Raw genomic sequence first — 72,089 nt, 5'->3', positions numbered from 1 at the left:
ATCAAATCTGACTGGGCGCCGATCATGGAGTTCACCTCCGCGGATATCTTTTAGCACTCACCCTTTGGCGACATACTGAACTCATTAAGGTCTCTCTCCCTGTCAGGAGAGTCCTGGCCGAACTATGTTTGGCAGGATTGGGATGCGGATGACGAAGAAATTCGCCGCCCACCCACCACCCACTTAGTAGCCACTGTCGACAATTTGACCGACATGCTCGACTTCGACTCCGAAGACATCGACGGTATGGACGACGATGCGGGAGACGAAGAGGAACCACTGCCCATAGGGCATTGGACAGCCACCTCATCATATGATATATACATGGTGGACACACCCAAAGAAGGCAATGGCGACGAGACAGGGGAGGATGACCCCTCCAAGAAACAACCCAAGCGCCGACATCAGCGGCGCCGCTCTAAGTCTCACCAAAGCAAAAGCGGTGACACCGGCAAGGAGATAATAGCACTTCGGACAGTGCCGAAGACGACAACAATCCCTTCCAGCAAGATTTAGAGCACGAGGATGGAGAAGCCAGCCCTCCCGAGAGAGCGGCAGATGGAGATGCGGAGGATGATAATTACATGCCTCCCTCCGAAGACGAGGCAAGCCTCAATGATGACGAATTTGTCATGCCCGAGGATCCCGTCGAGCAAGAGCGCTTCAAGCGCCGGCTTATAGCCACGACAAATAGCCTTAAGAAAAAGCAGCAGCAGCTTCAAGTTGATCAAGATTTGCTAGCTGACAGATGGACTGATGTCCTTGCGGCCGAGGAATATGAAACCGAACGCCCCTCCAAGAGTTACCCAAAGCGCAGGTTGCTACCCCGACTGGAGGAGGAAGCATTAAAACCTACATCTCCAGTGTATGACGTGGCTGATCGGCCACCTCGTAGACGCGACAGAGAGGCATTTCAGCCAAAAGCTCAGCCCGCACCCTGACGCCACTCAAATAAAAATGTCAAGGCATGGGGAAACATGCTAGACCTGCGAGACATATTGGAGGACAAAGCAAAACACGAAAGGTTGATCTACGGATCGCGAGGGCGCGCCACCACGCGGGACGATAACCGTCACGCCGGATATAGTAAAAGTAAATCCGGCCGGGCCGAACACAGCGGACAAGACTCATTTGAGCTGCGTCGCGACATAGCCTAGTACAGAGGCGCCGCACACCCCCTATGATTCACAGACAAAGTAATGGATCACCAAATCCCAGAGGGTTTCAAACCCGTAAATATAGAATCATACGACGGCACAACATATCCTGCGGTATGGATCGAGGACTTCCTCCTGCACATCCACATGGCCCGGGGTGACGATCTACACGCCATCAAATACCTCCTACTTAAACTCAAAGGACCAGCTCGGCATTGGCTCAACAGCCTGCCAGCAGAATCCATTGGCTGTTGGGAAGATCTGGAAGCCGCATTCCTCGACAACTTCCAGGGCACTTATGTGCGACCACCAGATGCCGATGACTTCAGCCACATAATTCAGCAGCCAGAGGAATCGGCCAGGCAATTCTGGACACGGTTCCCGACAAAGAAAAATCAAATCGTTGACTGTCCGGATGCAGAGGCCCTAGCAGCTTTTAAGCACAACATCCGTGATGAGTGGCTCGCCTGGCACCTTGGCCAGGAAAAGCCGAAATTCATGGCAGCCCTCACGACACTTATGACCCTCTTTTGTGCGAGAGAAGACAGCTGGCTGGCTCGCAGCAATAACATATCAAAGAACCACGGTACTTCAGATACTAAGGATAGCAATGGCAGGTCACGTCGCAACAAACATAAGCGCCGCGTCAATAGCGACAATACCGAGGATACGGCAGTCAATGCCGGATTCAGAGGCTCTAAACCCGGTCAGCGGAAAAAGCCATTCAAAAGAAGCACCCCGGGCCCGTCCAGTTTGGACCGTATACTCGATCGCTCGTGCCAAATACATGGCACCCCCGACAAGCCAGCCAACCACACCAACAGGGAATGTTGGGTGTTCAAGCAGGCCGGCAAGTTAAGCGCCGAAGACAAAGATAAGGGGCTACATAGCGATGACGAGGAGGAGCCCCGGCAGCCAAGCACCGGAGGGCAGAAGAGGTTCCCCCCACAAGTGCAGACGGTGAACATGATATACGCAACCCACATCCCCAAGAGGGAGCGAAAGCGTGCGTTAAGGGATGTATACGCGTTGGAGCCAGTCGCCCCAAAGTTCAACCCATGGTCCTCCTGTCCGATCACCTTCGATCGCAGGGACCATCCCACTAGTATCCGTCATGGCGGATTCGCAGCACTGGTCCTAGACCCAATCATCGACGGATTTCACCTCACTCGAGTCCTTATGGACGGCGGCAACAGTCTGAACCTGCTTTATCAAGACACAGTGCGCAAAATGGGTATAGACCCCTCAAGGATCAAACCCACAAAACGACCTTTAAAGGCGTCATACCAGGTGTAGAGGCCCATTGCACAGGCTTAGTCACACTGGAAGTGGTCTTCGGATCCCCGGATAACTTCCGAAGCGAGGAGTTAATCTTCGATATAGTCCCGTTCCGCAGCGGCTATCATGCACTGCTCGGGCGAACCGCATTTGCGAGCAACGCGGTACCACACTATGCATATCTCAAGCTCAAGATGCCAGGACCTCGGGGGGTCATCACAGTCAATGGAAACACAAAACGCTCTCTCCGCACGGAGGAGCACACTGCGGCCCTTGCAGTAGAAGCACAAAGCAGTCTCTTAAGGCAATCCACCAGTTCGGCGATTAAACACCCGGACACCTTCAAGTGCGCCCGGAGTAATCGGCAACAAGACCGACTGGCACGTTCCGAGCTCGCATAGCAATGCGGCCCCCACCCCAGTCCCAGCCAAACGGCGAAATCCGTGCCACGCGTACATAATTACGCATTGGAAATACCATGGGCACAGGTGGGGAGGGGGACACGACTACGGCACGCCCCAAGACGCGGCTCAACCGCACTAGGGGCTTCCCGCTTTGTTATTTTTCTCTCTTTCAGGACTTTAATCTCTGGAAACCCCGTCCGGCAGTACGATTGCCGGATACACGATGCAACAACCAAGGAGGTAAAAAGCCACGTCGCACCACGGAACTCCCCGGTGGTCTCCGATAACGAGTGAAATACTTCTTTAAATACCATTCCTCAGCTTGCCCTTGGAGGGGACATGTCAAATAGTCCTACTTTTTGCTTATCGCACTACTTGTATCATTCTGCTTCGACGCACCTTTTTGAATAAACAATGCATAGCGCTAGACTATTACCACATTCTCTATTCTTATATATATATATGTTCATTCATGACATTCAGCACCCGTACACTCTGGTACGGCCAATACACCAGGGGCTTAAGCATACCCCATAATATGGCGTGAGAAGTCTGGACACTTTCGACAATGCGACACCCCGAACTTATAGCATTATATGCATCAGCTCTGAATCATGTCTTGGGTCAATAGTTGGGTTTGCCCGGCTCCCATGTTTTGGTACCTTACGTTCCGCTATATCAGCTAAGGTAGCACTAGGAGAACTACTGCGATTGTGCCCCGGTTCAGCTGGGCTAAGCACCTCAGTAGAGAAAGCTAAAACTGACTGTCATGATAAGGCGAGAGTTGGTCGCTGTTCGAGAGGTATCGAGTCCCTAAAGACTTATGCCGCTTAGAGCGAGGAGTCGGCTTTGTCCGGCTTAAGGCGTGTATAGTGCCTCGAACTCTGCCTTCCAAATACTAGGGGCTTCGCCAAAATTTAAAATTGTAGACTTCTATGGCTAAGTGAGAGTGATAAAGCATTATAGTCCGGTTGCCTTGTTCGTTGTGCTGAGCACCTCCCTCGAAGGACCCAACAATGGGAAAAAAGAGTGCCCAAGTTTATCCCGAACACCCCAGCACTCATGGCATGGGGGCAGAAGCCGACGACTGGCCATCTCTCAGATTTGATAAACAGCCGCACAGAAGGTAATATTTTAAATTCAAACAAGCGTTGCATAGCGCATATAAAAAGGTTTTCATAATACAGGATCACCCGAGCAAGTTTATTCAAAATTACATCCTTCGCACACTCGTCCGCCACAAGACGGGCACCCTTCAGGACACCCTCATAATACATCTCAGGGTGGCGATGCTCCTTGCCCTGCGGTGGCCCCTCCTTCACCAGCTTCTCGGCGTCCATCTTGGCCCAGTGCACCTTCGCACGGGCAAAGGCCCGGCGTGCACCTTCGATGCAGACAGACCGCTTTATGGCCTCCAGCCGTGGGCAGGCATCCACAAGCCGCCTCACCAGGCCGAAGTATCTGTTGGGAAGGGAGTCGCCAGGCCACATCTGGACTATAAGGCCCCTCATGGCCTGTTCGGCCGCCTTGTGCAGCTCGACCAGTTGCTTCAGCTGGTCGCTCATAGGCATCGGATGTTTGGTCCCAGTATATGAGACCAAAACAGCTTCTTCGCCGAGCTTCCATCCTCGGCCTGGTAATATTTCGCGGCATCCGACACGCTGCGGGGCAAATCTGCGAATGCTCCTGGAGAGCTCCGGACTCGGGTAAGTAACAAGTAATTTACTTTCACATGCTTGCTTTGCATATTGAATGCCTTACCCGCCTCTATCTTCCTCATCGCCTCAATTTCCTGGAGGGCCTTTTGGGCTTCAGCCTTGGCATGCTTTGTGCTCTCAAGGGCCGCGGCAAGCTCGGACTCTCGCGTCTTCGAGTCAAGCTCCAAAGCCTCGTGCTTCTTCACGAGAGCCTGGAGCTCTTGCTACACCTCGCCCACCCGTGCCTCTTGTTTTTCCCGCTCGGTGCGCTCCTTGGCCGCTTTGTTTTCGGCCTCGGACAGCGCTTGCTTCAGGGTCGCCACTTCGATCGTGGCCCCTGGCACATTCATGATGATCCTGTCAGTTCGCAACCACATTTTCTTTTTTATATAGACAAGGTATTACTTACCTTTGTTCTCCTCTAGCTGCCTCTTGGCAAGGCTGAGCTCCTTCTCGGACCGCTCGAGGTCCTGCTTCAGTGCGGCGACCTCCGCAGTCAGTGCGGCAGAGGTCAGCAGCGAAGCCTGCATACGCATACAGACATACTTATATTAGACTCCTGCAGATATTATTTGATCCTCTATTCGGCTTTTCTTTGTGAACACCAAACAGAGCATCATGGGCTATTGTCTATGCAGTAATATATTCCTATATTTTAAATACTTACCTCAAAGCCAGTTAGAAGGCTGGTGCAGGCTTCAGTCAGTCCGCTCTTGGCGGACTGAACCTTCTTGATCACCGCACTCATAATAGTGCGGTGCTCTTTGTCGATGGAAGCGCCGCTAAGCGCTCCCAACAGTTCGTCTGGTGCCTCTGGATGGACAGAGGTCACCGGCACGGACGGGTTGTCCCTCTTGGAAGGGGGCGCCTGGCCGAGTCCGGAACCACTGGAGGTTCCGTTGCGGTGTCCGGCTACGGGCCGAACTTGGAGCCCCTGGGAGCCTTGCTCCCTTTGCTCCTGGAGTCCGGAAGGTCGCCCTGAGGCGCCTCCGGGACTGTCTCCCCCCGGCTCGGTTCCCCTTGAGACAGTACCTCGACATTGTCCGTAGGGCAAGGAGAGGTGGCAGTTGGAAGTGTATCACTATCCATGTCCGACGAGTCCAAGGAACCGTCCGACAATGATACGTCGATACGGGCTTGGGGCGGACTGCATAATCATATTCGACGTTAGGAGAAGCAGTGCAATAAAAGTATGCTATGAGTTACTCTGGTATCCGAATACTTACGACTTCGCCAGGGGCTTGGCCCTGAGCAGCCACTCGTCTTCACCGTCGGCGGTGGTGGTGGAATAGTCCAGAAGGAGAGTGCTTCCCTTCTTGGACCCTTCGGCCTCCCCGGTTGGGGCGGCCTTCCTTTTCTTGTCTCCCCCGGCTGGAGGGGGAGAATCTTCATCTTCCTTCTCCTCGTCTTCACGGGAGGAATGCGTCTCGGAGTTATCGAACGATGAGTCCGATACCACCTGGCGCCGGGAACTCTTTCGGGTTCCCTTGGCCTTCTTCTTGGTCTTCTCCGGCACCTCGTAAGGAGCCGGAGTTCGCATCTCCATCAGGAGAGCGTCCGCAGGGTCTTCGGGCAGTGGGGCCAGACAGTTAATCTGCTCCGATGCCTCCACCCAGTCCTGTCAAAGGCATGAGAGCTCAGACCCCGCACATGGTTAAGCTATGGGAAATAAATGCCCTATCAGATGTACAGAACTTACCGGATTCGCAGGGCGCTTCGCGCTTAGCCCGCGGTCCTCGGTAAGAGAAAGAGGGACCTCGGCGCCCTTGAACAGCACCTTCCAGACGTCCTTATGCATCGTGTCGAAGAGCTCGCGTAGAGTCTGGTGCTGGGCTGGGTCGAACTCCCATAAGTTGAAAGCCCGTTGTTGACACGGGAGGTTCCGGCGGAAGAGCATGACCTGGACTATATTGACAAGCTTAAGTTTTTTGCTTGTCATGTTCCGGATACACTTCTGGAGTCCGTCCAGCTCCATCGATGAACCCCAGGACAGGCCCTTCTCCTTCCAGGAAGTGAGCCGCGTGGGGATTCCGGATCGAAACTCGGGGGCCGCCACCCAGTTGGTGTCGCGCGGCTCAATGATGTAGAACCACCCCGATTGCCACCCTTTTGCGGTCTCCATGAAGGAGCCCTCGATCCATGTAACGTTGGGCATTTTGCCCACCATGGCTCCGCCGCATTCCGCTTGTTGGCCGCCTACTACCTTCGGCTTGATGTTGAAGGTCTTCAGCCATAGGTCGAAGTGGGGCCGGATGCGGAGGAAAGCCTCGCACACGACGATGAACGCCGAGATGTTGAGGATGAAATTTGGGGCCAGATCATGAAAGTCCAGCCCGTAATAGAACATGAGGCCACAGACGAATGGATGGAGGGGAAACCCCAATCCGCGGACGAAATGGGGGAGGAAACCCACCCTTTCGTGAGGTTCCGGGGTAGGGACGATCTGCCCCGCGCCTGGCAGCCGGTGCGCGATATCCGCGGCTAAGTATCCGGCTCCACGTAGCTTTTTGATGTGTCCCTCCATGACGGAGGAGGCCATCCACTTGCCTCCCGCTCCGGACATGTTTGGAGAGAGTTGAGGAGAAGGATGCGGACTTGGGCGCTGGAGCTCGAGTGCGCAAGAATGGATGAGCAAGGAGGAAGAAGGCGTGGGTAGAAAAAGGTGAGATCTTATCCCTTTATAAGGGCGGACTAAACTGTGCGCCCCCACAAGCCTGGTAAAACTCGCTTATCCCCCAAGCGCCGTAATTGATGGCGCGGTTGGGTTACCCACGCCCGTATTGATGAGAATCCCGTAATAAGGGGAACATGATCTCTGCTTTGACAAGACGTGTCAAGAAACCGCCTCGCGTTATGTGCGGGGCTGGTTAAAGAAAAATGGTTCAAATAATTACCGGGCCGTGGCGTGATGTCATGCTGCCGAAAACGTGTCAGCAGATTAGATTTGTGGTAATATTATTCTCTCTACGGTGGTATGTGGAACTTATTTTGCAGGGTCGAAAACTATCCTTGTATTCAAATTCTTCCATGGTGTATTCGGGGGAGGAACCCGCCTTGCAATGCCGAAGACAACACTGCGCGCCGGACTCATCATCATTGAAGCCTGGTTCAGGGGCTACTGAGGGAGTCCAGGATTAGGGGGTATTCGGACGGCCGGATTATATCCTTTGGCCGGACTGTTGGACTATGAAGATACAAGATTGAAGACTTCGTCCTGTGTCCGGATGGGACTCTACTTGGCGTGGAAGGCAAGCTAGGCAATACGGATATGTATATCTCCTCCTTTGTAATATAACTTTTCCATGGCTTAATCCACTGATAGAAATTGATGGTTTCATCAAAACAAGCAAACTATGCATCAAAAACAGAATATGTCTTAAACATGACCGTTTGTAGTAATCTGAACATTCACCATACTTCTGGTACTCCAAAAATTATGAAAAAATTATAAAAAAGTAAAAAATTTGTATATAAAGACAGTGCAAAAAGTTTCAGAACCGTTTGACGTTCCAGTAAGAAATGTAAAATCGCGCACTACAGCCAAAGTTTCAGTTCTGCACCGCACAAACCAACAAGCAATGTAAACATCCTAAAGGCAAATCTTGGCACATTATTTTTATAATACAATGGAATTGTACAAGGGGATAATTATTTTTGTTGAAAAAATTCTGTAATCAAGATTCACAAAGTTTCCGTGAGCATGAACAAAGTTCAAGGAGCTCCCCCACTTCAACAATGCTTGTCTCTCACTTTCACTTTCCTTTTTGAAAAGATTTGGGTTCCCCTCTTTATTTTTTTGTTTTAAACTATATAAAAGCACTCAACATAAATAAATGACTCTCTAAAACTTCTGGGTTGTCTCCCTGGCAACCCTTTCTTTAAAGCCATTAAGCTAGGCATATAGTGCTCGAGTAATGAATCCACCCGGATCCCAAGGTATATCAAAGCCAATTTGAATTAGCAATGATTTGGCATTTAGTAGTGAGCACAAAGCAACATATATCATGTAACAATGAAGTCTAACTCTCTTCCTATGCATCGGCATGTCATAAAAGAAAAATTCATGCACACATAGTAAAGGCCAATGCATAGTATAAACAGTTTCTTGCAATTTTATCATATTGGAAACATGGAGAGGCGGAGATGTAGTTCCTCTCTCATAATAATTTCAAGTAGGAGCAGCAAGCACATGCATATTGTATCTATCAAAATCATCATGTGTAGTAGTAAAACACAACCCATCAATATAATCCTTAATAAGGGCAAAGTTCTCCGATATAGTGTAGTCGGGAGAATTCAAAAAGATAATAGGACTATCATGCGTGGGTGCAATAGCAACAATTTCATGTTTAACATAAGGAACTATAGCAAGTTCATCTCCATAAGCATAATTCATATTGGCATCTTGGTCACAAGCATAGCAAGCATCATCAAAAAGGGATATTTCAAAAGAATCAACGGGATCGTCACAATCATCATAGCAATCATCCTTCGGTAAGCACGAAGGGAAATTAAACAATGTACGAGTTGAAGAGTTACTCTCATTAGAAGGTGGGCACGGGTAGCTAAACCGCTCTTCCTCCTTTTGTTCTTCGCTCTCCTCATCATCTTTTTCATCCAATGAGCTCACAATTTCATCAATTTCTTCTTCCATAGACTCCTGCAAAATATTAGTCTCTTCTTGGACAGCGGAGACTCTCTCAATAAAATCATCAATATTGGAGTTGAATTCATAATTCTCATAGCAATATCTAAGTATAGCAAAATTTCCAGGTCTGTAAACAGCATCATCAAGATTTTCACACTCTTTAAACAAAGATTCAATTTCATAAGCACCCATAAAAGCAACGAATTCTTCTATTCGTTCCACATCATAGTAATCATATATATCATTAGCATAAGAAGCTAAGGTTTTATTATCATTAAATTCGCATGAAAGGGGAGGGTGTGGAGCCTTCATCCTAGAGCAATAAGTATAATCATATCTCAAGCATAGTTGGCGAGCATACCAGTGCAACATATAAATTTGATCCCATAATAGTTACCCTTTTTGAGTCAAGCGATAATCCCTAAAGTATTCACGTTGATCCAACGTTACTCCCATTATAAAGTTGAATGGGTTTTTTCAGGATTATCAAAGTAGTACATAATATCTTTCACATAATGAGCATCGAGGGTGAGGGAGTCCTGGATTAGGGGGTATCCGGCCGGCCGGATTATATCCTTTGGCCGGACTGTTGGACTATGAAGATACAAGATTGAAGACTTCGTCCCGTGTCCGGATGGGACTCTACTTGGTGTGGAAGGCAAGCTAGGCAATACAAATATGTATATCTCCTCCTTTGTAACCGACCTTGTGTAACCCTAGCCCCCTCCGGTGTCTATATAAACCGGAGGGTTTTAGTCCGTAGGACAACATACAATCATACCATATGCTAGCTTCTAGGGTTTAGCCTCTCTGATATCGTGGTAGATCAACTCTTGTACTACACATATTATCAAGAATAAATCAAGCAGTATGTAGGGTTTTACCTCCATCAAGAGGGCCCGAACCTGGGTAAAACATCGTGTCCCCTGCCTCCTATTACCATCCACCATAGATGCACAGTTCGGGACCCCCTACCCGAGATCCGCCGGTTTTGACACCGACAGAGGGTTTTAGGAGGTTCCCCATCTCCATGAGTAGCAAGTAAACCTAATTAAGTAAACCTAATTTTTTTGGTATTTCGTGTTCCATATCCATAACTAAAGATAAAGAACAACTTAGAACTGCAAATAGAAATTACTTAGTGATAAAGCAAATAAGCATACACGAGAATATCAACCCCACGCTATTGCTCGCTGGCAACGCCGCCAGAAAAAGGTCTTGATAACCCATAAGTATAGGAGATCAATTGTAGTCTCTTTCGATAAGTAAGAGTGTCGAACCCAATGAGGAGCTAAAGGTAGAACAAATATTCCCTCAAGTTCTATCGACCATCGATACAACTCTACGCACGCTTAACGTTCGCTTTACCTAGAACAAATATGAAACTATAAGTACTTTGTAGGTGTTGTTGGATAGGTTTGCAAGATAATAAAGAGCGCGTAAATAAAAAGTAGGGGCTGTTTAGATGAAGACACAACTAAGTTAGTTTTAGTAGAGATCTTGTTATCACGAGAAAGTTATTTGTCCCTATGCAATCGATAACTAGACCGGTAATCATTATTCCAATTTTATTTGAGGGAGAGGTATAAGCTAACATACTTTCTCTTCTTGGATCATATGCACTTATGATTGGAACTCTAGCAAGTATCCGCAACTACTAAAGATCATTAAGGTAAAACCCAACCATAGCATTATAAGGCATCAAGTCCTCCTTATTCCCATACGCAAACAACCTACTTACTCGGGTCTGTGTTTCTATCACTCACGCCACCCACCATAAGCAAATCATGAAAATATTGCAAACCCTACAGCGGGGATCCCTCACACTTGCGTGACACGGAGAGCACCATAGGACAATACCAATAATAAAACATGCAACTCAAACCAATCACGATCATCAATTAACCCATAGGATAAAACAGATCTACTCAAACATCATAGGATAGCCATACATCATTGGGAAACAATATATAGCGTTGAGCACCATGTTTAAGTAGAGATTACAGCGGGTAAAAGAGGGGTTACACCGCTGCATAGAGGGGGGAAGAGTTGGTGATGATGGCGGTGAAGTTGTTGGTGTAGATTGCGGTGATGATGATGGCCCCGGCGGTGTTCCGGCGCCACCGGGAGAGAGGGATAGAGAGCCCCCTTCTTCTTCTTCTTCCTTGACCTTCTCCCTAGGTGGGAGAAGGGTTTCCCCTCTGGTCCATGGCCTCCATGGCATGGGAGGGGCGAGAGCCCCTCCGAGATTGGATCTGTCTCTTTGTCTCTCTCTATTTCCGCGTTCCAGATTCTGCCCTTTCACCGTTTCTTAAATTCCCGGAGATCTGTAACTTTGATTGGGCTGAATTTTGGACACGATTATTATCCGGATATTAGCTTTCTTGTGGCGAAAGAAGGGCACCAACCGCCTTACGAGGTGGCCACGAGGGCCCAGGGCGCGCCCCCTGCCTCGTGGCCCCCTCAGGCATCGTCTCGTGTTGATTCTTCTTCCCCAAAATATCACATATATTCCAAAAAAATCTCCGTCTGTTTTTATCCCGTTTGGACTCTGTTTTATATGGATTTTCTGTGAAACAAAAAACATGCAACAAACAGGAACTGACACTGGGCACTAGATTAATATGTTAGTCCCAAAAATAGCATAAAAAGTTGCCAAAAGTATATGAAAGTTGTAGAATATTGGCATGGAACAATAAAAAATTATAGATACGACGGAGACGTATCACGCTTCCGCTTTCGGTCTATGAGGGTACGTAGACACACTCTCCCCTCTCGTTGCTGTGCATCTCCTAGATAGATATTGCGTGATCGTAGGAATTTTTTTGAAATACTGCGTTCCCCAACATGAACAACTTAGAGCTATTATATATGACAATTTGAATAAATGACATTTGAAATGTCTTATATGGAGTCTGAATTTGAACCTTGAGTTCAAAACAACTTCATTTAAATTGTTGTTAGTTGCATTATCCCAAATCACAACATATTGACACGTCATGATCATGCATCATATTGTTGCATTGCATTTATTGCGTTCCTTCTCTGTTTGTCGGTGTTGTCCCCTCTCGGTAGCAGACTGTTGCGACGCAATGATCTTTGACACCGATGAATAACTATACTATCTTCAGAAGTGCCATGCAAGAAAAACCTCCTTTGAGCATTTTGATACAATCCCACTCTCTCGCTCCTAATCTCTTTTATTACATTAGGACAACAACGATTCAACTATTACATGTTGCGATAGTTGAACCCATTCCTTTGCATGACCTATTTTCGCCATAGTAAAATAGATGAAACCCACTAGTATGAGTAGGAATTGCTTGAGCCATGATGTGCCTACTCATTCATGCTTGCTTGTTATGCCTGCTATGCTTAGAGTTGTGTCAGGTCTGATTCATCTGGGATGGATTGGAATTGTGGTGAGCATGTCCTATTGTTGAGAGCTAAATGTGTGAACACGTTTTGGTAAAGGTAGCGGTGAGAGGCCATGTAGGAGTACATGGTGGGTTGTCTCATTGGGACCATCCTCAGGAACTGAGTTCTGTATTTGTGATCCAAGACAATTACTACCACGCATTGGGATACTTAATTGAACCTCTCGACTTATTAATCGTCTCGATTTCTGCCCAGGAGTTGCAACTAGTTTCAGGTGTTTGTAGGATATGTGTTAGAGGTCGTGCATAGCGCTGACCCTAGGGGTGGGCCATGATGTGGTAGAGACACCGAGGCACGGTGTACCAGGATGACACCCAGATGGTGCTCTTGGGAACCCTACTCTCATCGTTTGGGGCTGTGATAGAACTTCGGCCGGACTTCCGTTGCAGATACAACCTCAAATAGGCGATAAACTTGGACTAGAGTCTTGTGTGGTTAGTCAGGTCATGACCGACACCCTTGCCAGGCTTCCGTTTGAAGGTTGCTGAGATACATGACGTATACATGGCGGTAAGTGGTGAGGGCATGCGTGAAGGAGTATACCCCTGCAGGGTTAATGATCTATTTGGATAGCCGCGTCCTCGGATATGGACTACTTGGAAAGCTTACATTGTTCATAGATAACTGGAAGTGGATATTCTAAAATGTGCAAGATAAGTGTGAGTGCTATGGATGGCCTTCTCGTAGGGAGACATGAGCGGATCCATAGTGGTGTATTGTTATGGTGAATATGTGGACTCGTGTGCACTTTCTCACCCCAAAGAAAATACTGGTAGTCATAGTATAGGATAGCCACTGAGTCAAAACTGGCTTGCTGCAGTTAAACTCCACCACCCTTTTGTTGATACTGATGCATATGTAGATAGTTTTGATGTAAGTCTTGCTGAGTACATTTGTACTCATGTTTGCTTAATTTATGTTTTTTGCAGAGAGACTTCAGTCTCACTAATAGTTCTTCATGGGCTTCGACGATTAGCTTGGGAATCCCAGACAGAGGTCTGGTTCCTATGGAGGGTCTTGTAGTAGACAGGATTCCTAGTCCTCTTACCTTTCAGTTGTCTATACTCAGACAAGATTAGCTTCCGCATGTGCTTGTTGCTTGTATGACTTTGTATGTTGGGTTATGAGACCCATGTTTGTAATATCATGTTATGTGTGTCTCCTCAGAGCCTTTTAATTAAATACTTTGAGTCATAGAGTTATGTTGTGATGCCATGTTGTATCTGCACATATCGAGCATGTTGTGTGTATGTTTTAAAAATGCTTTGGTATGTGTGGGATCCGACAGCTAATTGTTTATTCTTGGTAGCCTTCCTTACGAGGAAATGTCTCCTAGTGCTTCCACCGGAACACATGGATTGACTGTCATGTGTCCTTCTTTCCTCCTATGTCTGTCCCTAGGGGGAAATGTCACGCGGTGTTTACCGGAGTCCTGATGGCTTGCTACAGCCAGGTTACATTCACTGTTGACCGACACGTGCATTGTTGGGTCATGTATGCATGTTCCTGTAAGTTTGTGCCACCTTGGGTTTACGACTAGTCATGTCGGCCCGGGTTCTCTATCATATGGATGCTAGCGACACTATATATACGTGAGCCAAAAGGCGCAAACGTGCCCGACCAAGGTAAGGCTGCAGCCATGGGAATATCGTGCGTGAGGCCGCAAAGTGATATGATGTGTTACTTACTAGACCAGTGTAACTTAGGATCAGAGTCCCGACAACTTTGGTATCAGAGCCTGACTGCCTGTAGGATTACCAAGCCACACTGGTCGAAGTCGAGTCTAGAAATACTTTAGTTATATAAAGGGAATTGATTGTGAAAGGGAACGTAAGGCTCTTTTACTCCTTATCCCTATGTCATTTTGATTCCGAGTCACCCTAATCTTTTCTACGGGGTTAAGAAACTAGACTTTCTTATCTATCTCTCAGGATGACAAGTTACTATGCTGGAGACTTATAGGAAAGTTGTTGAGTTCCCGGATCGGTGTTTCCATAAGAACTCGTTGCTATGTCATTGAGTTGTCATGCAGCTTATCTCAATTTTCATGCCTGTACAGCTGTTATGCTGTTCGAGGTATCCAAGGTTACTAAATAGTATGATGCATTTGCAACCTCTCCTCCTGTTCTCGATGTCCTTTTGGGCCAGAATAACCACACTAATCACCGAGTTGAGGTACTCTGTCGCCTCAACATATTTGTCGAAGCTATCAGGAAACTAGGATATCATAGAGTAGCCACCCAGTAACACAACCTTGTGTTGTGTTCTCAGTGTGATGATTTTGGCCACCATTCTCGAAAGCATCTCGTGATGTTATTTAGTTAGTAGGTATTCTATTTTTGGGTCTTGAACCCATGATTCATTCTCTCCATTCCTGTTGATAGTGTTTGCTCGTTCCTTTAGGTTGATTAGTAACCTTTGTGATAGCCTTCGAGGTCCGCGGTATATCGTTCTTCCAATACCATGAACCAATATGGCAGAAGTTCTTTTGAACCAAAAGATCACAACGAGAGTGCTCTTGATGTGTTCTCCATTCTACATTGTGAATCTACCAGCTCTTCCTCTTCTGCATGGGTTATCCGGAAGAATTATGTTAAACTTGTTCGACATGCTAATCCATGCGTTCACAACTCAACTACTAATACTCATAAATATTTAGGGCCTGTTCGTTTCATGGGAAAAGTAAAGGAAACTTTGAAGGAATCCATTCCTACAGGTTTTGTCACTGTAGCTATGTTCGGGACATAGGAATCGAGTCGTTCCAATCCTATGGAAAGTTTAGCTATCCTGTACATTTTGGAGGAAATCAAACATCCACTCCTAGCTCTTTTTCTGTGCGCTGGCCCAAGGCAGTGCAGCTCAACCAAGTACTTGGGACCCACATCGAGCTAACCACGGGCTGGATCAGTGCATGTTGGGCCATTGACCTGGAGTAGAGAAATCATTTTGTGGGACCAACTTGTTTAGATTTCCCGTACTATTTCTCCTACATTTCGAACACCTACGCTGCTCTTCCTGCACGGTTTTTGTATTCCTATGTTTTACACTTGCTTTCCTTTCCTTTTCCTCCATTTTGTTCCAATCCATTGTTTTTCTTCCCTTTGATCCGAACAGGGCCTTAGTTCTCCAAGTGTGGTTAAATTAACAACTCAACTGCTCATACTCATAAAATTTCTTTGGGTACCCTTGTGTCAAATCAACAAATTTGGGTCAAATACTATCCTCGAAGACTGCCGCGATCCCCTACGCTTGTGGGTTATCAGTATTTGGCACTATTAAGACATCGTGCCCGAGAGGTATCTTAGGTAGTCACCGACTGAGGACATAGCTGACTGTTTCCTTCGTCTCCGGCCGAGTCTCTGGTGGTCGACAGTGGCCTGGTATCCGACTGTTGGGACTTAGCACGGTCTCATGCCACCCTCCTTTTCCTTGATGGGCCAAAGGTTAAGCCCCTTGGCCCACTACCTTCTGGGCCGTACCTTATATGAGTCTTAGGCCTCTGGTGGGCCACTCCCCCGCATTTGTAACCGATACCCTTCGTATCATAATATATGCCGTTTTTGTAGCTTAATTTGTATAGAGGTAGAATAAGATAAGAAGAAGATAATATATGAAGATGAAAAACAAACATCTAATTCTAAGCCCCGACTCATCTGCACCCAGTAACATTAAATTAAAAAAATAGAAAAATAAAAAAAGTCCGTTTTTTTGCGTGGAAGATATTTTAGTATGTGAGTTGTGTGCCAAATTTTAAAGCATTTGTAAATCTGAGTAGCTCTCAGAAAAAAAAAACAACAAAATCGGATCCAAACAATACACAAACATTAAACCTTTTCACGTATCCCAAAATTTTCTTTCTTACCGAGAGATACTTAGACATTTAAATGCTCTGAGATTTGGCATGGACATCACACACTCAGTCATCTTTCTCCACAAAAAAGAAAATTGATTTTTTAAAATTTATTTCGTATTTTTAAGGATTTTTTTCACTCCCGGGCTCCAAAACGCCTCGTCCGAAGAAAAGAATAAATAGAGATATATATACACACTCTCTCACGTTGTTGTCTCTTCTCCTTCCGTTGCCTCCGCTTCGCCTTTTCCCGTTCCGTCCAAATAAAACGCTCGAGCTACCAAACCCTAGGTAGGGCTCCTTTCGATCCGATTCGAGTCGATCTCAGTTGGGTGCGAGATTGGACTGGAGGGGGATGACGATACCTAGTGCCGAGGGATTCCTCCCGGCGGCGAGCTGCCTGCCGTGCACGGCGGAGGAGGAAAGGGCGACCGTCGACGCACTCACGCGGGAGGCCGACGCGAATGTCAAAGACGGCGATCTCCGCTATCTCATCTCACAAAGGTGGGCGCAGTGCAGGACCATCTTCCTACTTACACTTTTAATTTTTTCTGCGCATTTTTCCTTCGTGGAATGGGTTCGAGTTTCCGGTTGATAAGGCGGATGCCATGCGGATCTTACGCCGGGCAGCAATTTAGGGATTTGGGATATGGGATCTGGCGTCTTAGTCTGTGTTATGGCGCGATCGAATCTTTGTGTTTTCGGGTCTGTGTTGCGCAGTAGTAATAATAATCTAATCGTGATACCCCTCTCGATTTGCCTCTGTATCATCTGGAAATCGTAGGTTTTGTAGTGGATGGTCCTATATGATGATATAAGACAAATTCTCATTTATGTTGGCTATTGCAGATTATTTGAGCGACTTAGTTCTATGCCTTGTTATAATAGGAGTGCACTTAACTGTTAGCTATCTCAGTTTTGACTATCAGTATCTGGTGGTACATTTTGATAGGTTATCTGCGAGGGACTGCAATTATGATATTAGAGACAACTCAACAGTTCACCTGTTCATTGAGCAGATATTATGTATGAGTGTATATAGCGATTCATTCGTCATAGATGTCTGCGCCTCCTTCATACTCTCATATGATTTGGCATCCAGTTAAGGATGCTGAGTTAGAGGAAATCAAATTACGACAATATGTGTTCCGGCTTCTCTCTCCCATTATCTCCCATCTCTCTCTCTCTCTCTCTCTCTCTCTCTCTCCTGCCCTGTGTGTGTGTGCGCACGCGCCTCAGGCCACAGCTTTTCTCATCTCCTTTCTCATCGATCCTCTCGATTTCCTGGTGCGCTTGTTCGTGGCGACTGGGAGGTTGTCAGCGACTAGTGGCGATGGGGTACTATGTTTGGGGAAAGGTCGTTTCCACCGATACGACTACTGCAGAACCCAGATACCGAAAAAGGCTTTCGCCCCGCTTTATAAATAAAGCAACCACCGAGCACAAAGTCAACAAAGTACCATCTGAACAACACACACAACGCCACCACAGTCAAGGTCCAACAGACACGCACACGGGTTCAGCTGCGGGCACAGCACAACAAGCCCAACACAACCACAACAAGCACTCACAACACACACGGATCTGCAGAACCCAGATCCGTAGTTAGCGTCGATTCCGGTGGCCAAAACGCATGAACCTGGCATATCCCTCGTCTCCGGCAGATGGAGAGGGCAGCTCAGGTGTGCCCCTCGCCCCCGGACATGGATCTGACGTGTCATGTATTCCTGCTTGAACACAGCCAGATCCATTGCAGTGATGTATGTCCCGGGGAATGTTCATCACCGTGTGCGTCAGGCAAAATTGTGCAGAGGAATGCTTGAAGGAATGGAGCACACGGTGGCATCTCGCCGTTCTTTATGATATTGGCATTGTTCCTCTTCTTTTTTGGGTCTTCTTTCAACTGATGACAAATCAGTTAGTTTGATGCGGCAGCATTGCAATTTATAATAGTTACGTTGATTTGATTAATCCTTCTACATGACGGTGAGACTGGACGGTGAGGCTACTTTCTTATTGGTGTCAAATTTGTTCATGGGTGATGCATTTTGTTTGTTCATGGATCAATTGGTTCCGCTGTCCAAATCATTTTGTTTTCATCAACCTTCCAAAAATTAATGGATGAGGCATCAACTAATCCTACTGGTGAAGCTCTCTTTTTAATGGTCACACATTTGTTCACGGATGATGCATATGAACTAATCCTGACGGTGCATCGAGAAATTTGCTCCAATCAGAATGAATCATGTTAAGATTTATTATGACATTCTGAATAGCAGTTTTTTGTAAGCCGAGTGTTTTTTCGGAGGTAAATTGCGTGTTAATGACAAGGTAGACTGGTAAAAAGTAAACGCACCCTTGAAAAGTTCGTGGGACCAGTCAGAGAGAGCATGCTCCCTCGTGCACAGCGGTGAGAATTTTTAAAGAACAAAGCAGAAGAATATGCAGAAATACAGCCTCCTATAAACTGCGTGGCGTACATCTCCACACACTTGAGCGGCTTAGTTGTCAGGCTCACATGTGCTTGGGGGCCGTTTTGAGTATCCATCATTCATACTGTTATTCTGTTTGTACTGGATGTATAAAGCCGTACTGAAGGTTGTAGAGGAATGATAACAATGTCTGTTCCTTCTTACCTATTTATTAGTATAACAAGGAAGTGACCTCCCCAGCCTACACGTGCTTCAGTCTAGGAATACGTTAATGGAAAACATGAAGCGCATGTTTGGTTCGCTACAACATTGTGCGGGCCTTAGGTAGGCAAGTTTTACTAACCGTGCCAGAGTTTTGCTTCACCACACTTTTTTCTTACCTTGCAGTCAACGTGTCATAGGACAATGTTAGGCCAAAACTTGCTGAAGGCATGGCCAACAGTTTGTTAGCCATATAAAGTGTGGCTTGCCGCATTTTGTCACGACTACACGTGCCACTATTTGGTAGCTAACCAAACAGGCCTGGAACCAACTGAGGGACTTTAAAGCCTTGAATCGTTTCCTGACTTCCTGTCCTTTATTCTAATTTCCATCAACTTGTCTGTATTGGAGAACTCTTAGATGTTTGAATTCACTCTTCAATATGGAGCGAGTAAATGAACTACGATGAGGACCATGTGTTTCAATATTACTGTCTGTGAACACATAAATTGACATCCAATCCACTGGCAGTGGAAATTGCAACTTCCGTTTAAAACCCTGCAAATTAATGTGTACAACAGTGTTTATATTTATGTTTTCAAACAATTCAATCCAGATGCCCTTCTTGCTCTAGGTTGCTTGTAAGTATTACTACCTCTGGATTGCACTTGTGCCTGTAAATATCATATCTGCATTCGAGGTTGTATTGCCGGTTTGAAGTTAAAATATAGAGCTATCTGCTTTTCATTGAAATAATTACTTGGACATTTCAATTCCATGCTTTGGCCATTCAACTGCCTGCTGTGTAAATGTTGCAGCTGGTGGACCAACTGGCAATCTTATGTGGGCTTACTCAGTTATGGGGAGAATGACACTGACATTCCTCTTCAACCTGCAAGTAGACCTGGAGAGATTGATAACAGAAAGCTTGTTTTGGAGGAAACTAGCAGTGGCAGTGAAGATACAGAGCTCCAAAGAACCTTAAGAGAAGGGGAGGACTACACTTTGGTGCCACAAGATGTCTGGAGAAAACTATATGACTGGTATGCAGTTGCAACGGCACGCAATATATGTTTTTCATTGTTTCTTTAGCCCTGTTTACTGCACTTTGTAGCAGGAACTTGGCTAGACCTATAATATCACCTCCACCATCCTGCTTGTTGACATTAGTTGTTGCCTTTTATTTTTCTCTCGCCTGCCACTAGTAGTTTTGGACCACATTATGTAAATACTTCTGTATATGTATATCCCACCATTTTTGGTGTGTGTTTGCTCCTTGGTGGTTGGTTTGTAACCCATGCGCATGCATCCACAATCAAGAAATGTATGTTGATCAGTTCCATCTTTGGAAGTTGCAACTAGTAGTAGGTATAGGTTGCAGATGTTTAATTTCTGATGCCAATGGAGTAATGAGAATGGGGGGTATATAAGGAGAAGGGGCAAGAATGTTGTGCCAATGAACAAAAGTTGGAGTGCTACAATAACACGTATTTAGTGAAAAAAATGGGTAAAAGTGCAATGAGAAAGAACAAAATTTGGAAAGCTAGAACAACACATTGGGAACAGAAGAATACTTGACGCATCTCTAGTTGACAGGCAAATAAGTAATGTTTTGTACGGTAACACGGTCTTTAAGGGGTAACTAGAAATTTATACTGCTGGTTGATATTTATGAGAGAAAGAATAATAGTAGAGCCAACAGCTGGCTATATAAAACTGCCATGTCATCAAAAAGTCAGCCTTGTTAGAGGATCTCTAGCAGATTCTGCAAAAGCTCGGCGGCCCGTAAAATTCTGTCTGTTTTGCAGGATCTCGTTTTTTTGGCCTGAAATGATCCGTTAAACGTAGCCCGACCCGTAATTTTTTTACAGGCGGCCCGCATGTCCATCCCTCCGGCCCTATATGTACGGGGCCGGCCCTGTTTTGCAAACCCTTCCCCCTCCGCCGCAATCCGCCCACTCTGCCGCTAGCCCTCCCCAACTCCGGCGACAAATCTTGCCGCATCTCCTTCGTTTTTTCTTCTCCTTGATGGCTGGTGGTGTTGGCGGGCGTGGCGGCCGAGGCGGGTCGCCTCTGCGCAAGCTCGCATGACACTACACGGAGGCCAGCAGCTCCAGCCTGCCCGTCGTCGAGCCATGTCGCTCGAAGCAAGTGCGTGACGGTGGGCTGCTCTCCCGATGGGTTGAGCCCTTGGGCCGGCTTCCACGAGCTCCACGAGCAACTCTTTCCGCATTTCCAGAGGTGCCGGGAGGCCGATGCGAGCTCGTTGCCTCGGAGAAAGCTTTGGCGGCCGGAGAAGAAGGTGCCGCCGACTGTCTCATCGCCACCAAGGGGGTGCACGACCTTGCTCCGCAAGACCGTCACCAAGTTCTACCTCGGCGTTGACGAGTGACCGGTAACTCTAGGTTTAATTTGTAGCGCGAAGTTTGTATTTCCTATGTATGCACTACCGTTGTGATGAACTATTTTCTAACACGAAGATGTTTTTAAATATGCAGTACGAGATTTACGGGATCTGTTCCGCCGGAGCCTTTGCGTTCCCAGAAAATCGTTTTTTGGGGAACCCTAAAACGATTTTGCGGTACCGTTTTTAGCGGATCTGCTTGAGATTCTCTAGTTACATTAATAGAGTTGGCTATTAGGTTAGTTTTTTTTTTCACTCTCTGTCATCATCAGGGGTGTCTGGAAGTTAGCTATCCACGTGGCAGAACCATGACTAGGTTTTGAGACCTCAGGGCACTACCAATGCTTATATCTTAGCATGGTTTCATAGGTAAAAATCTGATGTGGCGCTCTATGTAATGAGGAAAGATGGAGCAACCATATATCTTAATCTAGATACAGTACCTCTGTTCCGAATTATAATACTCGCTCCGTTCCATAGTGTAGTGCCTATAGATTTTTGCAAAGGTCAAACATTACAAACTTTGACCATATTTATAGCGAAAAGTAGGTACATCTAAAATACCAAATGCACATCATTGAATACATCATGAGTTATATTTTTGGAATGTACATGTTTGGTATTGTAGATTTAGACAGTTTTCTCTATACACTTGGTCAAAGTTGGCAAAGTTTGACTTCCACAAAAATCTATAGGCAGTAGATCTTAGCACCAAATCCAAGACATAAAATGATGTTGTTTTAGATAGAACACGATATAGTGCAGTGGGAGTGTGGGACTACTTATATCTAAACATCTATCTAATGCCATTAGATATAGCTTAAGATAAAGTGCACTGGGACTGCCCTAATGGGTTTCAACTCTAGCCTACCCCAACTTGTTTGGGACTGAAGGGCTTTTTTTTTCCCTTTCTCTTTCCTCCATTTAATATTTTTACCTAGAAGCACTTGTAGAGGTGGGCTCTTGCATGAGAGCCCACTCCTCTTTTATCTTGTCTGTGTCCTCCACATTGGCTAAAATGCCATGTAAGTGGACTTATAGCCGATGAGAGTTACAATGTTCTTGATATACTTTTCAAGACAAATCTATCCATATGATACTCAAGCTTCTAATTTTAATTTTAAATGTTTAAAAGGATATTGGCGGTCGAAGTTTAGCGTCCCTTGTTTGTTAACTGAGGAGTACTTAGATTATTTAATCTTCGGCATATCTGTTACTTATGAGGTGGATTGATATTTTCAGGTATAAAGGTGGACCAGAGATATCTAGGAAAGTGATATGTGAGGATCCAGCTTCCAGGAGATACATAGTCGATGTCTATCCCCTTCATTTGACACTAATTGATGAAAGAGACAACTCTGCACGGACCATCAAACTAAGTAGGAAGGTGAATTGGAGCTAACATATTCTTTTAAAATATGATGAGCATGTGTAACTATCTATCCACATACAAATTAAGGCTGTTATGATATCTTTATGACATGTGATAGATGATCTGCTGACCAGTAGATTACACCGCTATGTTGCATAACTTAGTTGGCTAGTAGTAGTTGTAAACATCTTTTGTATTGTATGCATTGAAGATAATACGTAAAACCCTGACTTTCTCCTTTGGGATGGTAGTGCCAAAAAAAAAAGAAAAAGAAAAAGAAAAAGAGGCACAATTGGGCTGGTCTTTCTTCCCTTATTCCTCTTGTTCTCTGGAACACTATCCTGGGTATTCATACTTGTTTGCTGTTGGTGAAGGCACAAATTTTTGTTACAAGATGATACTACATACTAATGTGGCCTTGAAATAAGATGAATTTTATGAGCAATTTTATTCTCAGTCATCTATTGTTTGACACCTGCATTCTGATGCTTCCAGGCCAAAGTTAGTGAGCTTTATAGATTGGTTTGCTCACTTTTGTCTGTGGAGCAGTCCAAGGTATACTCACTACCACCTATGTATCTCACATATTGTGCCTTGTATCTTCAGTAGAGCTGCAGCATTGGTCTGCTTGTACCATCCAGACTTTGATCCTTGTGTTTTAATGGTTCAGGTTCACATCTGGGATCATTACCAAAAGTTGAAGAACAAAAAGTTGACCAATCGCAATGAGACACTTGAGGAAGCTCAACTTCTGATGGATCAAGAGGTATCATGTTTCTTTTCATGCACTCCTTTGCTGAAACATTTGAAGGTTCCTGTTATGCTCAGCAACAGCATGGGTCCTGTTCATGGTCTGCTGTTGCATGTCACCTGTTTATAGATGAGTATAGCATCCACAATCAAGTAGTGACAAACCATTAAGTTTGCTTCTCCTCTAACGTTTGTGCACATTTAGTATGCTATCATATGGTATAACTCCTTTTGTAACACTGGTATGAAGTTGCGAGATGAAAATCTGTTTTGAGTTTATTGGTGCTGTATGTAAATGTAATAATTGGCTGGGTTGAAACTTACAACCCTTTCTATTTATGCAAGAATGCTTGTGGCCTTCTCAAATTATATACTTCCGTTGTGCATGATTGCCCTGTGTTAACTACAGGCCTGTAACTTCTTTGCTATTTTCTCTAGCTTGGCTGAAATTCCTTCGTTCTTGCTTTATGCTTACAGATTCTCTTGGAGGTTAGTGCAGATGATATCTGGTCTTCCGATCATTGTACAAGATCTACCAGCAATGAATTAGCATTACTTCCACTGGAACCTACCACGTCATCATCATTCTCAATTGCTGGAGGCCCTAACTTTTCAAATGGCTATTCATCTGGAATTGGTTCCAGTCTTTCACAAGATAATAGCCTTAATCCTTTAGTAAGGGACACAGAAGATGGGTATAGTAATTTCAGCAATGGAACAAAAGATGACATCCATGGATTGACTGGGTTACATAACCTGGGTAATACATGCTTCATGAATAGCGCCATACAGTCTTTGGTCCATACGCCTCCACTGGTGGAGTATTTTTTGAAGGAGTACACTCAGGAGATAAACACGGAAAATCCGCTTGGGCTGCAGGTACGAGCTCATTTTTACCCACTTGGGGCACATGATGTTGTTATTCATGATATTTGAGGAATTTTAATGATGCAGGGTGAACTTGCAGTAGCATTTGCTGAACTACTGAGAAAACTTTGGACCGCTGGTCGCACTTCTGTACCTCCACGTGCATTTAAGTCAAAACTTTCTCGTTTTGCTCCTCAGTTTAGTGGATATAATCAGCATGATTCTCAGGTTTGTGTTGCTCAGAATGCATTGGTCCGCGTTGGTCCTTCAGATGTTTATGCTATTTCAACTTGGAAGAATTAAACACATTTATCCAAGTTTATTATAGTATTGGTTCTTTTTTACCGTGGAATACTATAATATACTTGGATAGTAGTGTAGCATTTTTTTCTTTGGTGCATTTTCTAATCAATCTAATGAATTTAGTCTGTAGCATTTTTTTCTTTGGTGCATTTTCTAATGGATCTAACGATTTTCTTGTACAGCTAGGTATCTCACTTTGTATCATTTTGTAGATATTAGAAGATATCCTCTTCTGTTTTAGATTTACAAAGATTCTAATTCATGATGCCCTGTTTATTTTTCTTTTTTTTGAGATGTGATATCATTTTCTCTGCTTTGATCAAGCTTGCATCCATATGGCATCGATACCATATTGCCCTTTTGATTACTTAGTATCATTTGTGACCCTCAGTTCCTGAAGCATTGACTATATGATCTCAGTTCTGCCTATTCGAAATACATGTCTTCCATCTCCACAGCTTGTTTCGTTCATACCCATTTACTGTCATTACTCACTTGGTTTAAAGATATGAAATACCAGGTGCATCTTAAATATATGGCGGATTTTATAATCTTATGCAAAGTGTGTTGCTCCCTCTATACCCCTAATATGTACCCTGCTTTATTTTGTATTATATACATGCATGCGTTGTTAGTTCTTTAGACATGGCAATAGTGGTAGCTTAGCCACTTCTGTTTTTGACCGAATAGGTTAGCCGCAATCTTGTCTCATTAGTATAAGTGCAAAGCAGAATGCACCCTATATTTCGTATGGAGTATAATCTCCTTCCACAGTTAAATTGATATTCTTCGATGTATGCTTCTATTCTATTTCACTCGACCACTCTTGCTTCTAATCTACTTTCTTATCTACAACTCAGTGTCTGTTACCCATTTGTTGAGATCTACTTCCCTGTTTACTTTTTTTATATATACTATGCTCTTTGTAAGTAAGAGCATGGTTTCTTTTGAATGTGCCCATCACTAAGTCTTCAATGGTTTTAGATGTTATATGTCACTAGTAATCTTGCATGCACACTGTTTGCCTATAAATCAGGTCAAACTTATTACACACACAACAAAATTAGAAAAATCACAAATGACAATACACCATCAAAAAATTGGAAAACATTTCTACAAAATTACAGGCGGAATGCATGATGTGAAATTATCTAGTTGCACACATAAAAGATAGAAAGTTTACACATAATTTTCCTATCCAATATCTTGCCAATTCTATCATACAAAGTCAATTTGACCAAACAATGAGAACTTACTCCAGGATTGTTATTATTCATCTTGCTACTGAGGTTAGCATATAGTAGTATTTTCAAGTTTGAAGCAAAAACTGGAACTCACTCATGTCACATCAAGATGCAATTCACTCCATGTTACCACTGCCCGGTAATGCACATAGTGTATTTAGGCTAATTTGGAAACATAGTAAGTAAAACTTTACGTTCAGAAGATGCAAGGCAAATGGTTAAGAGTCATGTAACATTCAGGAGCGAAATACCTAATTATATGATTGCAGACCACATTCAGGAGCGAACATCCCAGTTTCCTGCACAGATAACAAAGCAAACAAATGTCAAATGATTTCATCAACCACATTGTTGCTCCGTTGAAAAAGTTTTTCCTTTATACTTTTCAACATTTTCTGTCTCATCTCATTTAGCTATAACTCTATTCCTCGATAGGCGTTGATCTCAGCCCTTAGTCCACTAGAGATAATTATAGTAGTTTACTTTGTAAGGGTATCTATTTAGATAGGAAAGAGATTGGTCTAGTTAGGAAGATGAAGATATGATTTGGTACGAAACTCAAGATATATTCTTAGGCATCAAGTCGAGTCTTCCCTGTAAAAGGGACATGATGTACCCCATATGGATTATCCAACAAATGAGAATAAACTAGTAAAGATGTAATCTATGTCCCCAACCTTCTCCCTCTCATCCTCAGCACCATGGCACACCAACCTTCACTCCTCGGAGCTGTACCCCCAACCTTGTCACATTCATCGGTCTCAGGACCGGTACAAATCCTTGCATGTGGCACACTTGTACATATCGACCTGCCTTCTGTTTTTGTTTTGCTACATTTTGTGAAACATTTAAATATACCCTTTTTTCTTACGTAAGAATTGCCTCTCTTTTCTTCAGGAGTTGCTTGCATTTCTGTTGGATGGTCTGCATGAAGATCTCAATCGCGTGAAGAAGAAACCATATATAGAAGCAAAGGATGCTGATGACCGTCCTGATGAAGAATTTGCTGAAGAATGCTGGAATTACCATAAAGCTCGAAATGACTCCATAATAGTAGATAAGTTCCAGGTAAGTAATCTTTAGACTTGAATGATCAGATAATCATGCTTACCTGGAGAAACTATTCTGTTTGAATCCTACTTTATTTTGAATCCTTTTCAAACTATTCGATGCCTTTTACTGTTATTTAGGTATTTTATAATAATGGGAGCTCATCAAAGCTAAGTTAACTATAATCGGACGTACTAGTGAAAGTTAACCACTGCTAGGTGACACAAGGAACTTGTCCATGCTGTAACCGACACTGTTGATGTTACTTTCTCATATACTACTTCTGGATTTTATGTGTTTATAGATATAGTTTGCAGAATGTATGAAATTTCAGTTTTCATTGAACAAGAAAGCCCATCTATATTTATCACATGATGTTTATCATATTTGTGGTCGCTGATCCTAAAGACTGCATTGTTCTTTGTCTGGGTATTATTTAGTTGTCAATGCGAGAATCAAAGTTGCCAGCACGGTGTTAGGCCACATCCTAGGTTGAATTGGGCTAGGATTGTGATCTTCTACTAGTTTGATTATCGACTGTTAAGAGTTGCACCGTTGGTTTCTAAACCTGCATAGATGGTTCAAGTAGGTCCCTGAACTTGATATTTAGGTCCTTCAGTGTCAGAAAACTTGTTTTGCTTGTTGGCATTGATTATATTTGGGAAGTGGTACTGAATTCTAATTGGGTGACTTGCTCTTATGGAGATAGTAGTAGGTGAACCTAAGAGAAAGCAATCACAGCGATCTGCCGTCCTGCAGCCTATCTGATGGCCAAGAACAGATAATAGTTGCCCTGCAGTTGCTTACCTTGTTGTTCCTCACAATGTGACAAGAAAGGACGCACACAAAAGTACATGACACATCCTATGAGTAGGTCTGATAGAAATAAAAAATTTGGTTTATTTGCAAATTTGGTTAGTGACAAATGCTAATCGAAAATGGCAGCATAAAACAGCACTGAAAATTTGGTTAACCGACTAATTCGGTTCGCTTTTCAGTTCGTACCTAATGCGTTGTTCGCTAATTTGCGTTATATCCACCATGAAGTTGCGTGCCTTTCACCACACACCTCTCCCTCATATAGGCCAGGTCTCTGCCCCCTTCTGATTAGCTAGGCGAGGTGGGACTAATTTCTCCTGCAGCTGCACACTTTACCAAGAATGCCAAATATTGCGTTATGTTTTGATGTAGGGTGGAACCCTATGGTGTCGATCTTTCACGATTTGGAGGGGATTTGGAGGGGAAACGGGGAAGAACACGAAGAACACAAGAGGGAAATCACTCAAATAGACAAGACAGAATCACACATGTGCTATACACACAGAGAGATACATGATCCAAAGTCAACAAGGGAGGATACAATCGGTAGCTAGTTCATCACATGGAGGTCTTGATCTCCATGGGAGTATGTAAGTGGCTGAGCAAAGCTCTATCTCTAATGAGCTAATCCTCTCCTAACCCTAGATGGAGTATGAAGAGGTCTATATATGGGAGTATGTATCTCCATGGGAGTATGTAAGTGGCTGAGCAAAGCTCTATCTCTAATGAGCTAATCCTCTCCTAACCCTAGATGGAGTATGAAGAGGTCTATATATGGGAGTATGTATCTCCATGGGAGTATGTAAGTGGCTGAGCAAAGCTCTATCTCTAATGAGCTAATCCTCTCCTAACCCTAGTACAAGTTGGGGCGAGTTGGAGGGATACATGGGCCTTCGGCCCGTTCACTGTGCGTAGACAGGTGCCGGATGTCCGGGCTGGGGCTTTGGGACGGGCCGGATGTTCGGGCTGGCTCGGGCTTTCGGTGCTGTAGGGTTTGGCCGGATTTTCAGGCGGGGGCTGGATGTCCGGCGGCTCGGGCCGGATGTCCGGGCCCTGAAGCTGGTGTTCGGCTGGACTGCGGTTGGGGGTGAAGTCGCCAGGGGCCGGATGTCCGAGTCCTGTAGCATCTTGACGGTTCTCTTTCTTGAGTCTCGATGTCTTTGCACTTGGGGACTTGTCCATCATCATGAGCGTCTCTGAGAGGGTCCTCTTGGTACCTAAGCACACACAACATTCCGGATTTAGGTAGTAGCCATGTCTCACGTGGGTCATACGGAATGTCACTAAGGAGAGATGTCACCTCGGTCTCGAGAGCTCTTGCACGTGCTCGTGTCCGCATCATGTTTGGTTTGGGCCTTCCTGCAGCTGGCTGGCCCATAGGAGAGGCAGGCTTTTGGATGTTCGTTCCTGGTCGGATAATCGAGATAAAATACCAAACTAACCAAATTTAACTCGGTTATTGACAGTAACAAGTGAATATATTAGTGCAAGTGTTTTTTGTTGTTGTCGGTGTCGGTTTGGTTTCTGGTTTGGCAGTTTTTATTCCCACCCTTACTTGTGATCACCTTCTAAGTTTGCGGAACATCCAAGAGACCCTAGGTTCCAGGCATTCACCATGTTGTTGGGTGGAGATGCTTCGAGGTTAATTGGTTTCTCTTGATACTCTAATTACTACTGTTAAGTACTATATTATATCTCCTCTTCCTATCAGGTTGGTCTTTTGGGATGGATGGTCAGATGACTATATTGTAACATGGTATTAGACCCGAGGTCTTTGGTTAAAGTCTCGGTCCCCAATCACCAATCATTTATCCACCCACGTCGGGCGCGGGGGAAGGTGTTGATCATTCCATATCCACATCGGATGGGGGGGGGGGTGTTAAGTACTCCCTCTGTCCCATAATATAAGAGCGTTTTTTACACTACGCTAGTGTAAAAAACGCTCTTATATTATGGGACGGAGGGAGTATATTATATCTCTTAATATCATATCGGTCTTTTGGGGCATTGGTATCATAGCTGAGATCTTGGGTTCAAGTCTCGGTCCCCGCATTTTCCCCAACCATTTATCCACGCCAACGTTGGGCATTGGTGGACGTGTTGATCATTCCATATCCACATAGGATGTGAGGGGGAGGGGGTGGGCTGGGGGGGTTAAGTATACTAGAGGATACATGGCGCGTTGTTGCGGGAATTGGTTGACAAAAAATTGGGTTGATAACATGAGAACAAAAATTTAAATACATTTGACATGTTGTATTTGATTATGTAGAGTTGCAAAATCTTTGTTGAATATAAGTAGAATATAATTGAATGGAGAACTTTTTTCCATGCATGATTGAATGTTGTGGTGGGTCTTTCTCCATGCATGGTTTGCATGCTAAGGTGGGCCTTATTCCGTTCATAATTGTATGGTGAGGTGGCATGCTTGCATGTTGACATAAATAAGTTAGTGGGGATCACTCTTATGTATATAGGATTATACCTCCTCTTCCTATCAGATCAGTACAGATGGTTAGATGACCATATCTTAACATTGGTATCAGAGCTGAGGTCTTGGGTTCAAGTCTCGGTCCCCGTATCTCCCCCAAGCATTTATCCACGTCGGGCGTGGGCCGAGGTGTTGATCACTCTCTTATGTATATAGGATTATATCTCCTCTTCCTATCAGATCAGTATAGATGGTTAGATGACATATCTTAACATTGGTATCAGAGCTGAGGTCTTGGGTTCAAGTCTCGGTCCCCGTATCTCCCCCAAGCATTTATCCACGTCGGGCGTGGGCCAAGGTGTCGATCATTCCATATCCACATCGGATGCAGAGGGGATTTGGGGGGGGGGGGGGGGTGATGGTGTTTAGTATATTATATCTCTTCTTCCTATTAGATCGGTCTTTTGGGATTGATGGTTGGATGACTATTAACATGGCATCAGAGCTGTGGTCTTGGGTTCAAGTCTCGGACCCCGCATTTCCCCCCGTGAGGGTAGGTGCTGATCATTCCATATCCACATCGGATGCGAAGGGATCTGTGTGTTAAGTATATTATATATCTCTTCCTATTAAATCGGTCTTTTCAGATAGATGGTTAAACGACTATCTTAATAATCACCACTCGGAAGCTACGATCTGCGTGGAGCAGTGCGATTAGGCAACAGCAGATATGCCACACTTGTCAGATTGTATGCGTAGTTGACGGGGTTGCCCACCGCTATTATGAGCCATATTATCTCATGAAATCTCCATTGCCTTCCAACATCATGCATAATTTGTTTTGTCTAATTCACATGGTGTCCAAATCAGATGTGTTAGTGGTCTGTGTGCTGATTTATTGATTAGGAGACTTTAGATCTCATAATAAAACAAAAAGAGAAAAACCCATTGTTGAACATGGCAAAGTTGCTGCTCTGGTTCAGGAACATGGTGGCCATGATTTGGTGGGTGGCATTTAGAAATAGAGAACAAAAATAAAGCTAACTATAATATTTAAATTAGCGCTCTTTGTTTGAATTATGAGTCAGTTATCTTACAATTTTTTTCTTCATATGCGGGGACTGTCTACCAACAAGTTTTTTTTGTTCGTGTTCTCTGCCATAACTATAATTTCTTTGTTTGTTGTTTCAGGGGCAATACAAGTCCACCTTAGTCTGTCCAGAATGCAACAAAATCTCTGTTACCTTTGACCCATTCATGTATTTATCGCTACCATTACCCTCAACTGTTACTCGAATGATGACTGTGACTGTATTTAGTGGTACTGGGGATTCTCTTCCCATGCCTTACACTGTTACAGTACCGAAAAATGGAGTTTGCAGAGATCTTTGTAAAGCCCTGAGTGATGCGTGCTGCTTAAAACAGTCTGAGACGTTGTTACTTGGAGAGGTAAAAATACTTGTCATGTTTTACTTGCCTAGTCATTCGTGAAACTCGAGTGTAGGTTTTTTCAGCAAATAACTAACTAATGGTTACTGACATTTATCAGGTATATGATTATCGGATATACCGTTATTTCAGTCCATTGGAGCTACTAAATATTATAAAAGATGGTGATCAGCTTGTTGCTTATAAGCTTCCTGCTGGCCATGAAAAACTTTTGAGGATTGAGATCCTACATCGGAATGTGGATAGGTGAGAGTCATGCGAATGTTATTTTTTGGACCTCAATAAGTCCCGAACGTTCGGAATTTAAGCATGCTAATCCAAACTCTTTTCATGGCAACTTTAATCAAGGTGTTGTTGACAAAACATGGCAATTTTCTGACAAAAAATCGAACTGGAACAAAGTTGCCACCTCGCAGCAACTAAAGTTGCCATCAAAAAACGTTCGGGATGACATTCTTACATTCCGAACGTTCGGGATTTATCTATTCCGTATTTTTTTCATATCTTAGGCTTAGTTTTTGGTTTATGTGTGTGCTGCCCCAAATGCTGGAATGTAGCAACTTAATTGACTTTTACTAAATTCTAGTAAGTTTTTTTCTTACACCTAAAAAATACGCTTGCAAGTTCCAAATAACTGCTATATCTATATAGAAACACATACGTGCATTTGGAGAGGCATCACTATGCCAAACAGAGCCCTTTTATCATTTTCCTTGTGATATTTGTTACTCTCTCCATCCCAAAATAAGTGTCGTTGATTTAGTACAAAGTTGTAATGTTGTACTAAATCAGCCATACTTATTTTGGCACAGAGGGAGTATAAGACACTTGAGAGTTAAGTGGCCCTACTCTGCATCCATTGCATAGATGTGTTCATTACAATGATCGCACCATTTTCAAAATAACAACAAAGCGTTTTATCCCAAGCAGAACATCAAAAACCCAAAAAGGAAGAGAGAATGTAGAAGTAAACAAAGTGAAGGAAAGCAAATTAAGGTTCTGGTACATCTATCATTGATTTCCATACACAGTCCTATCAAGCGCCAAATCCCTGGGCACATTCCAATCCTTCAAGTCTCTTTTTACCATATCGGTCGCCCCCCTACCCCCCTCGTATTTTTGCTAGTCTTTAGACTACCACTATTCATTCACTAGTGCATTTTATCCTAACCACCTTCTCTTTAATCGGTGCCATCCCTACCTTAGCATGTATTCCGTCATTCCTAATTCGGTCCTTTATTATATGGCCACACATCCACCTTAGCATGCACATTGTTGGGTACGTTTGTTTCTTAGTAAGGCTAACACTCTCGCTCCATATAGCATCACAGGTCTGATAGCCGTCCTATAGAACTTTTGAGCTTTTGTGGGACCTTGCCATGGAGGGTGTCAGATGCTTGCCGCCACTTCATGCAAACCGCTTTGATTCTATGGCTAACATCCTCATCGGTATCACCGTTGCTTTTTAGCGTTGATCCTAAAAGGATTCATAAATGTTATACGTATCAGAATTGGGTCTTCTAAAAGGAAAAATATTGGATTCAACCGACTAATTTGCTGATTGCATCTGTCGTGTGCTGGGCCGTTCGATCGCAAGTAGTACGGCCGCATGAAAACTTAGGTGCATGTGCGCGATCCCTACTAGTACATTACCTTCTACTAAACATAATTTGGCTTTTTTAATACTTCTAGTTCTATGGTCGGAGCACAGTGGCTGGCATGCTGTCGTACCTTCCTAGCTTATGAGGTGTGCTTTCTTCTCGCCCCAAGCCCATGCGCCAGCCCGCTGATGTGCTTTTTCCTTGGTGCTACTGCACTGTCGTCGCTGCTGCTCGCCAGCGTCGCCACCCAGTCCAGCGCTGCCCTCGCAATAGCGACAACGTCCTTTCTGTCAGAGGAGTTTGCAGCACCGGGGACCTCTACAACAACAGATAATGTTGCGAATAACCGGCGAGCTCGCGGTGCCGTCCCCGTCCCCACAATCATCCTATGGCTTATGGAAAACACTTGTAAATAGCCTGCTCATAACTCGGCGAGGGTTGGCTGTCTCCGTGTCCTTCAGGTCCGATTTTGATCAGATGGTCCCTATTGAATTCATGCTCCAGCCAACTCATCCAAAAGTTCGAACTCATGGAGGGAGGTGGGCAATATATTTCAACACTCCCCCTCACGTCTAGGCTATTTTAGTCCTTAGACGTGGGATCGATGTAGGCCGCAGAATCGTTTTATTTAATACTGCGTCGGCAGGGTTTTGAACTCAAGACCTCTTGGCTCGGATACCATATTGAATTCATGCTCCAGCCAACTCATCCAAAAGTTCGAACTCATGGAGGGAGGTGGGCAATATATTTCAACAGTCCCCAATGCAACTCCCTTCCAGGCGCAAGAAGCGAATCTTTTCCCGAGTGCAGTGTGGGTCATGTTACAACCAGCGAGCACATGACTCATATTGCGAATGGATGACCTTACCCGAGAGCAACAGGACTCATGTTGTATATGGGGTTATGGTGTGGAGGACTTCTTTCTGAAGCAACACGGGTCATGTTTCAAAGAATGCAACATGGCTCATGTTGCAAACGGGTGTCGTGCCGTCGGGGTGTGGAGTACTTTTTCCCAAAATAACATGAGTCCTGTTGCAACCTGCGAGCGCAACATGGCTCATGTTGTAAACTGGGGTTAGGGTGTGGAGGACTTTTTTCCAAAGCAACACAGGTCATTGTGCAACCTACGAGTGCAAAATGGCTAATGTTGCAAACAGGATCAGTGTGTGGATGATTTTTCCGGCTGCAACCTACGAGCGCAACATGGCTCATGTTGCAAATGGGGGTCAGGGTGTGGAGGATTTTTTTTCCGAACACAACACTGGTCATGTTGCAACCTACAAACATAACATGGTTTATGTCGCAAACGGGTCAGATCAGGGTGGATGCCCACGAATGTTTTCCCGAGCGCAACATGGATCATGTTGCATCCAGCAGCGCAACATGTCGGGTCACAATGAATGACTGAAGCAACCACTTTAGATGGTTGTCGCGCATGGGATCCAACGACTCTAGAGGCGTCTGATCCGATCCATGCAGCCAGTGGCGGAGCTACACAGAAATAGCTGGGCGGGCCAGGCAAACAAGTTCACATTTTTTTCAAAATTACAGGTGCACATTTTGGTGGCCAGCCATACAACCCAGATGACTTGCCGCATGCAAGAAAATAAGGATTTTGATTTAATAAAAAATGTCTCAGCACTCTCCTGGCACATGAGCAAAAGCTGGAGTTAGTTTCGATAAAACATATCTAAATCGGTATATAATACATATTACAAGTAGGATGCATCAAAACTCAACAAACGGCAGATGCCATGAGCACGACAAGCATCTCCAATGGAGCGGTTTGGCAATACGGGTCTAAATACCATGTAGGGCTGTCAATTTGCTAACTAAGAACTAACTAGACCTCCAGCCGATGCTCCTTGTGGCCCATAATTTCAAAACCTGTCACTACATCGTAGCGGTCGAGAAGTCGTGTGAATCTCGCACAGAATCGGGCGTAAAGGGGATCACGGCCTTAGCTAGGTCTGCCAGTGGACTCGGCTTTACCGATGCATAGTAGTATATGAAAGAAAACACTCATAAATCCTGGGCGGGCCACGGCCACTTCGGCCTTGCCGTAGCTCCGCCAGTGCATGCAGCATGTCTTGTCTGCCGCTCCGATGGTAACGGTTTTTGTTGACATGTTGTAAACTTGTACTTGCGTTTGCTGCAAATACATGGGTGAATACTTCGGCCTTGCCGTAGCTCCGCCAGTGCATTCAGCATGTCTTGTCCGCCGCTCCGATGGTAATGGTTTTTGTTGACATGTTGTAAACTTGTACTTGCGTTTGCTGCAAATACATGGGTGAATGTTGCAAGTGTTTGACTTCATACTTCATATGTTGGATGTTTTTCTTGTCAAGATTTTTGTTGCGATCAATGGTGATTTGTTGTATAGCTAAATGGTTCAAATCACCCGGATGATCCACGCGCAACATCCATCAGGCATTGATGCAAGCTAGTCGCAACATATTATAATGACGGTCATAATTGTTGCAAGTGGGACGATGAGGCGTCAAGGACGATCGCCCATTGCTGCAAGACAAAAGGACGCCCGTACAAGAGCGGTGCTGTTGTTGCAAGACGACCTCTCTATATTTTGCTACTGCAAAGATATAGATTATCTCTATTTTGTTGCATATGTTTCTATGAACGTTGACGACAAAGATAGGCTCTAGGGGCCATGCAGCATGAGCATGAATGGCTTGATACGTAACTAAAATCTGGGGATTGTGTGAGGCTGCTACAATATGAGCAGCTAGCTACAATCTGTAGTTGCTATACATAACATACATTAAACTAGTATTGTGGGGTCCTGACGCCCACTTGATTTGTGAAACGGTGCGTCCTTGGCCTCAGCACCACACAACGGTCGCCAAAACGGTGCTCTGGTTTGACTAATAAAATAATCATATGGCTTACAAATTGAGCGAGTGGCCATCGAGCCGGTTGATCCCGTGTGAGTATCAGCCGGCTGACGCTGGTGCTTGCCCTTCTAAAATGCCTACATGCGGCTAGAGGCTGACAACAGTGTTGATTGTGCTTTCAGTCTCTTATGGCCAAAAGGCGTGTAGAGTCTTTACATTATGGTAGACTTACTGTACGGCTGCATATTTAGAATGGGGTTAGGAAGATTGAGATGTGGAAGGGGTCGAAAGATATGGAGGGGGTGGCAGCACTCCGATCTAACTCTGCAGTCGAGAGCACGAGATTTGGAGTGGACAAGACATATTCTTCTACATTTTGTTGTCATGAATGCCCTTAGAGCATCTCCAACAGACGCCTTACGGAGCAGCGCGCTAAAAAGTTTTTACAGCGCCAAAATAGCGTTTTAGCGCGCCGGATAACTGGACATCTCCAGCAGACGCCCAAAAATATACTGCCCAGCTACATCTCCAACAGACGCCCAAAATTAATCTCACGCGCCCGTACCCAGCTCACCACCCGTGGCATGCTCGCCGGCATGGTCATGGCGTGCTCCTCCCCTGGTAGCCCTGCCGTGGCCTTGGCCTGCTCGCCCTGCCGCCGCCGTGGCCGCGCCTGCGCCCCGCCGCCCGTGGCCGCGGCCTGCTCACCGCCCCCGCGCCCCGCCCCGCCGCCCGTGGCCGCGGCCTGCTCAACGCGCCCGCGCCCCGCCCCGCCGCCTGGGGCCGCGGCCTGCTCGCCACGCCCGCGCCCCGCCCCGCCGTGGCCGTGGCCTGCTTGCCCCGGCCCGCTGCCCCTGTTCGCCCCACCGCCCCGCTCGCCTCGCCGCCCTGCCGTGGCCGTGGCCTGCTCACCGCGCCGCCCTTGCTCGCCCCGACCCGCCGTCAGTGGCCGCGCTCCTCCGGCCCACGCCGCCGTCGTGGCCGTGGCCGGCTGGCGGGCTGGCGTGCGCACGCGAGGAGGCCGACGGCAGCCAAGGACGCACGGGGCACTTTTTCGTGTGCGTGGGATGTTAGGCGCGCTGGAGCTCACGCCCCAAATATACGGCTTCGGGTCCAGTTTCTTCCTGCGCGCTGAACACTTTTTACGGCGTGCTCTATTATGCAGCGTCCGCTGGAGTGTTATTTCTAGCTCCATGCGCGCTAAACTTGCGATTTTTTGGGTGCGAGGCTGATATTGGGCGCCTGTTGGAGATGCTCTTATGATTTATGATCTGCCACAGTAAATGTTTTTTTAATGGTTTAAGCTTTGTGCTACACCACTCCCAACCTCCGGCGGGGCGGCGGATCTGGGGCCCCCGCGCCCGGATCTGGTGTGGTAGTGGGTGCGCGGCCGTAGGGGGCGGCGACTGTTGGAGCGGCGACCTCACGCGTCTTTCGATGGGCTGTGGCGCCGCTGGCACGGTGGATTTCTCCCGTGCACGAGGCTCGGCGGTGTGAGGGCGCTGGATCTTCCCTGCGGTGCTTTGGGCAGGCGTGGATCTGGCAGGGGCGGCGGCGGGTCTGCACGGCTCTTCGCTGTGTGGCTCGCTGTGCGTGTAAGGGTGCAGTGGCTGATGTTGGAGGTTCGGAGCAGGGTGCATGTGTGGTGGTTCTGAGGATTCTGGTCTCCGGCAGGCGCGTGGTGGCGTGCGTTGGCGTGTCTGGTTCATGGCTGTGGCTGGCCGGCTGGGAACCGTGGTTGTTCTCCGTCTCGGGCGGTGCTTAGTGCAGCGGGAAGGTGGAGCGGTGGATGTCGACCATGGGGATTGTGTGCTACGCAGTGCTTCGGATCTGCTCAGGTTCGGAGGTGTGGAGAAAAGCTCCGGACGAAAGTCCAGCACTGACCTTGGGTCGGTGCCAGCAACAGCGGTGCCATGGCCATGGTGTCGTTCCCCTTCTTGAAGGTGTTGCCATGGTGCTTCTTTGCATGACTCTCTGGGAGAAATCCCTAGCTTCGGACGGTCGAAGCGGGCGATGTCGGCGGCTACGTCGTTTCCTTCTTTGAGGCATCGCCTTGGAGAGTCAGCATATTGCCGTTTGCACGGATCTCTTTGTCGTCGAGGGCAGTGGATGTCGGGGCGGCGGCTCCGGATGATTTTTGATTGTGCGTCGAGATGGCGATCTCGGGAACAATGTGAGTGGCAGCTCTATGAGGTGGGGCTCTATCTCGACATTGGTTGGGTGGCATCCTTGTCCCGCTTGGGCGGTGGGGGTGTCGGCTCGGTCGGTGCGCCGCGGGGAGGGGGCGGTCTGACTTTACGTCGGGGCGGCGGCCTTGGTTGTGGTGCGACGTTCGTGGTCTGAGAGCGGTTGCCCTGAGCAGCATGGGCTGCGGGCAGCTGGGTTGTGCGGCGTTGCTGCTTGAGTGGAGCGGTGTTATGTCGGGGCGGTGGCCCCGGAAGGCGGTGTCGGTTGATTGCGCTGGGCGCGACGGAGCGGTGGATGTCGGGGCGGCGGCCCCAAGAGAATCTCTGTCGCAACCAGACTTCTGTGGCAACGATGATGGTGGAAGTGATGTCGGCGACGCGGCAATGGTTGTGGTAGTCGTCTCTTCTCCGGCGTGTCCACGATTTTGCCTCGGTTTGCTTGTTGTTATGGAGTCGAAGCTGCGGCGGCGAGGCCCTGTGGTGTACGATGACTGGCTGCAGGTAGCCCGTTCGGCGATCTTCTGTGGCGCCAGCCATGCCTGGTTTCGTTCTTCTGAGCTCTTCGTCAGAGTTGGAGCTGCGTTGTCTGGCCGCAGGTCGACTTTGTCGTCGATTAGGGTGGGTTTTGCCATGTGTATTAGGGTGGGTTTTTGCCTGGTTTTCCGTAATTAACCGGGCAATTCTCTTCTACTTAATTAATAGACGAGGCAATCTTTGCCTCCGCTTCGAAAAAAAATAGATTTTTCCTTCTGTAGTACTCCTCTGATCCAAATAATGTGCCGTGGCTTTAGTTCAAATTTGATGGGAGTACAATTTTTTGCATTATTTTTACTTGCAGATAGCACAGAAAACTGAGATCACCTATACCTCATTTTATGTCTCATCTTCTTTGATGCTATATTTTTTTTATAATTCTGTCAGTATGGATGTGAGAATTACTTTCCAAATTAGGCTTATGTTGGTATGTGCTTGTTAATTCACCCAGATTTACTCCAGAGCCCCAGTTTAATGCTCGGAAGCTCATTGGAAGCCCTCTTGTGACTTGTATTCCCAATGACTCAACAAGAAAAGCTGATATTTATGCGGCTGTCTCTGCGGTTCTGGCTCCATTTGTACGAGCAAAAGTGCATGCTCCAGGTGAGTCTCTGTTGAATGGCCGCAGGCCAAGTCTGGATGGTATTGTACCAAGGGATAATGGAGCCTCATGTGAGAAGGGTCTTTCTACGTCAAATGTGGATGAAGCAACGAGTGATGCTGAGTTTTTGCCGTTTAAGCTTTACTTGAGTGATGATAAAGGTCATATAAGAAATCCTGTAGAAGAAGATTCTGATCAAGTTTTTGGTTTGCCTATGAGGTTACTGATGGGTTGGTCTGATAAAGAACATGAAATATATAACCTTAAATACATGGATGATCTTCCTGATGTTTTCAAGCCAGGATTTATGTCAAAGAAAACACGGCAAGAAGCAGTCAACTTATTTTCATGCTTAGATGCTTTTCTGAAGGACGAACCTCTAGGCCCTGATGACATGTGGTTAGTATTTTTTTCTTTTGACTAGTCCAGCTATTGGTTCGAACTTTCTTCAGTCTGATGGCTTCCACTGGTACCTTGCCAATCTGCAACAGGTACTGTCCTTGCTGCAAGGAGCACAGACAGGCTAGGAAGAAACTCGACTTGTGGAGGTTGCCTGAGATATTGGTGGTCCATTTAAAGAGGTTTTCATACAGCCGTTATATGAAAAATAAGCTTGATACCTTTGTGAACTTTCCAATCCATGATCTCGATATGACCAAGTACGCAAAGCACACATCAGGAGGCGACCAGCCCCTCATCTATGAACTCTATGCGGTGATAAATCATTATGGTGGTTTGGGAGGTGGTCACTATTCTGCCTACGCGAAGGTGCTTGGCCCATCTTTTGTGCTATATTGTTATCCATCAATGTCTTGCATACCATTTGTAGAATCACATGTGGGTTGCCTGAAATTCATTTGCTGTCCATTTTACACTTGCAGTTAATAGAAGAAGATAGCTGGTATCACTTTGATGATAGTCATGTCTCCTCTGTCAATGAAGAGGAAACAAGGACATCTGCTGCTTATCTGCTCTTCTATCGACGTGTTGATGGCAATTCCTGTGCAATGTCCGATGTTGTTCCAGTCAACACCCATATGGTTGATTCACTTGAGGCATAGATTTAAGTCCGAACATCAGTATCATCTGGTTTTGTGGCACTTATGGTGCTCGTGCTACGAATATTGTTTGACTGCAATTTTGCTGGTTTTGGGGCACTATTGGTGTATGGTAGGTCGTTGAACAATTGAAGGTTAGGGTTTCCAGTATCTCCAGTCTTGTCGGTTTAAAAGTAGGATTCATCTTGACAAGTAAACACTGAAGTGTAGCTGGCTACAGGTAGTATGTCGAAGTAACTTCTGAGGATGCGTTGTGGGCTTAGGTAATATTGGTGTCAATGAGGTTGGTAAACACTGTCACTATTGGTGTCAATGAGGTTGGTAAACGGGTAATGTATCCAGCTGAATGGAAACTATTGAAACTGATATGCTGTATGTAACTTAATATTTTAAAAACTTTGTCTAGTAGTAACTTTCAGACAACGGGTGTGAAGAATGGTTTTGTTCTTGGACCTTTTCTCTCCACCCCAACAGTGCATCAAGGGTCTTAACATAGTTTTAATATGAACATAGTTTTGATATGAAACAAGGTCTCATTTAAGGCACTAATGAGGCTGCTAAGGGCGTGTTCTGAATGTCTCATTTAATATGAACCTAGAAGTTGGCGATAGTTTTAGTGCAAAATTTGAGGATTTGCAAAGCTAGGAAAACCTAGCTCCTTGACAGCTATTCAAGGATACTGCCACTGCCTAAGTGAATCCAAGATACCGGTTTGATTGTCTCATCCCTGAATCTCCTCGTCACTCGTTCCATCCCCTTGTCTCCGTTGCCCACTTGTCTACTTGCGTCTCGTTGCGACTCATGTCATCTTCATTTCATCTGCACCGTGCGCCTTATCAGCATGTGTCCCCGTGCACTATGTGTCCATCAAAATAGCATCTGGACGGTCTACTGTTGTGTTGTTGTTGCTGCTCTTCTATGTATATCTAGATATCATCAAAACATTAAAGTAACACTCTTCTTTGTTGCTATGTAGCCTAGGATTGCATATTTAGACATTCAATACATTGCATGTTGCTATGTAGCCTTAGATAGATATGACCCTAGTTAACCTATTGATAAATGAGTTACATATATATATTTAGTTAACCCCCTTAACCTATGACCCTAGTTAACCTATAACCCTAGTCTTTTATCAACCCCTGATCTATATGGTACCAGCTACCGATATCCTGAAGAGTGAGTATATATAAGTCATGGGATGAAACTAACCTCGATGGAAAACATCAGTCGTTCCCAAGATTGTCCCGTGTAAGTACATCGAGAGGCATGTTAAGCACAATATGCTAAACATCAACCAAATATATTCATGGCAGACAAAATAATCTTCAAACAATAGCTTTTGTGTGCAGGTTTAAGCATGCTAGTTAAGCAAAACAAAAAAATGGAAATGTGTGTTAACTACAACAGGCCTAACGTTTAACAACAAGCAAATATAGTCATTCAAACTGGTATTATGTCGGTCTAAGTACACTGGTTATTGTCAGAATAAAAATGGAAAAGCGTGTTAACTACAACATGCTTGACAACAACCAAATGTAGTCATTCACAGTGGTATTGTTCAAACTAGTATTGATGAAATTGAACTGCACAGTTCCGTAACGTCCTCGATGCGGCTATATCTCCTACATGTCGAAGCACGACTCCAACTTGTAACGTCCTCGATGCGGCTATATCTCCCACGTGTCGAAGCACGACTTAGAGGCATAACCACATTGAAAGCAATGTCGCAAGTGAGGTAATCTTCACAACAACCCATGTAATACATAAGGGAAATAGATACATAGTTGGCTTACAATCGCCACTTCACACAATAAATGAACAAAGCATTACATCATCCAGATACAATCAAGGTCCGACTACGGAACCAAAATAAAAGAAGACTACCCCAAATGCTACAGATCCCCGATCGTCCCAACTGGGCTCCACTACTGATCAACTGAAACGAAACAACACAACGAACACGATCTTCAACTAGCTCCTCCTTGAGCTCGGTTGCGTCACCTGCACGGTATCATCGGCACCTGCAAACTGGTTTTGGAAGTATCTGTGAGTCACGGGGACTCAGCAATCTCACATCCTCGCGATCAAGACTATTTAAGCTTATAGGTAGGGAAAGGCATGTGAGGTGGAGCTGCGGCAAGCGACTAGCATAAATGGTGGCTAACAACGCAAATGAAAGCGAGAAGAGAAGGCAAAAGTACGGTCGAACAACTAGTGATCCTAGAACAACCTACGTCAAGCATTACTCCAACACCGTGTTCACTTCCCGGACTCCGCCGAGAAGAGACCATCACGGTTACACACGCGGTTGGTGCATTTTAATTAAGTTAAGTTTCAGGTTTTCTACAAACCGGACATTAACAAATTCCCATCTGCCCATAACCGCGGGCACGGCTTTCGAAAGTTCATAACCCTGCAGGGGTGTCCCAACTTAGCCCATCACAAGCTCTCACGGTCAACGAAGGATATTCCTTCTCCCAGGAAGACCCGATCAGGCTCGGAATCCCGGTTACAAGACATTTCGGCAATGGTAAAACAAGTCCACCAAAGCCACCCGAATGTGCCGACAAATCCCGATAGGAGCTGCACATATCTCGTTCTCAGGACACACCGGATGAGCCAGACGTCGGGTAGGCCAGCCCAGAGTTGCCCCTGGTAGCTCCGGACATCGCTCAGTTGGACCAACACTTACAGAAGCACTGGCCCGGGGGGGGGTTAAAATAAAGATGACCCTTGAGCCGGCCGACCCAAGGGAAAGAAAAAGGCTAGGTGGCAAATGGTAAAACCAATGTTGGGCCTTACTGGAGGAGTTTTATTCAAGGCGAACTGTCAAGGGGTTCCCATTATGACCCAACCGTGTAAGGAACGCAAACTCGAGGAACATAACACCGGTATGACGGAAACTAGGGCGGCAAGAGTGGAACAAAACACCAGGCATAAGGCCAAGCCTTCCACCCTTTACCAAGTATATAGATGCATTAATTAAATAAGAGATATTGTGATATCCCAACAAAATAACCATGTTCCAAACATGGAACAAGCTTCAATCTTCACCTGCAACTAACAACGCTATAAGAGGGGCTGAGCAAAGCGGTAACATAGCCAAACAACGGTTTGCTAGGACAAAGTGGGTTAGAGGCTTGACATGACAATATGGGAGGCATGATAAGCAAGTGGTAGGTATCGCAGCATAGGCATAGCAAAAGAGCGAGCAACTAGCAAGCAAAGATAGAAGTGATTTCGAGGGTATGGTCATCTTGCCTGAGATTGAGATTAGGCTGAGTGAAGATGTACTTGAGACTCTTGTGGTCAGTGAAGATGTCCACTTTTTTTCCCAATAAGAGATGTCTCCAAGTTAAGAGAGTATGAACAACTGCCGCCAACTCGAGGTCATGAGTGAGGTAGTTCTTCTCGTTGGGCTTCAACTGGCGAGAGGTATAAACCACAACTTTCTTCTCTTGCATCAACACTGCACCAAGACCTTGAAGAGAGGCATCACAGAAGACCTCGAACGGTTTGGATTCTTTTCAGAAGGCCATGGGCACCAACATCCGTTTCAGCACAACTTTTCATCCTCAAACTAGTGGCCAAGTCGAGCATGTCAATCAGATTCTTGAAGATATGCTCAGGGCTTGCGTTATCTCTTTCGGTATGAAGTGGGAAGATTGTCTTCCATATGTCGAGTTCTCCTACAACAACAGCTTTCAAGCGAGTTCGGGCAAGGCCCCATTTGAAATTCTCTATGGCAGGAAGTGTCGTACTCCTCTTAACTGGTCAGAGACTGGTGAACGTCAACTTCTTGGCAATGACTTGATCACAGAGGTAGAAGAGATGTGCAAAGTCATTCGTGATAACCTCAAAGCAGCGCAATCGCGCCAAAAGAGCTACTATGATAGTAAGCATCGTGATTTGGCTTTCGAGATCGGAGACCATGTTTACCTCCGTGTCTCTCCAATGAAAGGTACTCGTCGCTTCGGTATCAAAGGGAAGCTTGCCCCTAGATATGTGTCCTTTCAAGATCGTCAGCAAGAGAGGCGATCTCGCCTATCAACTTGAGCTTCCCTCCAACTTTGCAAACGTGCACGACGTGTTTCATGTCTCTCAGCTCCACAAGTGCTTCAAGACCCCTGACCACACCGTCAACTTCGAAGACATTGATCTCCAAGAAGACCTGTCCTATCATGAGCACCCAGTTGCTATTCTTGAAGAAACTGAGCGCAAGACTCGCAACAAGTCAATCAAATTCCTCAAAGTCAAGTGGTCACATCATTCCGACCGTGAAGCCACCTGGGAACGCAAGGATCACCTCCGTTCTGAGTACCCGGAGTTTTTCCAGTCCTAGATCTCGGGACGAGATCCTTTCGTAGTGGTGGAGTGTTGTAACACCCCAGATGTAATTTACCTTATCTGTACTCCAACTCTTGCCGTTTCCGGCACTAAATTATTTTATTCCTTGTTGTCGGGTTTTTGTCTCCGTGTGTTGTTGTCTTTGTCATGCATCTCATATCATGTCATCATGTGTATTGCATTTGCATACGTGTTCGTCTCATGCATCCAAGCATTTTCCCCGTTGTCCGTTTTGCATTCCGGCGCTCCTATGTCACCCGGTGTCCCTTTCTACCTCTTTTCGTGTGTGTGTGTGTGTGTGTTAAACGTTTTCGGATTGGACCGAGACTTGTCATGCGGCCTTGGTTTACTACCAGTAGGCCGCCTGTCAAGTTCCGTACCATTTGGACTTCGTTTGATACTCCAACGGTTAACTGAGGGACCAAAAAGGCCTCGTGTGTGTTGCAGCCCAACACCTCTCCAAACTGGCCCAAAACCCACCTAAACCCCTTCCATCATCTAGAGCGTTCGATCACGATTGCGTGGCCGAAAACCGCACCTCATTTGGAGCTTCCTAGCTCCCTCTACCTCTATAAATAGATCCCCTTCCAAAAATCCCGGGTCTCCTCTCCCCCTAACCCTAGAAACCTCCTCGCGCCGCGCCGGACATGTCCGTCCACGTCGGACGCCTCTCTGCCGCCGCCCGCAGCCACTCGTAGGCTACCACGTGGCCTCCCGCCAGCCTCCACCGCGCGCGGCCCGCCTGGCCCGCAGCTGGCCCCCGAGGCCCATCCGGATCCGCCGCCGCCCGCCTTCGTCCTCCTCCACTCCGGCTCGCCTCCGCCGCCAGGGGCCGTCTCCGCTGCCTCGCTCCCTGCACGCCGGCCGGAGTTCGTCGCCGGCCAGCCCCCGCGGCTCCCCGCGCCTCCAGAGCCGCCGCCAAGGGCCGGAGCCACCGCCCGCCATCAGATCCGGTCGGGGAGAGGCCAGCTTCGCCTCTCCTTCGCCTCCCCGCCGCCTTGCCGACCTCGCCGGAGCAAGAATACCTCGCTGGAGTGGCCTCGGATTGCGTGCCCGCGAGGAACCCTAAATCTGAGGGTTGACCTTTTTGCCTGCGTTTCAATATTTTTGCAATCTTCATCATGCCATAACTCTGCATTCATAGCTCCGATTCTTGCGTGTAGCATATCAAAATGTTCGTCTCGATGAGTACATCATTTCATCTCATTGCATCATTTTCATTTGAGCTCATCTTGATGCCCGAAATGCTGTTGGAAGAGGGCTATGCGAGGAATATGTCAGATCTGTTTCAGCAAATGGCATTGTCATTTTTGCCATGATTAATGTGTGCATGCTATGATCCTGAACTCTACATATGTTTTGATGAATGCCATGCCATCTTTACAGGGGTGTATGCCATGTATTTTTGTGATATTTGTGGTGACTAGCACAAGCTTGCAAAGTAGCGTAATCGTTGATGCTGATTGCAGGGACCGATGATACCGTTCCAGATGACATGACCGAGCTCAAGTGGGAGTTCGATGAAGACTCTCGCCGTTACTACGTGTCTTTCCCAGATGATCAGTAGTGGTGCCTAGTTGGGGCGATCGGGGATTTTGTCGCATTTGGGGGTTGTTCTTTATTTTGGTACTGTAGTCGGACCCTGAGTGTATTGGATGAATGTAATGACTTATTCATGTATTTGTGTGACATGGCGAGTGTAAGCCAACTATGTACCTTTTTCCCCTTTATTTATTTACATGGGTTGTTGTGAAGATTACCTCACCTGCGACATTGCTTTCAATGGGTTATGCCTCTAAGTCGTGCTTCGACACATAGGAGATATAGCCGCATCGAGGGCGTTACAAGTTGGTATCAGAGCCTTCCCCGACCTTAGAAGCCCCCTGCTTGATCGAATCGTTAGCGTTGTTGAGTCTAGAAAAATGTTTTGAGTCATTTAGGAATTTATATATCGGAGAGTTAAAGAATTCTTTTTACTCCTCAGTCCCTTCGTCACTCTGGTGAGGCATCCTGACGTAGAGTTTTGACTCTTCTCTTCTCAAATTTCACTAATTTTTTTTAGGATCACGCGGGTATCTTGGAATCGTTTCGATGGTTTTGTGACGAGAACATTGTTCTTGGCGCCTCCTGTCATTTAGGGGTTGTGGCAGTGTCCCGGGGAGTTGAGCTCCGAGGTGTTGTCGTCACAATTTTATCGTTGAGATTCTGGAATACCTGAGTTTCGCCGACATCAAAAATCTCTTTTATGCATTTGTTGGTGAGATAACCTCGACGCGATCCAGTACTAGGGCGGGAGTTCGGGAGTATTGCCATAACTTGTATAACGGATGCTTTTCGAAGGTTGAGGTAAATGATTTCTGAAGGTTTCTTGGTTATGTATTGAAGGATGGATACAGCTGGATGTAGGATTTGCTAGCTTTGGGTGAGATATTATGCTTCCCCTGTATCCCCAACACCCGATTGCATAACCGGAAAGGTTCGGGAGTTTCATAGGTGGGAATTCTTGTAGCTCTAGTTCTTCTTCCGCGGATATTTGGTTTGGGATTGGGTAATCCTCACCAAGTATTTGTTCTTGTCCATACCTTGTTTTTATTCTTCCACCTCAATTCTAAGTGGCTTCTCAATTTATGGAAATGTGACCATTTCAATTGGAATGCATTCGTTCATTTTGTTCGGAAGTGAAGACTTTATGTTGCAATTTCTATCCATTTGCTTCAGCTTGAATATTTGTCTATCAAGATGCTAACGGATGTCACCCTCTTCAGGATGGCTCCTGCTAAGGGCAATAATCAGAATCAGAATCAGGATCCGCCACCACCACCTCCACCTCCGGAGGCATGGCAAGCTGTGATGGCCGCTACCAATGCAAACACACAGCTGATCATGCAAATTCTGCAAGAGCGCAACCAGGGCCATGGCAACAGTCAGAATCAGTTTGCTACACTCAACCAGTTCCTTGCTAACCAGCCAAAGACCTTCAGCAACTGTGTCGAGGCCTTAGACGCTGATGATTGGCTTGTGGACATATGCAAGCATTTCGAGTGCAGTAACGTCAGGCCTGAGGACTTCGTCAAGTTTGCCTCCTTCCAACTCAAAGACCAAGCTGCAAAATGGTTTCAGCAGTACAAAGATTCCAGAGGAGGCCGTGCGATTACCTGGGATGAATTTCGTCAAGACTTCAAAGCTCATCATATTCCTCAGAGTGTGGTTGAGAGCAAGCGTGAGGAATTCCGTAACCTGAAGCAAGGCACTATGTCTGTTTACCAGTACAACATCATGTTTCAGAAGCTCGCCCGTTTCGCTAAGCAAGACGTCCCTGACGAGAAGAGCATGATATACCAGTTCAGGGGTGGTCTCAGAGAAGAACTCCAGCTAGCTCTCATCCTCTTTGAGCCCAAGAAGTACGATGAGTTTTACAACATGGCAATGAAGCAAGAGGCTGCCCAACTCAAGTGCGATGCTTCCAAGAAGCGAGTCAGAGATGCAACTCTTCTTCCTCTACTCAAGTGGCTAAGCAGCAAAAGTATTGGCTTCCTCCTCCTCCGTTCCGTCAGTCTTATCAGCAGAAGAGCAAAGGTGGCAATGGATCTTCCCACCCACCCAACCCAGGCTTTCAGAACAAGACTTCGTCTCAAGCTCCAAGATCAAGTGCTCCGTATCACCGTCCGCTTTTAGAGGTCACGTGCAACAAGTGCCAACAGAAGGGTCACTATGCCAACAAATGCTTCAATCAGAGGCGTCTTCCTCCTCCTCCTCCTGTGAGATCGGCAAGTACCGCAGTGGTCAAGCATAACCCCAAGTCTGCTAAGGTCAACTTGATGAATGCAGATCAGGCAGAGGACTCGTCAGATGTCATCATGGGTAACCTTCCTATTAACGATATTCCTGCAAAAGTTCTTTTTGACACTGGTGCATCACATTATTTCATCTCGAGACCATTTGTTTCTAAGCATGAGTTGCCTTTACAAGAATTGCCTAGGCAGTTATCAGTTGTTTCTCCAGGTAAATTCATGAATGCAAGCGCTATGGCCCCGGATGTTACTATCACGTTGGGCGACTATAAGTTTCTATCCTCTCTAGTGGTCCTTGGTAACTCGGATATTGATCTTATTCTCGGAATGGATTGGCTTTCTAAGCACAAGGCTCAGCTTGATTGTGCTGCCAGGCAAATTCAATTGACTCATTCGTCTTAGGATGTAATTGTCTTTGCCGCTAATGACGACACCATCCGTCTGTTTTCTCTCAATGAGAAGGGTGAGCTGGATGCCATCTCTCAAATTCCGATCGTTTGCGAATATCAAGACGTATTTCCAGAAGAGCTTCTAGGAATGCCTCCGCACCAGCCAGTTGAATTTGTCATCGATCTTGAGCCTGGCACGGAACCTATTTGCAAATGTCCTTACAAGCTTGGACCTAAAGAGTTGAAGGAGCTGAAGAAGCAACTCGATGAACAAGAGCGAATGGGTCTCATCCGACCTAGTTCTTCTCCGTGGGGTTGTGGAGTTCTTTTTGTGAAGAAGAAGGATGGAACGGACCGACTCTGTGTCGACTACCGTCCATTGAACAAGAAGACTATAAAGAACAAGTACCCACTTCCCAACATCAACGAGCTGTTTGAACAACTCAAAGGTGCTCAAGTATTCTCCAAGCTTGATCTCCGTATAGGCTATCACCAGATCCGAATTTGTGAGCAAGATATCCCCAAGACAGCATTCAGAACAAGCTATGGTTCATATGAATACACTGTCATGTCTTTCGGCCTCGTCAACGCTCCTCCGACATTCTCTCGCATGATGAACTTCATCTTCAACCCCTACACAAATGACTTCGTCTTGGTCTACCTCGATGACATTTTGGTCTTTTCCAAGAACAAGGAAGATCATGCCAAGCACTTGCGTTTGGTGCTGGATAAGCTCAGAGAACATCAGTTCTACGCCAAGTTTTCTAAGTGCGAGTTTTGGCTTGATGAGGTTCTCTACCTTGGGCATATCATCTCTGCCAAGGGCATAGCAGTGAATCCTGAGAAGGTGTCTGCAATTGTGAATTGGGAACCACCTCAGAATGTGAAGCAACTCCGCAACTTCCTTGGTCTCGCAAGCTATTGTCGAAGGTTCGTTGAGAACTTCTCTAAGATCGCGAAGCCTCTTTCCAACCTTCTCCAGAAGCATGTGAAGTACGTCTGGTCTCCTGAATGTGACATCGCTTTCAACACCCTTAAAGAGAAATTAGTCACTGCTCCAGTTCTGACTCCTCCTGATGAATCCAAACCGTTCGAGGTCTTCTGTGATGCCTCTCTTCAAGGTCTTGGTGCAGTGTTGATGCAAGAGAAGAAAGTTGTGGCTTATACCTCTCGCCAGTTGAAGCCCAACGAGAAGAACTACCCCACTCATGACCTCGAGTTGGCGGCAGTTGTTCATGCTCTTTTAACTTGGAGACATCTCTTATTGGGAAGAAAAGTGGACATCTTCACTGACCACAAGAGTCTCAAGTACATCTTCACTCAGCCTAATCTCAACCTCAGGCAGACTCGTTGGGTCGAAATGATTCAAGAGTATAATCTGAGTATTGAATATACTCCAGGCAAGGCCAATGTAATTGCTGATGCATTGAGCAGGAAGGCTTACTGCAACAGTTCGATTCTCAAGCCTTACCAACCCGAGCTTTGTGAAGCTTTCCACAAAATCAAACTGCAAGTTGTCCCTCAAGGTTTCATCGCCAACCTCCAAGTCTCTCCTACTTTGGAAGATCATATTCGCGAGGCTCAACTTCTTGATGCTATGGTGAAGAAGGTGAAGATTGGGATTGCCAAGAGTCAACCTAAGTACAAGTGCTATCGCCTTGATGACAAGGATACTCTATTCTTCGAGGATCGCATTGTTGTGCCTAAAGGTGACCTTCGTAAAGTCATTACGAACGAGGATCACAATTCACTCCTCTCTATCCACCCTGGAAGTACAAAGATGTACCATGACCTCAAGCAGTCGTATTGGTGGACTTGAATGAAGCGCGAGATTTCTCAGTTCGTGAATGAATGTGATGTCTACAGAAGAGTGAAGGTAGAATACCAACGACCAGCTGGTCTCCTCCAACCTCTTGCCATTCCAGAATGGAAGTTTGACCACATTGAGATGGACTTCTTGACTGGATTTCCAAAGTCCAAGCGTGGCAATGATGCTATATTCGTTGTCATCGACAAACTCACTAAAGTGGCTCACTTTCTGCCTATCAAAGAATCCATCACAGCAGCTCAATTGGCAGAGCTTTATACCTCTCGGATTGTCTCTCTGCACGGCATTCCGCAGTTAATTTCTTCAGATCATGGCAGCATCTTCACCTTGAAGTTTTGGGATTCTTTTCAGAAGGCCATGGGCACCAACATCTGTTTCAGCACATCTTTTCATCCCCAAACTTGTGGACAAGTCGAGCGTGTCAATCAGATTCTTGAAGATATGCTCAGGGCTTGCGTTATCTCTTTTGGTATGAAGTGGGAAGATTGTCTTCCATATGCCGAGTTCTCCTACAACAACAGCTTTCAAGCGAGTTCGGGCAAGGCCCCATTTGAAATTCTCTATGGCAGGAAGTGTCGTACTCCTCTTAACTGGTCAGAGAATGGTGAACGTCAACTTCTTGGCAATGACTTGATCACAAAGGCAGAAGAGATGTGCAAAGTCATTCGTGATAACCTCAAAGCAGCACAATCGCGCCAGAAGAGCTACTATGATAGTAAGCATCGTGATTTGGATTTCAAGATCGGAGAGCATGTTTACCTCCGCGTCTCTCCAATGAAAGGTACTCGTCGCTTCGGTATCAAAGGGAAGCTTGCCCCTAGATACGTGGGTCCTTTCAAGATCGTCAGCAAGAGAGGCGATCTTGCCTATCAACTTGAGCTTCCCTCCAACTTTGCAAACGTGCACGACGTGTTTCATGTCTCTCAGCTCCGCAAGTGCTTCAAGACCCTTGACCGCACCGTCAACTTCGAAGACATTGATCTCCAAGAAGACCTGTCCTATCGTGAGCACCCAGTTGCTATTCTTGAAGAAACTGAGCGCAAGACTCGCAACAAGTCAATCAAATTCCTCAAAGTCAAGTGGTCACATCATTCCGACCGTGAAGCTACCTGGGAACATGAGGATCACCTCCGTTCTGAGTACCCGGAGTTTTTCCAGTCCTAGATCTAGGGACGAGATCCTTTCGTAGTGGTGGAGTGTTGTAACACCCCGGATGTAATTTACCTTATCTGTACTCCAACTCTTGCCGTTTCCGGCACTAAGTTATTTTATTCCTCGTTGTCGGGTTTTTATCTCCGTGTGTTGTTGTCTTTGTCATGCATCTCATATCATGTCATCATCTGCATTACATTTGCATACGTGTTCGTCTCATGCATCCGAGCATTTTCCCCGTTGTCTGTTTTGCATTCCGGCGCTCATATGTCACCCGGTGTCCCTTTCTACCTCTTTTCGTGTGTGTGTGTTAAACGTTTTCGGATTGGACCGAGACTTGTCATGCGGCCTTGGTTTACTACCGGTAGACTGCCTGTCAAGTTTCGTACCATTTGGACTTCGTTTGATACTCCAACGGTTAACCGAGGGACCGAAAAGGCCTCGTGTGTGTTGCAGCCCAACACCTCTCCAAACTGTCCCAAAACCCACCTAAACCCCTTTCATCATCTAGAGCGTTCGATCACGATCGCGTGGCCGAAAACCGCACCTCATTTGGAGCTTCCTAGCTCCCTCTACCTCTATAAATAGATCCCCTTCCAAAAATCCCGGGTCTCCTCTCCCCCTAACCCTAGAAACCTCCTCGCGCCGCGCCGGACATGTCCATCCGCGTCGCACGCCTCTCCGCCGCCGCTTGCAGCCACTCATAGGCTACCACGTGGCCTTCCGCCGGCCTCCACCATGCGCGGCCCGCCCGGCCCGTAGCTGGCCCCCGAGGCCCATCCGAATCCATCGCCGCTCGCCTTCGTCCTCCTCCCCTCCGGCTCGCCTCCGCCGCCAGGGGCCATCTCCGCCGCCCCGCTCCCCGCACGCCGGCTGGAGTTCATCGCCGGCCAGCCCCCGCGGCTCCCCGCGCCTCCAGAGCCGCCTCCAAGGGCCGGAGCCGCCGCCCGCCGTCAGATCCGGTCAGGGAGAGGCCGGCTTCGCCTCTCCTTCGCCTCCCCGCCGCCTTGCCGACCTCGCCGGAGTGGCCTCGGATTGCGTGCCCGCGAGGAACCCTAGATCTGAGGGTTGACCTTTTTGCCTGCGTTTCAATTTTTTTGCAATCTTCATCATGCCATAACTCTGCATTCGTAGCTCCGATTCTTGCGTGTAGCATATCAAAATGTTCGTCTCGACGAGTACATCATTTCATCTCATTGCATCATTTCCATTTGAGCTCATATTGATGCCCGAAATGCTGTTGGAAGAGGGCTATGTGAGGAATATGTCAGATCTCTTTCAGCAAATGGCATTTTGTCATTTTTGCCATGATTAATGTGTGCATGCTATGATCCTGAACTCTACATATGTTTTGATGAATGCCATGCCATCTTTACAGGGGTGTATGCCATGTATTTTTGTGATATTTGTGGTGACTAGCACAAGCTTGCAAAGTAGCGTAATCGTTAATGGTGATTTCAGGGACTTAGAATTTCACTAAGTCCTTGTCCTAATTTTGTTTTTATGCCATATGTTCATGTTGTTTCCTAGTGATTCGTGCCTCTTTTGAGGATGATAAGTAAGGATGTTTTGTTAATATTGTGGTGATCTATCTATCCATGTCTTTGTTTGAATTTATGGAGCACCCTAGATTGAGTCAATCGAGCTCTACTTTTGCTATAAAATGACCCTGGCAGATTGTTGACATGTTTAGCGATTTTGCCGAGGATGTTGCTATTGATCCGTGCATGCTATGTTGTTGTTATTGCCATGTCTAGATTCTATGCCATGTCTTCTTGATGGGTGTATGCTTAGTTTGTCATGCCATGCTCTGTAGTGAGTGCATCGAGCTTGTAAACATGCCTACTTGTTAACTGTTTTGCATGCTCCAGTTTTTCACTAAGTCTGAATCTGTTTGTGTTTTTGCTATGTTCACATGCTTGCATTTGTATATTCTGATCCCTTTTGGCTCAAGGTCACTAAGGGACTTTTGTTATGTGCTTAGAGTAGCTTCATTCCATGCCATGCCTTGCCTTGCCATGATATGTTCCTGTAGCATGTAGTTTTCATGCTCTAAAGTGTGCTTCCTGATGATAAATTCCAGACTTGTGTTAATTTCACTAAGTCTGAAACCTGTCATCATTTGCACTTTTGCCATGCTTGTTTGAACCTGTTAATGAGTGAATTAGCCGTAGCTCAGTGTTCATCTTTTGTCAAGCTTCATGAGAGGATCCCTACCATGTATTTTGTTGTCATGTTTGAGTGCTGTAGCATATTTATCTTGATGCATTTAGTTGGTCACTTGCTGATTATCGCAGACCGGTGCCATATTTGTTTTGCTTGCCATTTCCAAACCGTGCATCCGATTCCGGTGATCTTTATATCGATTTCAACCGAAATCACCTCACCTTTCCAGTGGCACTCTTGGATTTCAAAGTTGAGGCCAGGTTCAATCATTCCTTTGCAAATCTTGCATATGCATCACATACCGCATCCCGCATATCATACCATGTTTGCATCATGTTGCTTGAGCATTGCACGTGGTTGATTGTAATATTTTTGCTTGTTGTTATTGTTTGGGTAGAGCCGGGAGACGAGTTCGTGAACGAGGAGCCCATTGAGTTCGCTTACAAGGATCAAGGCAACCCTGGAAACTTTGCAGGCAAGATGACCATACCCTCGAAATCACTTCTATCTTTACTTGCTAGATGCTCGCTCTTTTGCTATGCCTATGATACGATACCTACCACTTGCTTATCATGCCTCCCAAATTGCCATGTCAAACCTCTAACCCACCATGTCCTAGCAAATCATTGTTTGGCTATGTTACCGCTTCGCTCAGCCCCTCTTATAGCGTTGCTAGTTGCAGGTGAAGTTTGGAGATCGTTCCTTGTTGGAACATTGCTTATTGTTGGGATATCACAATATTATCTTGTTTATCTTAATGCATCTATATACTTGGTAAAGGGTGGAAGGCTCGGCCTTATGCCTGGTGTTTTGTTCCACTCTTGCCGCCCTAGTTTCCGTCATATTGGTGTTATGTTCCCGGATTTTGCGTTCCTTACACGGTTGGGTTATAAGGGAACCCCTTGACAGTTCGCCTTGAATAAAACTCTTCCAGCAATGCCCAACCTTGGTTTTACCATTCGCCACCTAGCCTTTTCCCTTGGGTTTCGCGGACTCAAGGGTAATCTTTATTTTAACACCCCCCGGGCCAGTGCTTCTCTAAGTGTTGGTCCAACTGAGTGATGTCCGGGCTACCAGGGGCAACTCTGGGTTGGCCTACCCGACGTCTGGCTCATCTGAGTGTGCCCTGAGAACGAGATATGTGCAGCTCCTATCGGGATTTGTCGGCACATTCGGGCAGTGTTGCTGGTTTAGTTTTACCATTGTCGAGGATGTCTTGTAACCGGGATGCCGAGTCTGATCGGATTGTCTTGGGAGAAGGAATATCCTTCGTTGACCATGAGAGCTTGTGATGGGCTAAGTTGGGACTCCCCTGCAGGGATTTGAACTTTCGAAAGCCGTGCCCGCAGTTATGGGCAGATGGGAATTTGTTAATGTCCGGTTGTAGATAACCTGAAACTTTACTTAATTAAAATGCACAAACCGCGTGTGTTACCGTGATGGTCTCTTCTCGGTGGAGTCCGGGAAGTGAACACGGTGTTGGAGTAATGCTTGACGTTGGTTGTTCTAGGATCACTTCTTGATCATAGTTGTTCGACCGTGCTTTTGCCTTCTCTTCTCGCTCTCTTTTGCGAATATGTTAGCCACCATATATGCTAGTCGCTTGCTGCAGCTCCACATCATACCTTTACCTTACCTATAAGCTTAAACAGTCTTGATCGCGAGGGTGCGAGATTGCTGAGTCCCCGTGACTCACAGTTTACTTCCAAAACCAGATGCAGGGACCGATGATACCGTTCCAGATGACATGATCGAGCTCAAGTGGGAGTTCGATGAAGACTCTCGCCATTACTATGTGTCTTTCCCAGATGATCAGTAGTGGTGCCAAGTTGGGGCGATCGGGGATTTTGTCGCATTTGGGGGTTGTTCTTTATTTTGGTTCCGTAGTCGGACCCTGAGTGTATTGGATGAATGTAATGACTTATTCATGTATTTGTGTGACATGGCGAGTGTAAGCCAACTATGTACCTTTCCCCCCTTTATTTATTTACATGGGTTGTTGTGAAGATTACCTCACTTGCGACATTGCTTTCAATGCGGTTATGCCTCTAAGTCGTGCTTCGACACGTAGGAGATATAGCCGCATCGAGGGCGTTACAAGTTCATACTTGAACATATAGAACATCACGTTGTGAATAACTGGAATAAACAAGATATACTACGAACAACCAAAGATAGCATTTGAAGCTGGACATATGCTAAGTACAATCAACCAAAAAACTTTAAAAGATGCATATGCTAGCTATAACAACCTTAACAACAAGCAAATATATGCATTCCTATCGGTATGTTTAAAACTGGTATTGATGAAAATGTACTGCACAGTAAATAGTTGCACATATAGAGCATCACATTGTGAACAACCGAAATAAACAAGACATACTGCAAACAACCGAATATAGCAATTAAAACTAGACATATTCTCATTACACTACAAAAGGGACTCGACAAAACAAATCATGGGTCCCCCCCTATGTAGAGGCACGACAAAACAAATCATGGATTTTCTCACTTGTCACAGATGGGCTCGTTCCCATGGGAAGAGCACAGACCCTGGGTGCGCTCCATGTTTGTGATGTCCCAAGACCGGCGCTCCAGATGCCTTCCATGGATTCCGAGATTCGTCGTGTGATTTGTGTGGTTCGTTGCATTCATCTTTGCATCATGTGCATTGCATTATGTCATCATGCACCCCTTTTAAAAACTCAACCAAATAAATTGCATAGATCGTTGATCTATTTAAACCGAGGGAATTCACATGGTGAGTTCTCTTTATAACATATCCTCCCAATATTTAGTGAGCTATATTAAAAATATTCCACTGACTTTGGAATCACCAAAAACACACTTGCAAATATTCCCCATGTCTTTTCTGCTTCAAGTTTTCTCCTCAAACTTCGCACATAAATTCTGTCATCTTTTCCTGAGCTCCACCAAAAATCTTAACATTTTGGGGCACTTCTAAAACCTAGTCCTAGTTCAAACCCATTTGAATGAAATTCAAATGAGTTTGAATTTATATCTTTCGATCATGACACTTCTATTTTTCCTGGATCAAGCACATTTTTGTGAGTCCAAAAAATTATCCGCATGCTCAAATTCGTTCCCTAAACCCCTCTTCCTTTTTCCCTTCTCTCTAATGCTTTCTCTTAAAGTAGAATTAAGAGAGAGAGAGGGGGGGGCAACTCAGCCACATCCGGTCTAACCCAGCCGGCCACTTGGGCCTCCTACAGCTCAGCAGCCCAACCTGGAACCCAGGCCGGCCCACCAGTGGCCAAGGCCCAGCCAGCCTCTAAGCCCGAAGCCCAGCCGACGCTCCCCCACCAGTTCTAACCCTAACCCCATCTCATGATCCCCTCAGCATCTCTCTCCCTCTCGTCCTCCCCCACCGCCGCAGCTTCACACCTGCGCCTCGTGCCCGATCCCTGGTGCCCCTGTTCCCCGCGCCCGTGGCCCTTGACGTTCGCTGGAGCTGCAGCTCCTCCCCATGCCAGCGCGACCCCGTGCGCCGTCGTCGAACTTCGTCGTCCTTCTGCACATCGTCGCCGACCCCGCTTCACCTCGCTGCGGCTACTGCCCCGCCGGCGAGCATCTGCTCTGCCGCCCCTGCCTCGACCTCCTCTGCAAGGGCAAGCCGCGCCGCCCCGTCGACCCGCCTCGTCCTCGCGTCTCCGGCCTCGTCCCCGACCCCATCTGCCGGATCTGGCCGGATCGAGCCGGCCCACGGCCGCCATCACCACCAGCTTGCTCCGTCGCTCGTCGGACCTGCTTTGTTGCCGTCGCCTTGCTGCCCGCGCCCTTCCTCTGCTGCACTTCCAACGACGGGCCTTGGGATCCTTCTCTCGTGCCGGCCTTCTTGCAGCTCCGACCGGATACGCCCCTTGCACCACCTTGGTCGTGGGTTTGCCGCTGCTCTACTTCTCGAGCTGCGGCTCGAGGCTGTAACCCTGTGGGCGCGACCACCACCTTCTGTTGCATCCCGTGCACACCCTTTTTTTCTTAGTCATGGAGGCCAAGATCACCAACTAATTGTTGGACTCAAGGACCATCAGGACCAAGACCGCCCCGAACCACGACATCTCGCCGGATCGTCAAGACCATCTCGGTTTTCGCAAGTACCACTACGCCCGAAGGAATTGGATGCACCAAGTTCCACGACCGTCGCCAAAACCCGAGACGAAGTACCCCCTATAGTTCGTCGAGACTGGCAAATCACAAAACCATCCTGGATATCGTCAAGTACCACGACGACCCAGTAAGAGTTCGGATTCGTCAAGTTCGACTACCGTGGCGTGAACCACTACTCCCACGACGATGTGTGTATCACTACCATCGACCCTCCAAGACCCCGTGGACGTCAAGTTCCTCGCCGTGACCCCGAACATCTATGGAAACTTGTGCGACTAAGAACGTGAACGACTATCGTCGCCAAGATCGCTTGTACCACTACCATCGCCGAGGACCGATAGTACCACTACTTCCCACAATGACCCGTGAACGACTACTTCCACTACGACCGTCCCGAGAACGTCTACTTCCTCTAAATTGCACCGAACCCGAACCGTCCCGTTTGCACACTTCAAAGGTATAACTGCAGAGACGATGACCCGTGGATGAATGCATGTGTTGTATCAGATGCATGTTTAGATGTTGTATCCGCCCGTGAACGTTAGTTGATCCCTCGTTTGGCACCGTCTTCGACACGTGGGACACCCGGTTGCTGGGATCACCTCACCATCCTTGCATGACATGCTCATGCCCACTACCTTTTTCACCGGTATCTCCGTGGTCTACCGGAATCGATATGTTGCCGTGACATCATTTTTGGATTCGTTGCTGTGACACCCTTGTCCTTTCGCCATGGCGACAAATGCTCTATATCATCCTTCATGTCAACATTTTCAGAAAAAATGCATCAACTTGTTTATGTCATCCGCATCATGATAACAACATTTAAAGTAATTAAAATTGTTGTTTGCATCAAATTGCTAAATGACATGTGGGGATTACCGGAATTGTTGTTTGTTCTTTCCGGCCTCACTTAAACTTGCGTTATTTATGCTACACCTCTTGCAAAGTTTGACAACATTTAATATTGTTGAGTACTTAAATGGGAGAGAACAAAATAATTGTTGTGGTGTTTCGTCAATATGCAACTCGTTGCATATTGAGCTCCACTTAACTTGTAGTATTGTTTGTGCACTTTGCCATGCCATGAATCATTAAACCGGACATGCATCATCCTTGGTTGTGCATCATGCCATGTTTATGCTTGTGTGTTTACTATGTTGCTTGCTTCTTTCCGGTTTGCTTCTCTCGTTAGCTTCGGATTCGTTCCGGAGTTGTGAGGATTCTTTCGACTATGTCCGTTTGTCTTCTTCGTGGACTCGTTCTTCTTCCTTGCGGGATCTCAGGCAAGATGACCATTACCCTCGATATCACTTCTATCTTTGCTTGCTAGTTGTTTGTTCTATCGCTATGCCACGTTACCTACCACTTGTTTATCATGCCTCCCATATTGCCATGTCAAGCCTCTAACCCACCTTCCTAGCAAACCGTTGTTTGGCTATGTTACCGCTTTGCTCAGCCCCTCTTATAGCGTTGTTAGATGCAGGTGAAGTTGAAGATTGCTCCATGTTGGAACATGTTTATGTTGGGATATTACAATGGTGTACGGTGGAACCCTAAGTGGAGATCTTTCACGAATTGGAGGGGGAATCCCCAAGAACAAGATGAACACAAGAGGGAAAACAAGAGGAACACTCAAGAACAAATCCAATCACACATCCACTAGACAATCAAACACACAAGATCCACAAGGTACATGAAAAATCAAAGGGAAATAAGATACATGGTAGAGTTCATCCCAAATCCTATGAAGGAGATGAGGGCTTGATGATCTAGATAGATCCTTCCCTCAAGAGGGGTCTTCATCCACTAGGGATCTTCTCCAATGGAGGCCTTGAACTCCAATGGAGTGTCTTTCTCTCAAGAGGAATCCCACAAGGGAGATACATGAGCTAAGCTCTAGTGTTTAGATCTATTCTTAGCTAAGTCTAAATGGAGGAGATGAAGGAGTATATATAGGTCCAAGGGATGAAGGGGTAAGCAGGGGCGAAATGGGGATTACATGGGCAAAGCCCGCAGCAACACACAGGGGGCCCCGTGTGCATGGGGTAAGTGGAGCCCGTGCGCACGGGGTATCCAGAGACCTGACGCAAGGGCCCGTGGATACGGGGGTCCCGTGGGCACGGTACACGCCCGTGTGCACGGGGGCTTCAGGACCGCCAGCCTGGGAGGCCCATGGGCACGGGGTCGGAGGGGCCCGTGCGCACGGGGTTGCCTGGGAGCTGCTGCCTTCTTCTTGGCGCTTCCTTCTCTGCTTCCAGGCTTCCCTCTTGGATGGTGTAGATGTTCTCTTCTTCTTGGACTCCTCCTCGATGAATGTGTAGCTCCGCTCACACCTATGTATGCATACGAGAGAGGGGTCAAGTAGTATACCATCCTCGAGAGGTACAAGTGGACACGTATAAAGGAGATGATTCACCTTTGTATGTATGAAGTAGATATGGCACGTGTCACTTGCCAAATGGACTCTTGACATGGTGATGTCCATAGGATGCTCCGCATCATCCCCTCCCCCTTGGGAAAGATCCAACCTCGGATCGAAATCCAAATCACCATGGGAAAGAGATGATGTTGTCGTGTAGTAGTGGACGATCACCAAGAATTCATCATCTTGTAGTTCCAAATGGTCACTCTCCGATGTCGTACCGTCTTGTAATTCCTTCAAAAGGAGCAAAGATAACAAGCACTTGGAAAAACAAATGTGGTTGGCGTAAGAGCAAAACCAAGCATTCAGGAGGTGATTCACCCAACAAGTGTTGTCATCAAGCATAGCATATGGTTTGACAAAGAAGTGTGGCATGGCATTTAAGCATATAAGGTGAGCACAATCAAGGACATCAGGGAAACAAGTATGCAAATGGGAGGTAAAGATGCTAATATGTGTGACAAGTGAACAAGAATCAACCTCAAGATCATAGCAAGAATGCGCAATGTGCTCAACAAAAGGTCTATGGTAGGCATAGGAATCATTCACAACACCAAGTAGAATGAGGTGTCTAAACACATGGGTCAAGTGCAAGACAATCCAAGCATAATGTGCAAGGGGTGTAGTGAATATAGTGTGGCACTCAACACAATAGAAAGAGCAAGTGTTCATCATGTGTGAGGCAATCAAGGCAAGCATGTAGCAATCGATGGGACATGGCATATGTGAAGTGATGACATTGTTGCAACCAAACATATGAGAGGAGCAAGTAATCCAAGAATTGGATGCAACACACAAGGCATATATATCATGATGAAAAATAAGTCTCATGGTGCAAGCAACACAAGTAGTATGATCCGCAATTGCCATGCTCAAGAAAGATGTCACCTTGAAGGCGTGTCCTTGTGCATTCTTCACAATGCCGAAGAGGTAGCAAAGGTGTTGGAGAAGCGATTCGTGGTCGAAAGGTGGTTCGCTCTCAAGAGCTCGGATTGTCAACTCACGTGACGTGGAAGTTGACACGAAGTCCAAGTATCCTACACATGCACACAACAAAAGAAAGAACGTATGCGCATGGTAGATAAACACATCATCCATCATGATGGTTCTCTTCTTTTGCACATAACCATTAGAAGCACAAGTGTGTGAAGAATATGATGCAACAATGGCAATATTCATGGCACTAGTTATATGGTGCAAAGAGGTAAGACAAGCATGCTTCATAAGGAATATGTCAAAATCTCCAAATATATGTGAGAATGCTATGGGGGCAAACTCATTATCAAGACTAAAGGCATAATTGCACTCAACACATGGCAAATCATCTAGCATGAGAGAGGCAACACATGGAGATATATGACAAGAAGCAATAACAATCATGTGCAAAGCATGTAAATGGTTGTCATCAACCGCATGAAGTGAGCAAGTATGAATCATCGGTGATGCAATAAGGCAAGCAATCATAAGAATCAAGTCGTGCAAGCTAGTAGTGTGAAGATGCAACATACTAGAGGAAATCATGGCAATCATGTCATGTGAGCAAATAATAAGCATAGGCAATGCACATGGCATATCGCAAGCACAAACACAAAGCAAGATGAAAGTGTCATCATAGGTATGGGGCACAAAGCAAACATGGCAATAACAAGCAATATCTCCACCAAGCTTGCAAATACACATACAAGTATGAGAATCAATCATCATGTGTAATGCAAAGCATGGGTCACGAATGCATGGCAAAGGCATAGTAATGAACATATCATGCAAAGTGAACATGACAAGATGGGCATAGAATAGGTAATGGATAATAACCCATAGCCAAGGGAGGGCCATGTAGAAGTAATGCGCGAAGTCTTTGCACGAAGAGAGTGGTGGGAAAGACAATCCATGGGATCCCAAGTCATCTTTGCTCTCTAGAGCTCATTTTGTCAACTTGTGGGATTGCGAGGTTGACAAGAATTCATGGGTACCTACACAAAGGAGACACAAACGAAAGAAATTGTGTGTGTGGTAAATGTACACATCATCCATCATGATGTGTATGTGCACATGAGAGTTAGCACAGGATAAGCATCGCTCAAAGAAATTTGATGCATGGTATAAGAACATGTCATCCATCATGAAAGAATAGTTATTGTGTATAACATGACGGGGATGCAAATTGAGCATATAAGTATAAGGATCATGCAATGGATGGGATGAACCAAAATCTCCTAAAATGTATGAGGAAACTATGGGGGTCTCCTCATGAGCAATGTTGGAAACGTCATATGGAGAAAATGGACAACATCCAAAACAATGCATATCCGAAGCTAGGTGTTCATGGCATGGCATATGAGATAAATGATGCAAAGGGAGCATATCAATATCATCACAAGAAAAACAAATGCCAATAACCATGGGCTTGTCATCTATGCTATATGTGCAGATTGGGTTAATCTGAATGGCATATGCATAGTCACTATGAAGAGATTGCAAATATGACATGTGGTCGATCTCATGCATAGCATATGACAAGTCAAGCGGATTGGCAAACATGATGTGACCGAGAGAATTAGCACAAGAAATCCTATGTAACATGGCATCACAACTAATAGACTCCACATGGCAGTCATCATAGTCATCATAAATAGGTAAATCATCGCATGGGGAAGTCACACTAGCATAAAGCATGGAAATAGGTTGATCAACATCATGCAAGCAATCAATGTCATGATAGTCCACTAGTGGGACAAGAGCATCACCTTCACCTATGTTACGTTTGTCATTCCACTCAAGTGGTGTAGGTGAGGTGGTAAAGACCAAATGGTGGTCATCATCATCAACTTGATGGAACCATGTGGGGGTGCATCATATTCCACTATGGCCATCGTCTTGTCCAAAGGTAGGACGTGGTCATCGTGAATCGGCGTGTAATCATATATGGGACCTAGAACCAAATGAGAAGACACAATAGAGGTAGAGGTCAAGTCGTTAGAAATCATAGTGGCCTCACATGCCCTATCAACTACCTCACTCTCTCTATGTGGTGGTTCACTCACTCCCTCACAATAGGTGCACTCAAACTCACATATGGTGGAGTCACTCTTCTCACTCAAGAGGTGGGGGTTGTGGCTCTCCTCACATGGGAATTGTGGAAACACATCATATATGGGGATAGTGGTGAAGTCACTCTCACTCTCAATATGGTGGCAAAAGTCACTCAAGTCATCATGCGTCGCCGTGGTCGAGGTGACATACTCAACCATCTCATCACCGTCGCCATGGATGAAGGCCGAAGATGGCACATCATCACTCTCGCCTCCTAAGATGGAAGCATCATCCTTGCTCGCCACCGTGTCGCTCGCCTCCAAAGCTTGGTCGTTGAAGGTCTCGTAGTTGAACTCGTCGTCGCACCGTCTTGAAAAAGAGTCATAGGAGACTCGGCATCATCAATGGAACAAAGAGGGATGGCGGTGAAGTTGAACTTGGGAGCATCGTTTTGGAGCTCGTCGGGCTTGGACATCGTGGTGGTACTAGCCTCATGCTCGTTGTGTTGGAGCTTGGTCTTCGAGAAGTGTGCTTGGGGTGGAGAAGCCTTGGCCTTGATGAGTTCTTGTTCCGCCTTGAGAGCACCAATGTAGTTGTCGTCGAGGGACTTGTAGTTCTCGAGGAAGATAGGATTGGAGATGTCGTTTTTCAATCCCATCATGAAGTGGAACTTCATTGACATGGGGTCGTCCACGCCGGCACGTCGCAAGGCATGCTTCATCTCCTTGAAGTACTCATCGACGGACTTGGATCCTTGGATGGTGTTCTCCAATTGGCGTAGAAGTTGTTCCGTGTAGGTTGGAGGCACGAACTCTCGCCGCATAGCTTTCTTCGTCTTGGGCCAACTCATGTCATAGCTCTCCGAAGGTGCGTGAAGCCACCATGTGGACGCGTAGTCTTGGAAGTTTCTTGAGGCGCACTTCACTCGATCTTCGGGAGGGACTTGATGTAGCTTGAGGTAGTCATCCATCAAACGCTCCCACTCGAGATACTCCTTGGGTTCTAGAGTCCCATAGAAAGGAATCTCGTGGTTGGTGTCGAGGTCGTAGTAGCTCGAGGGAGTAGTGGACTTGAGCTCGTGGAGTAGGCGAAGATGCCGTACGTCTGAAGGCGAAGATGCCTTGAAGTCACTTGGCGAAGATGCCAAAGGTGTTGAAGAAGCCGTAGCCTTGTAGTCGATGTTACTGTACTATATGGCCCGTGCGCATGGGGGTGCTGTAGGCCATGTGCACGGGGTCCCATGTGCACGGGGGTCGAGGGCCCGTGTGCACGGGGGTGGCAGAGAAGCCAACTCTCGTCCAGTAGGTCGCTCTTCATGGTCTTGTCGATGTCGATGCTTGTGTGTACTTGTTGGAGATGGTAGCACGGAAGTCTTTGCACTTGAGCGTCTTCTCGAAGATGAGGAAGACCGCTTGCCGTTCTTGATGAGGACCTTGAGCTCCTCCATGTGCTTGTCCATCTTGGCGTCGATGACATTCTTCATAGCATCGAACTCGTCGTCGTGGTTGTAGACCGGAGGTGAAATGCCTTGCCTATCCATCACAAAACTCGAGCAAAGGTGAGTAGGAAATGAGATAAACAATACCAAGCTACCTTTTCCCAAAGTTGAGGATGTATCTCGTATCACTCAATGTGAGATGAAAGAATAGTGGAATTGGTACCGGACTTGTTCACTCACACCTATCAAGTAAAGCTTATGGTGGAGCTCGGTGAGGATAGTGGCACAAAAATTTGATGCAAAGTGTTAGCAAGAGTCAATAATGTTGGAAAAGATTCACAAATTCGCAAAGTGAAACAAGTAGACCAATAGCAATATGTGGCACACGGAAACACACACACAGATAGATAAATGGGGTCGTGCAACCAAGGAATGAGCACAAAATGTGGAATCCACGGAAAACGCTCGTGTTGCACAACTCAAGAGAGACGCTAGCAGGATTGCTCAATAGGCGGATACGACACTTGTGCACAACCTATAAGATGCAAAATGTATGAGCTTTCTATCCCAAGTATGCTATGTGTATGATGTTCCCGTTATTCTTCTCAAGGTGATCCAAGATGATCGGATATGAAAATCTTATGCGCAATGTGGTATGATGCTATGTCACTTGCTTACAAGCTCTTTGCTCTCTTTTCTTTTGCTTAAAAGCTTATTCTATTTTTTTGATATGGCCACTATGCGAAACACACAAACCAAGATAGCAATTGTGTATATGCGGGAACAATCTTGTGACACAAGAGATGATATGATGATACAAATATGATATGGTATGTATGCAATGGAAGGTGTAGATCACTAATGTGCACAAGTAAAGTTGTCGGCAATACTCAAATGGCTAGTCTCGACAGGCAAGTGACGCAAAAGGGGCTAGGGGTTATCAATGCAATTGCAAGGGGAATGTACAATGGTGTCGTCGAGGTTACCGTCCTTGAAGATGGTGAGTGGCGGTGTTCTTGATGTAGATACCAAGATGATGGAGACTCGTCCCTAAGTAGCCGAAACACCTTAGGAAACGGTAAAAAATCATGAACTCAAAATCTCACGGACAAAAGTCAAATGGTGGTAGTGGAGATGGCAATGTGGAAGTGGTGGTGATGGATGATGAAGAAGCAACCGTCCCTAAGTAGCCGAAACACCTTAGGAGACTCAAGTCATCACTCAAACAACCACAAATGCTAAATGGAGCAAAATGGGTTAGGTTGCGGAAGGCTATGGTGGTTTTGCGGATGATATGGTGGAAGGCCTAGGCAAAGATGCCAAAATGTAAAAAATTTGATGGAGTCAAATGGTGTTGGAGCCTATCTAGGTGGATGGGGGATGTCCATAGCTACTCATCGAGCTAAAGAACGCGAAAATCGAACTCCGGATGTGGAAGTTATGGGCGAAATGGTGAAGTACTCGTGGCTGTTGTAGGGGGGCCGTGCGCACGGGGTCTAGGGCCCGTGGGCACGGGGTGCCGTGCGCACGGTACACACACCGAGGGCACGGGGTCACCTGGGACATGCGGGTTTGGCGGATTTCTTCCCGTTCTGTGCTCCAGATGGATGGATCTCTTTGCTTTGGTGTAGCTGGGGGTATGGGGGTGGTATGGGAGGGTGGGTGGTCGAAGGGGAAGCGGTCGAAACACACTGGAAGGGACATGCGCACGGGATCTGTCTGGCCCGTGTGCATGGGGTCCCGATGGCCCGTGTGCACGGGGTGCTCTGTGAGCGGATGAACTGCTCCGGATCCGTGGGTAAATTCGAAATTGGGGTCAAAGTCGAAGGATGGAAGGTAGGGGAAGGTGGAGAAAAGCTAGATCCACTTGAAACCAAGCAAATCCATGGATCAAATCCAACAAAACATCATCAAAACCAACAAATCACAAAAAATTTTGGGGCTATTTTTGGTGGGGAATTTTCGAATTTAGGACGAAATCAACAAAACTAGGCTAGAAAACAAAGAGGGGGGCTCCAATTTCGTGAGAAACCATGGCTCATGATACCAAAATAGTGTAGGGTGGAACCCTAAGTGGAGATCTTTCACGAATTGGAGGGGGAATCCCCAAGAACAAGATGAACACAAGAGGAACACTCAAGAACAAGTCCAATCACACATCCACTAGACAATCAAACACAAGATCCACAAGGTACATGAACATGAAGGAAATATGCCCTAGAGGCAATAATAAAGTTATTATTTATTTCCTTATATCATGATAAATGTTTATTATTCATGCTAGAATTGTATTAACCGGAAACATAATACTTGTGTGAATACATAGACAAACAAAGTGTCACTAGTATGCCTCTACTTGACTAGCTCGTTAATCGAAGATGGTTATGTTTCCTAACCATAAACAAAAGAGTTGTTATTTGATTAACGGGATCACATCATTAGGAGAATGATGTGATTGACATGACCCATTCCATTAGCTTAGCACCCGATCGTTTAGTATGTTGCTATTGCTTTCTTCATGACTTATACATGTTCCTATGACTATGAGATTATGCAACTCCCATTTGCCGGAGGAACACTTTGTGTGCTACCAAACGTCACAACGTAACTGGGTGATTATAAAGGAGCTCTACAGGTGTCTCCAAAGGTACATGTTGGGTTGGCGTATTTCGAGATTAGGATTTGTCACTCCGATTGTCGGAGAGGTATCTCTGGGCCCTCTCGGTAATGCACATCACATAAGCCTTGCAAGCATTGCAACTAATGAGTTAGTTGTGAGATGATGTATTATGGAACGAGTAAAGAGACTTGCCGGTAACGAGATTGAACTAGGTATTAAGATACCGACGATCGAATCTCGGGCAAGTAACATACCGATGGCAAAGGGAACAACGTATGTTGTTATGCGATCTGACCGATAAAGATCTTCGTAGAATATGTGGGAGCCAATATGAGCATCCAGGTTCCGCTATTGGTTATTGACTGGAGACGTGTCTCGGTCATGTCTACATTGTTCTCGAACCCGTAGGGTCCGCACGCTTAAGGTTTCAATGACAGTTATATTATGAGTTTATGAGTTTTGATGTACCGAAGGAGTTCGGAGTCCCGAATGAGATCGGGGACATGACGAGGAGTCTCGAAATGGTCGAGGCGTAAAGATCGATATATTGGACGACTATATTCGGACATCGGAAAGGTTCCGAGTGATTCGGGTATTTTTTGGAGTACCGGAGAGTTACGGGAATACGTATTGGGCCTTATTGGGCCATACGGGAAAGAAGAAAAAGGGCCTCAAGGGTGGCCGCACCCCTCCCCTTGGTCTGGTCCGAATTGGACTAGGGAAGGGGGGCGCCCCCTTCCTTCCTTCTCCTTTTCCCTTTCTCTTTTCCTATTCCATATGGGAGGTGGAATCCTACTAGGACTAGGGAGTCCTAGTAGGACTCCACACTTGGCGCGCCCCCTCCTAGGGCCGGCCTCCTCCTCCCTTGCTCCTTTATATACGGGGGCAAGGGGGCACCTCTAGACACAAGTTGATCCACGTGATCATATTCTTAGCCGTGTGCGGTGCCCCCTTCCACCATAATCCTCGATAATATTGTAGCGGTGCTTAGGCGAAGCCCTGCGACGGTAGAACATCAAGATCGTCACCACGCCGTCGTGCTGACGGAACTCTTCCCCGACACTTTGCTGGATCGGAGTCCGGGGATCGTCATCGAGCTGAACGTGTGCTAAAACTCGGAGGTGTCGTAGTTTCGGTGCCTGATCGGTCGGGCCGTGAAGACGTACGACTACATCAACCGCGTTGTGCTAACGCTTCCGCTGTCGGTCTACAAGGGTACGTAGATCACACTCTCCCCTCTCGTTGCTATGCATCACCATGATCTTGCGTGTGCGTAGGAATTTTTTTGAAATTACTTCGTTCCCCAACAGAACAATCAAAGGGAAATAAGATACATGGTAGAGTTCATCCCAAATCCTATGAAGGAGATGAGGGCTTGATGATCTAGATAGATCCTTCCCTCAAGAGGGGTCTTCATCCACTAGGGATCTTCTCCAATGGAGGCCTTGAACTCCAATGGAGTGTCTCTCTCTCAAGAGGAATCCCACAAGGGGAGATACATGAGCTAAGCTCTAGTGTTTAGATCTATTCTTAGCTAAGTCTAAATGGAGGAGATGAAGGAGTATATATAGGTCCAAGGGATGAAGGGGTAAGCAGGGGCGAAATGGGGATTACATGGGCAAAGCCCGCAGCAACACACAGGGGGCCCCGTGTGCACGGGGTAAGTGGAGCCTGTGCGCACGGGGTATCCAGAGACCTGACGCAAGGGCCCGTGCGCACGGGGTCCGTTGGGCCCGTGGACACGGGGGTCCCGTGGGCACGGTACACGCCCGTGCGCACGGGGGCTTCAGGACTGCCAGCCTGGGAGGCCCGTGGGCATGGGGTCAGAGGGGCCCGTGCGCACGGGGTTGCCTGAGAGCTGCTGCCTTCTTCTTGGCGCTTCCTTCTCCGCTTCCAGGCTTCCTTCTTGGATGGTGTAGATGTTCTCTTCTTCTTGGACTCCTCCTCGATGAATGTGTAGCTCCGCTCACACCTATGTATGCATACGAGAGAGGGGTCAAGTAGTATACCATCCTCGAGAGGTACAAGTGGACACGTGTAAAGGAGATGATTCACCTTTGTATGTATGAAGTAGATGTGGCACGTGTCACTTGCCAAATGGACTCTTGACATGGTGATGTCCATAGGATGCTCCGCATCATACAATATCTCTTATTTTTAATTAATGCATCTATATACTTGGTAAAGGGTGGAAGGCTCGACCTTATGCCTGGTGTTTTGTTCCACTCTTGCCGCCTTAGTTTCCGTCATACTGGTGTTATGTTCCTTGATTTTGCGTTCCTTACGCGGTTGGGGTTATGGGACCCCCTTGATAGTTCGCTTTGAATAAAACTCCTCCAGCAAGGCCCAACCTTGGTTTTACATTTGCCTAACAACCTATAACTTTCCCTTGGGTTCCGCAGACCCGAGGGTCATCTTTATTTTAACCCCCCGGGCCAGTGCTCCTCTGAGTGTTGGTCCGAAAGGGGCAGCCTGCGGGGCCACCTCGGGGAAACTTGAGGGCTGGTTTTACTCGTAGCTTGACCTATCTGGTGTGCCCTCAGAACGAGATATGTGCAACACCTATCGGGATTTGTCGGCACAGTCGGGCGGTCTTGCTGGTCTTATTTTACCATTGTCAAAATGTCCTGTAACCGGGATTCCGAGACTGATCGGGTCTTTTCTGGGAGAAGGAATATCCTTCGTTGATAGTGAGAGCTTGTGATGGGCTAAGTTGGGACACCCCTGCAGGGTATAAACTTTCGAGAGCCATGCCCGCGGTTATGTGGCAGATGGGAATTTGTTAATATCCGGTTGTAGAGAACTTGACACTTGACTTAATTAAAATGAATCAACTGCGTGTGTAGCCGTGATGGTCTCTTTTCGGCGGAGTCCGGGAAGTGAACACGGCCTTGGGTTATGTTTGAACGTAAGTAGTTTTAGGATCACTTCTCGATCACTTCTAGCTTCACGTCCGTTGCGTAGCTTCTCATCTTACTCTTGTATACATATGTGTAGCCACCATATTTGCTTAGCGCTTGCTGCAACTCCACCTCATTACCTACCCTACCCATAAGCTTAAATAGTTTTGATCTCGCGGGTTTTGAGATTGTCGAGTCCTCGTGACTCACGGATACTTCCAAACAGTTGCAGGTGCCGATGATACCAGTGCAGGTGACGCAACCGAGCTCAAATGGGAGCTCGATGAAGATTTTGGTCGTTGTTATGTGTCTTTTCCAGATGATCATTAGTGGTGCCCACTTGGGACGATCGGGCATCTAGCATTTGGGGTTGTCTTCTTTTGTTTTGGTTCCGTAGTCGGACCTTGATTGTACTTTGGATGATGTATGTTTAACTTGTTATTTGTGTGAAGTGGCGATTGTAAGCCAACTCTTTATCCCTTTCTTATTCAGTACATGGGATTGTGTGAAGATTACCCCTCTTGCGACAAAACCACCATGCGGTTATGCCTCTAAGTCGTGCCTCAACACGTGGGAGATATAGCCGCATCGTGGGCATTACAAGTTGGTATCAGAGTCATCCCCGACTTAGGAGCCCCCTACTTGATCAATCGCTGACGTTGTTGAGTCTAGAACAAAATGTTTTGAGTCTTAGGATTATATATATCGGAGAGTAGGATTCTTTTTACTCCTTAGTCCCTTCGACGCTCTGGTGAGGCCTCCTGACGTAGTTGTTTTGACTTTCCTCTCCTCAAATTTCATGAATTGTTTTTAGGATCAGGCGGGTATCTTGGAATCGTTCCGATATTCTTGTGATGAGAACATTGTTCTTGGTGCCTCCTGACATTTAGGGGTTGCGGCAGTGTTCCGGGGAGTTGAGCTCTGAGGTGTTGTCGTCATAATTTCATCATTGCTGTTCTGGAATACCTGAGTTCGCCGACATCGAAAATCTCTTTTATGCAGTTGTTGGTGAGATAACCACGACGCCACCCAGTATTGGGGCGGGAGTTCGGGAGTATTGCCATAACTCGTATAACGGATGCTTTTCGAAGGTTAAGGTACGTGATTTCCGGAGTTTTCTTGGTTATGTGTTGACGGATGGATAAGTTGGAGCATAGGGCTTGTTAGTTGTGTGATATATATTGTGCCTCCCTGTATCCCCAACACCAAATTGCATAACCAGAAAGTTTCGGAAGTTTTTAGGCGG

General features: G+C 46.3%; 1 protein-coding gene and 1 pseudogene across 2 annotated transcripts; one reads left to right on the top strand and one right to left on the bottom strand.

The window, feature by feature from the left end:
* The first annotated feature begins 16,675 nt into the window (after nt 1-16,675).
* On the top strand, nt 16,676-41,022 carry LOC125552199 (ubiquitin carboxyl-terminal hydrolase 9). 2 transcript variants are annotated; one of them, XM_048715686.2, is made up of 13 exons: nt 16,676-16,976; nt 19,924-20,148; nt 22,752-22,896; nt 23,377-23,436; nt 23,552-23,647; nt 24,109-24,510; nt 24,586-24,726; nt 26,943-27,113; nt 31,537-31,794; nt 31,895-32,040; nt 39,419-39,967; nt 40,060-40,336; nt 40,450-41,022. In XM_048715686.2, the coding sequence occupies exons 1-13, from the start codon at nt 16,828-16,830 to the stop codon at nt 40,627-40,629; spliced, it is 2,799 nt and encodes a 932-aa protein (XP_048571643.2). In that variant the 5' UTR covers nt 16,676-16,827; the 3' UTR covers nt 40,630-41,022. The 2 variants fall into 2 exon arrangements, with proteins under 2 accessions (XP_048571643.2, XP_048571651.2); XM_048715694.2 differs by lacking the exon at nt 19,924-20,148 and having other exon boundaries at nt 16,685-16,976.
* Nucleotides 41,023-61,057: 20,035 nt separating this feature from the next.
* On the bottom strand, nt 61,058-65,425 carry LOC147990680 (uncharacterized; annotated as a pseudogene).
* Nucleotides 65,426-72,089: the final 6,664 nt, after the last annotated feature.

Source organism: Triticum urartu, chromosome 1A (genome assembly GCF_056163025.1).
Source record: "Triticum urartu cultivar PI428250 chromosome 1A, HENAU_Tu73, whole genome shotgun sequence".
NCBI classification, from domain to species: domain Eukaryota; kingdom Viridiplantae; phylum Streptophyta; class Magnoliopsida; order Poales; family Poaceae; genus Triticum; species Triticum urartu.
This window is presented reverse-complemented; position numbering and strand designations above follow the sequence as displayed.

What these genes read in the sequence shown, in the direction of transcription:
- LOC125552199 (XM_048715686.2), top strand. Translation starts at nt 16,828, where the DNA reads ATGACGATACCTAGTGCCGAGGGATTCCTCCCGGCGGCGAGCTGCCTG. An exon ending in CGCTATCTCATCTCACAAAG is followed by an intron (nt 16,977 to 19,923) that starts GTGGGCGCAGTG and finishes TAAATGTTGCAG; the next exon opens with CTGGTGGACCAACTGGCAAT. An exon ending in AAAATCCGCTTGGGCTGCAG is followed by an intron (nt 24,511 to 24,585) that starts GTACGAGCTCAT and finishes TTAATGATGCAG; the next exon opens with GGTGAACTTGCAGTAGCATT.